Genomic DNA, 56,141 nt, shown 5'->3' on the forward strand with positions numbered 1-56,141 from the left:
TAAAAGATGACTAGACATAGGTCCATATAGTAAGGTGGGAGCTAGAAGGGACATTTGAGGTAGAAGAGACAGCAAAAGGGTCCGTTGAGGACCTGTCTTGTGCCTTGTGAATATCAATGACACGCTTGAGTTTTATTTTAACTTCTTGGGAAAAAAAATTGGAGGGATTTGAGCACAGGGTATGAAGATAATATTTTAATCTCAAGAAACATCCTTGTGCACATGAAATATATCTCAAAAGGGCAGGTTTTTTTTTTTTTTACAAAGTTTAATATGAAAAGTTAAAATGAAGGAAGTTTAATATGAACCAGCAATTCCAATTTTATGTATCTACCCAAAAGAAATGAAAACAAACACCCATGCCAAAATTTACACAACTATAGTCATAACAGCATTATTCACGAAAACAAAAAAGGGGAAATAATGCACATGTCTGTCAACAGGTAAACAGATAAATCAAATGAGCCCTATTCTGATGAATTTTATTGCTAACCCTCCAGCAAGAAAATGAAACCCAGGACTGATATACACTACAACAGGGATTAACCTCAAAAATATACTCAGTGGAAAAAAAAAATAGACATCAGGTCACATACTCTATGATTCCTATGTCATATGATAATGTCCAAAAAAGGCAAAATTTTCCAGACAGAAAGTAGATCAGTATTTGCCTCAAGCTGAGGGTGGGCATACAGAGTGACTGTAAAGGAGTATGAAGTTTCTTTCTAGGGCGATGGAAATGTTTCAAGACTAGTTTCTGGTAGTCATCCTTCTTGTTTAGTTACTGTCGTGTCTGACTATTTTTCGAAACCGTGGACTGTAGGGTGCCAGTCTCATCTGTCCATGGGATTTTCCAGGCAAGAATACTGGAATGGGTTGCCATTTCCTTCTCCAATGGTCCAAGAGCTCTGTAAATATAAAATATACAATAAAATTCATTGGACTATACACTTTAAAAAGGGTGAACTCTAGGGAATTCCCTGGTGGTCCAGTGGTTAGTACTCAGCACTTCCACTGCAAAGGGATGGGTTCAATATCTGGTTGGGGAACTGAGATCCCGCATGCAGCACAGTACAGCCAGGAAAATGAAGAAAGAAAAAGATGAATTTTAGGGTGTGTAAATGATATATTAATAAAGACATTTTAAAAGAAAAAGTTCTGTAGGATGCTATATGAAGAAAGGCTGTGGGTAAAATTGACAGATAAAATTCAGGAAGCCTGGGGCTCCCTTCCCTAGTGGTCCAGTGGATAAGAATCCACCTGCCAAAGCAGAGGACACGGGTTCCATCACTAGTCCAAGAAGATCCCAAATGCCAAGGAGCAACAAAGCTCATGCACTGCAACTACTGAGCCACCGCTGTAAGAGCCCATGCTTGGCAACAAGAGAAGTCATCACAGTGAGAAACCCACAGACCTCAATGAAGACTCAGCACAGCCAAAAATAAGTAAATAAATCTCTTTTCAAAAAAATTCAGGATGCCTAGTTAAATATGAATTGTAAGACCTAATTGATATCTATAGGACATTTCACCCCAAAACAATCAACTTCACCTTTTTCTCAAGTGCACACGGAACCTTCTCCAGAATAGATCACATCCTGGGCCATAAATCTGGTCTTGGAAAATTCAAAAAAATTGAAATAATTCCAGTCATCTTTTCTGACCACAGTGCAGTAAGATTAGATCTCAATTACAAGAAAAAAATTGTTAAAAATTCAAACATATGGAGGCTAAATAACACGCTTCTGAATAACCAACAAATCATAGAAGAAATCAAAAAAGAAATCAAAATATGTATAGAAATGAATGAAAATGAAAACACAACAACCCAAAACCTATGGGACACTGTAAAAGCAGTGCTAAGGGGAAGGTTCATAGCATTACAGGCTTACATCAAGAAACAAGAAAAAAACCAAATAAATAACCTAACTCTACACCTAAAGCAATTAGAGAAGGAAGAAATGAAGAACCCCAGGGTTAGCAGAAGGAAAGAAATCTTAAAAATCAGGGCAGAAATAAATGCAAAAGAAACTAAAGAGACCATAGCAAAAATCAACAAAGCTAAAAGCTGGTTTTTTGAAAAAATGAACAAAATTGACAAGCCATTAGCAAGACTCATTAAGAAACAAAGAGAGAAGAACCAAATTAACAAAATTAGAAATGAAAATGCAGAGATCACAACAGACAACACTGAAATACAAAGGATCATAAGAGACTACTACCAGCAGCTCTATGCCAATAAAATGGACAACTTGGAAAAAATGGACAAATTCTTAGAAAAGTATAACTTTCCAAAACTGAACCAGGAAGAAATAGAAGATCTTAACAGACCCATCACAAGCAAGGAAATCGAAACTGTAATCAAAAATCTTCCAGCAAACAAAAGCCCAGGACCAGATGGCTTCACAGCTGAATTCTACGAAAAATTTAGAGAAGAGCTAACACCTATCTTACTCAAACTCTTCCAGAAAATTGCAGATGAAGGTAAGCTTCCAAACTCATTCTATGAGACCACCATCACCCTAATTCCAAAACCAGACAAAGATGCCACAAAAAAAGAAAACTACAGGCCAATATCACTGATGAACATAGATGCAAAAATCCTTAACAAAATTCTAGCAAACAGAATCCAACAACATATTAAAAAAATCATACACCATGACCAAGTGGGCTTTATCCCAGGAATGCAAGGATTCTTTAATATCCACAAATCAATCAATGTAATACACCACATTAACAAATTGAAAGATAAAAACCATATGATTATCTCAATAGATGCAGAGAAAGCCTTTGACAAAATTCAACACTCATTTATGATTAAAACTCTCCAAAAAGCAGGAATAGAAGGAACATACCTCAACATAATAAAAGCTATATATGACAAACCCACAGCAAGCATCACCCTCAATGGTGAAAAATTGAAAGCATTTCCCCTGAAATCAGGACAAGACAACGGTGCCCACTCTCACCACTACTATTCAACATAGTTTTGGAAGTTTTGGCCACAGCAATCAGAGCAGAAAAAGAAGTAAAAGGAATCCAGATAGGAAAAGAAGAAGTGAAACTCTCACTGTTTGCAGATGACATGATCCTCTACATAGAAAACCCTAAAGACTCTACCAGAAAATTACTAGAGCTAATCAATGAATATAGTAAAGTTGCAGGATATAAAATTAACACACAGAAATCCCTTGCATTCCTATATACTAACAATGAAAAAACAGAAAGAGAAATTAAGGAAACAATACCATTCACCATTGCAACAAAAAGAGTAAAATACTTAGGAGTATATCTATCTAAAGAAACAAAAGACCTATACATAGAAAAATATAAAACACTGATGAAAGAAATCAAAGAGGACACAAACAGATGGAGAAACATACCGTGTTCATGGATTGGAAGAATCAATATTGTCAAAATGGCTATTCTACCCAAAGCAATCTATAGATTCAATGCAATCCCTATCAAGCTACCAACGGTATTTTTCACAGAACTAGAACAAATAATTTCACAATTTGTATGGAAATACAAAAAACCTCGAATAGCCAAAGTAATCTTGAGAAAGAAGAATGGAACTGGAGGAATCAACCTGCCTGACTTCAGACTCTACTACAAAGCCACAGTCATCAAGACAGTATGGTACTGGCACAAAGACAGAAATATAGATTGATGGAACAGAATAGAAAGCCCAGAGATAAATCCACGAACCTATGGACACCTTATCTTTGACAAAGGAGGCAAGGATATACAATGGAAAAAAGACAACCTCTTTAACAAGTGGTGCTGGGAAAACTGGTCAACCACTTGTAAAAGAATGAAACTAGAACACTTTCTAACACCATACACAAAAATAAACTCAAAATGGATTAAAGATCTAAATGTAAGACCAGAAACTATAAAACTCCTAGAGGAGAACATAGGCAAAACACTCTCCGACATAAATCACAGCAAGATCCTCTATGACCCACCTCCCAGAATATTGGAAATAAAAGCAAAACTAAACAAATGGGACCTAATGAAACTTAAAAGCTTTTGCACTACAAAGGAAACTATAAGTAAGGTGAAAAGACAGCCCTCAGATTGGGAGAAAATAATAGCAAATGAAGAAACAGACAAAGGATTAATCTCAAAAATATACAAGCAACTCCTGAAGCTCAATTCCAGAAAAATAAATGACCCAATCAAAAAATGGGCCAAAGAACTAAACAGACATTTCTCCAAAGAAGACATACAGATGGCTAACAAACACATGAAAAATGCTCAACATCACTCATTATTAGAGAAATGCAAATCAAAACCACAATGAGGTACCATTACACGCCAGTCAGGATGGCTGCTATCCAAAAGTCTACAAGCAATAAATGCTGGAGAGGGTGTGGAGAAAAGGGAACCCTCTTACACTGTTGGTGGGAATGCAAACTAGTACAGCCGCTATGGAAAACAGTGTGGAGATTTCTTAAAAAACTGGAAATAGAACTGCCATATGACCCAGCAATCCCACTTCTGGGCATACACACTGAGGAAACCAGATCTGAAAGAGACACGTGCACCCCAATGTTCATCGCAGCACTGTTTATAATAGCCAGGACATGGAAGCAACCTAGATGCCCATCAGCAGATGAATGGATAAGGAAGCTGTGGTACATATACACCATGGAATATTACTCAGCCGTTAAAAAGAATTCATTTGAATCAGTCCTAATGAGATGGATGAAACTGGAGCCCCTTATACAGAGTGAAGTAAGCCAGAAAGATAAAAAACATTACAGCATACTAACACATATATATGGAATTTAGAAAGATGGTAACGATAACCCTATATGCAAAACAGAAAAAGAGACACAGAAATACAGAACAGACTTTTGAACTCTGTGGGAGAAGGTGAGGGTGGGATGTTTTGAAAGAACAGCATGTATATTATCTATGGTGAAACAGATCACCAGCCCAGGTGGGATGCATGAGACAAGTGCTCGGGCCTGGTGCACTGGGAAGACCCAGAGGAATCGGGTGGAGAGGGAGGTGGGAGGGGGGATCGGGATGGGGAATACGTGTAAATCTATGGCTGATTCATATCAATGTATGACAAAACCCACTGCAATGTTGTGAAGTAATTAGCCTCCAACTAATAAAAAAAAAAAATATGAATTGTAGACATACAACAAGTACTTTTTTAGTATAAGTATGTTCCATGCAATATTCGTGACATTAGCTATACTAAAAAGGTATTTACTGGGTTGGCCAAAAAGTTCATTTGAGTTTTCTATAGAATGTTACGAAAAACCCCAACAAACATTTTGGCCAACCCACTGTTGGGAAAGATTGAGGGCAGAAAGGAAAAGGGGCAGCAGAGGATTAGATGGTTGGATGGCATCACTGACTCAGCGGACATGAGTTTGAGCAAATTCTGGGAGATAGTGAAGGAGAGGGAAGCCTGGCTTGCTGCAGTCCATAGGGTCTCAAAGAGAGGGATGCAACTGAAGGACTGAATAACAACAATGTTGCACATTCTACACCATGGATGAACCCTGAGAACACTGTGCTCAGTGAATAAATCTAGTCTAAAAGGACAAACACTGTCTGATTCCACCGGGGGTCCCTAGAGGAGTCAGATCCACAGAGACAGGAAGTAGATGGTGGGGCCAGGGCCTGGGGAAGGAGGAAGGGGAGTCAGTGTTTCATGAGGACAAGAGTTTCAGTTTGGGAAGATGAGAAAGTTCTGGAGATGATGGTGGGGGTAGTTACACAGCAATGTGAATGTGCTTAATGTCACTGAGCTGTGTACTTAAAAATGGTTAAGATGGTGACTGTGTCATAAATATTTTATACCAATAAGATAATTAATAATGAATATATATCATCAAATAACAATATCTAACACATAGTTTATATCATCCAATAAAAATATCTGACACATATTTCTTTTTGAAATGGTTAAGACTATACCTTTTGTTTGTTTGTTTTGGCCGTGCCAGTGGGCAAGTGGGATCTTAGTTACTGGATCAGGGATCAAATGTGGGCCCCAGCAGTGAAAGTGACGAGTCCTAACCGTTGCAATACCAGGTATTCCCAGGAATTCCCTATAAATTTAAAGTATGTATGCATGTGTGTGCTCAGTCGTGTCCAACCCTTTAACCCCATGGACCACAGCCCATCAGGCTCCCCTGTCCATAGGATTTCCCAGGCAAGAATACTGGAGTGGGTTGCCATTTTATCCTCCAGGAAATTATGCATATAAAACAGTAAAGTATTTGTATCTGAAATTCAGATCCTATTGGGCATTCCATATTTTTATTTGCTCAATCTGGGCATCCTCATATAGGGAAGAAGTTGCACAATAAATGAAGGACTTGGTACAGAGAGGTCTGGCCTAGGCCAGAGTACAGATGGGGATACTGAGGCCCAGAGAAGGGCATACCTTGCCTGAGGGCCAACATCCAGTCTGTCTAAGGACAAGAATGCCACTTCTCTGGGTCCCCACCGCCAAGGCCCTCCTGATTCAGTGCAAACTTCTCCCCCAGACCTTGAGCCAGTGCAGAAAACCCAGAGCTTCCCGCACAGACCTGACAGAGCTATGTTGCTGTTTAGTCGCTCAGTCATGTCCAACTCTTTTGCAAGCCCGTGGACTGTAGCCCACCAGGCTCCTCTGTTCATGGGATTCTCCAGGCAAGAATACTGGAGTGGGTTACCATTCCCTTCTCCAGGGGACCTTCCCTACCCAGGGACTGAACCTGGGTCTCCTGCATTAGCTGGTGGATTCTTTACTGATGAGCCACCTGAGAACAACTGAAAAAGACTATCAGGCTCTGCTGGGGGCAGAGTACCCAAGAGGATTGGGAGAGCCCCAGAGTGGCTGGCTGAGAAGGGAGAGGATCTACACCTTCCCGCAGAATCAGTAGTCACTAAAGCCAGCAGCTGAACCGCTAGTCATCACTAGTCGGGAGATGAAGTTTCTTCCTGGTGCCTGAGAGAATAGTTCCTGGTACTTGGCCCCAGGAGGAAAGGTGGGGAAGGGGCTGTCCTGCCCGCTAGAACTGCCTGAAACATCTCCCTCTAATTAGCAAGTGACCTGAGCATGTACTGTGTGCTGCAGGCTTGATCAGTTTACAGGCAGGGGCATCAGCTTTCAATCCTATCATTAACAAACATTTACTGCACACTTACCCAAGTAGAATAATAATTAAGATTTATTGGAGCTTCCCAGGTAGCCCTAGTGGTAAAGAACCCACCTGTTAATGCAGGAGACTTAAGAGATGCAGATTCCATCCGTGGGCTGGGAAGATCCCCTGGCGAAGGAAATGGCAACCCACTCCAGTATTCTTGCCTGGAGAATCCCATGGACAGAGGGTAGAGGTCTCTTCCAGCAGAGAGGAGTACCTGGACAAAGGTCTGGAGGTAATAAGGCAAGAACAGTTCCAAGTGGCTAAGGGAGAGTGGGCAAAATGGGTGGAGAAAAGAGATGAGGCTTCTAAGAATCCCAGGAGCCTCCTGGTCTTCAATGTACAGACAAAGCAGTCTGATAGCACTTTACTGTCAGGGAAGTGGGGGTGGGTCTCTAGCATTTTCTGACTGTGTGATTTGGGGCCAGTCTCTTTATCCTCACTTGAGACTATAAGGAATATGACCCTTTATTTCACAGTGATAAACTGGAATTTTCAGTATCAAATATTTAGAAAAGATGATAACGGTAGCCCAATGAACACAGTGTGTTATTATATTAGTTAGCTATTGCTGCCTAACAAATTACCTCAGAATTTGGTTGCTTAAAACAACAAACAAGGCTCCCCTTGTGGTCCAGTGGTTAAGAATCCACCTGCTAATGCAGGGGACACGGGTTCAATCCCTGGTATAGGAAGATTCAACATGCCACAGAGCAACTAAGCCCATGTACCACAACTACTGAGCCTATGGTCTAGAGTCTTGGAGCCACAACTACTGAAGCCTGAGCACCAAGATCCTGGGCTCCCCAACAAGAGAAGCCACCCAATAAGAAGTCCGAGCACCACAACTAGAGAGCTGCCCTTGCTCACTGCAACTAGAGAAAGCCTACATGCAGCCACAAAGACCTGACACAGCCAAAAATAAATAAATTAATTTTAAAAATTAAAAAACTACAACAACAAACACCAGGGTTTCCCTGGTGGTCCAGTGACTAAGACTCCACATTCCTAATGCAGGGGCCATGGGTTTGATCCCTGGTCAGGGACCTAGATCCCACATAACATAACCAAAAAAATAAATAAAAGATTCCACATGTTGCAACTAAGATCCAGGGTAGCCAAATAAATACATATTTTTTAAAAAACAGAAAACATTTATTACTGTTGTTCAGTCGCTGAGTTGTGTCCTGCTCTTTGAGACCTCATGGACTGCAGCATGCCAGGCTTCCCTGCCCTTCACCATCTCCCAGAGCTTGCTCAAACTCATGTCCATTGAGTCAATGATGCCATCCAACCATCTCATCCTCTGTTGTCCCCTTCTCCTGCCTTCAATCTTCCCCAGCATTAGGGTCTTTTCCAATTAGTCAACTCTTCACATCAGGTGGCCAGTTGGAACTTCAGCTTCAGCATCAGTCCTTCCAATGAATATTCAGGGTTGATTTCCTTTAGGATTGACTGGTTGGATCTCCTTGCAGTCCAAGGGACTCAAGAGTTTTCTTCAGCACCACAATTTGAAAGCATCTATTATTTGGCACTCAGCCTTCTTTATGGTCCAACTCTCACATATGTACATGACTACTGGAAAAACCATAGCTTTGACTATATGGACCATTGTCAGCAAACATTTATTATCTTATGCAGATTCATACAGTCAGGGGTCTGGGATGTTCTGGCTCAGGATCTCTTATGAGACTGATGCAGCCAGGACTGCATCATCTGAAAGCTCAGATAAGGCTGGAGGAGCCTCTTCCATGGCAGCTCCCTCCCATAGCTGTTGACTGGAGGCCTCAGCTCCTCATCACAGGGCCCTCTCCATATCGCTGCTTGGGCACCCTCACAACATGGCGGCTGGCTTACCCCAGATGGTGTTATTCAAAAGCGAGTGCATAGGGCCTTCCCTGATTGATGATCCAGTGGTTAAGAATCTGCTTTCCCATGCAAGGGACATAGGTTCAAGCCCTAGTCAAAGAACTAAGATCCCACATGCTGCAGAGCAACTAAGACATTGAGCCACAGTCAGCCACAGCTAAGACCTGACACAGACAAAATTACATATGTAAGACAAAATTGAGAGCATGAAGGAAAATGCAATGTCTTTTATGATCTAGTCTCAAAGTTGCACACTACCACTTCTGCCCTACTCCGTTTGTTAAAAGTGAGTCACCAAAAAAAAAAAAAAGTGAGTTACCTAGTCCAGCCCATATTCAATGGTAGGGGACTTAGGCTCCGCCTTTGAAAAGCAGGAGTGCCAAAGACTTTATACATATATTTATTTTGTTTGTATCTGGCTATGCTGTACCACAAGTGGGATTTTAGTTCCACAACCAGGGATGGAAACTGTGTCCCCTGCAGTAAAAGTGCAGAGTCCTAACCACTGGACCGCCAGAGAAGTCCTGGACATATTTTTAAACCACCGCAACCCTACACCTACAGTCAACAATTTTTTAATACTTATTTTTATTTGGCAGTGGTGACTCCTAGTTGTGGCATGCAGGATCTTAAATCTTACTTGCAGCATGTGGGATCTAGTTTCCTGAAAGTGAAAGTGAGAGTCACTCACTCGGGTCTGACTCTTTGCGGCCCGTGGACTATACAGTCCATGGAATTCTCCAGGCCAGAATACTGGAGTGGGTAACCTTTCCTTTCTCCAGGGGATCTTCCCAACCCAGGGATTGAACCCAGGTCTCCCACATTGCAGTTGGATTCTTTACCAGCTGAGATACAAGGGAAGCCCAAGAATACTGGAGTGTGTAGCCTATCCCTTCTCCAGGAGATCTTCCCAACCCAGGAATCAAACAGGGGTCTCCTGAATTGCAGGCAGATTCTTTACCAACTGAGCTATCAAGGAAGCCCAGGGAAATTTCCTAACCAGGGCTCTAATCCAGGACCCCGGTGTGGGGAGCCCAGAGTCTTAGCCACCAGACTACCAGGAAAGTCGCTAACAACAGTTAATATTTTTGCATGTGTGTTTTATATTCATGTGTGAATATATATGCATTTGCTTTTAAACGTTTGAAAGTAACTTTTATACATCCATCATCACACGTCACCCTAAATACTAAATGCTTCGTCACACTAAATACTTTGTCACACTAAGTACTTCGGCATTTCCCAAGAACAGGGACATTGAATTATATGCTACCTTTACCACACAAATTAAATTCATATTTATGCTATGATGTTATTTAATATTCAGTCCATTTCCAGTTTTCTTCATTGTTCTATGAAGTTTTTGCAGCTTTTTCTTTTGAACCGGTATCAAATCAAGGTTCATGTACTGCAAGTAAAGATTACATTCTTCTAGTCCATTTTGATGAAAATCTTGTTTATTTTTCGAAACTTTGAGTTTCTTGAACAACCAGGTAAGCTAGTTTGAAGAAAGTCTCACATTCCGGATTTGTCTATTTCCTTGTCAGGCTGTGTTTTTTCTTTCTTTTTTTTTTTTTTAAGTTTGAATCTGCCACAAAGCATGTGGGATCTTAGTTCCCTGACAAGGGATTGAACTTGCAGCCCCTGCAGTGGAAGCAAGGAGTCTTAACCACTGGATCACCATGGAATTCCCATGAGGCTGTTTTATTGTTTCTCTATCCTTTGTAACTCTCATGAATTCAGACCTAGAGGCTTAATTCAATTGTCTTTTACTTTAAAATGTTATTTTCTATTGTAAAAGCCAAAGAACCCCGTTAAAGAGAGTTGAGAAAGAGAAGAAAAATCCTCTATAATCCCCCCAACTCCAAATAACCAGTGTTAGAATTCTTCCCTTCTTCCTTACCTTGTTCTTTCCACAGCATGTTTTCTACCTATTGTAAACCAATGTGCAGATAGCATCATCTATTGCATTTAAAAATTTTATTTACTTATTTATGGATTTATGACTGTGTTGGGTCTTTGTTGCTGTGCTCGGGCTTTCTCTAGTTGTGGTGTGCAGGCTTCTCATCACAGTGGCTTCTCTTGTTGGTGAGCATAAGTCCTAGAGCATGGGGACTTTAATAGTTGCAGCACGCAGGCTTAGTAGTTGTTGCACACAGGATTAGTTGCCCTGTAGTATGTGTTATCTTCTCAGACCAGGGCTCAAACCTGTGTCTTCTGCATTGGAAGGTGGATTCTTAACCACTGGACCACTAGGGAAGTCCCAACCATTGCATTTTTACTCACCACTGTAGTGTGGTGGGAAGCCTTCAAATTGGACCCCAGTGATTTCCACCTCCTGACATTCACATTATTGTGGAGTCCCCAACCACACTGAAGGAAAGTCTCTGTCTGTGAGACCAATAGCAAATGTCAGAAATGATGTTAGATACTGGGTTATAAAAAGACTGTGGCTTCTTTCTTGAGCACTCCTCTCCCCCCACCTTCTAATTTTTGTAAATTGTCTTGGTTGTGTTGGGTTTTACTTTCGGCATGCTGTATCTTTCGTGCTCTTCACTATGGTGCATCAGCTTCTCTCTAGTTGTGGCTCTTGGGTTTATTTGCCCTGTGGCATGTGGGAACTTAGTTCCCCAACCAGGGATTGAACCCTTGTGCCCTGCATTGGAAGATGGATTCTTAACCACTGGAACACTAGGGAAATCTCACTCCACTCTTGCTCGCTCCCTCCCTTTCACTCTCTCTTATTACCCACACAGGTCACACACTGGAGGAATCCGGCCGCCATGTTATGACGACCCTCAAGTTGTATATAGAAAGGTCTATATAGGGAGGGCCTAAGGCCTCTGATCATTAGCAAGCAAGGCACTATGGCCTGCCAACAACCATTTGAGTGAGCTTGGAAGCAGCCCCTCCCTCAGTCGAGCCTTCAGATGTGGCCATAGCTCCCGACAATACTGACTTCAACATATCCTGAGAGCCTTGAGCCAGAGCCACCCAGCTAAGCCACTCCTGATTCCTGACGCACAGACATTTTGAGAAAATGGTTGGCCTTTTAAGTTGGTAAATTTCGGGACTGCTTGTTATGCAGCAACTACTAACTTATACATCTCCTGAAGGATTTTCCCCTGGCTACGAATTAATTCACCAGATCACAGTTCCTTGTGGCTATAGACTGTTTAATAGAGGGGATGATCAGACCACACATTACCTGCTCTCAGCAGAGGATCCATTCTCCCCTTTGCCCACCCTGCTCTGGGCACAGTGCTCTGTAAAATAAGCTACCACCTCAGGGCCTTTATCTTTGCTGTTCCTTCTGCCTGGAATGCTCTTCTCCCAGATACCCCCATGGTTTTGCCCCTTCTCTCCTTCAGACATTTCTATTCAAGTGTCAGACCTTACTAGCCTATCTGAAAAAGAACTTCAATTGCTCTGTTTTTTTTTTTTTTTTTTTTAATATATATTTACTTATTTGGCTGCACGGGGTCTTAGTTGTGGCAATCCATCTTCATTGCATCATGCAGGATCTTTCATTGCAGCACATGGACTCTGCAGCTGCTGGGCTCGGGCTTAGTATTTGCAGCTCATGGGCTTAGTTGCCCTGTGACATGTGGGATTTTAGTTCCCTGACCAAGGATGGAACCCAAGTCCCCTGCACTGCAAGATGGGAGGGACTACTAGAGAAGTCCCTCCCATCACTCTTGATTCCCTTCCCCTACTTTATTTTCTTTCACAGTAGTTATCACTACCTGTCCCTATATACTTATTTAATAGTTGTATCCCTAATTGACTGTGAGCCCCTTGAGGACAGGATCCCATCGGTCTTATTCTCTGTTGTGACTGTACTGGCCTGATACACAGCAGATGCTCAGTAAATGTTCTGGGCATAACTGCTCTTGCACTCAGTCACACAGTGAAAATGCAGCCATGAGAATTCCAACTGAAATGTGGGCACACGTGTATGCGTATGTGTATTTTTTTTTTTTTTGCTAGAGTATTTGGGGTGGGGGGCTTCCCTGGTGGCTTATACAGTAAAGAATCTGCCTACAGTGCAGGAGACCTGGGTTCAATTCCTGGGTTGGGAAGATCCCCCGGATCTTCCCCTGGAGAACGGAATGGGAATCCACTCCAGTATTCTTGCCTGGAAAATTCCAGGGAGAGAGAAGCCTGGTGGGCTATAGTCCATGGGGTCACAAAGAGTCAGATACGACTGAGCAGTCAACATAAGAGTATTTTTAAAAAATAATTTTATTTATTTTGGCTGTGCTGGTTCTTCGTTTCTGCACAGGCTTTTCTCTAGTCATGACTAGCAGCGGCTACTTTAGTTGTGGTGCGGGGGCTTCTCATTGTGGTGGCTCCTCTTGTTGTGGAGCACAGGCTCTAGGGCGTGTGGGCTCAGTAGTTGTGGTTCCAGCTCTAGAGTTCGGGCTTAGTAGTTGTGGCGCATGGGCTTAGTTGCTCTGAGGCATGTGGGATCTTCCCAGGCCAGAGATCAAACCAGTTTCCTGCACTGGCAGGCAGATTCTTTACCACTGAACCAAAAGGGAAACCCCGCCAGAGTATTTTATTATTTACTTTTTAAAAGATTTTTTCCAAAAAAAATAAATAAAAGATTTTTTCCACATGGACTATTTTAAAGTCTTTACTGAATTTGTTACAATACTGTTTCTGTTTTTATGTTTTGGTTTTCCGCCCCGAAGCATGTGGGATCTGGGGCTTCCCAGGTGGTGCTAGTGGTAAAGAACCTGCCTGCCAATGAGGGGGATGCAAGAGATACAGATTCTATTTCTAGGTCAGGAAGATCTCTTGGAGTAGGAAATGACAACCTGCTCCAGTATTCTTGCCTGGAAAATTCCATGGGCAGAGCAGCCTGGTGGGCTACTAATCCACTGGGCCGCAAAAAATAAGACACAATGGAGCGATTGAGCACAGCACATGTCCTATCTTAGCACCCCGACCAGAGATTGAACCTGCAGCCCCTGAATTGGAAGGCAAAGTCTTAACCACTGGACTGCCAGGAAAGTCTGTTTCTGGAGTATTTAAAAAAATTTCTGATAACAATGGTTCATATAAAAAATTTTAATAAAAATAAGTGCTCGCTTCGGCAGCACATATACTAAAAAATTTTAATAAAAATAAGAACCTATCTGAGATGTTATTTCACCCACAAATACCTCAGAAAACATCTTTAGCTGAAAAAAATTTATTTTTAAACATCACTACAATGTCATTACCACTCTTAAGAAAATCAACAATAGCTCCTTTATATCATCTAACACCTGGATCCAATCAAATTTCCCTGGTGGTCTCAAGCAAGCCGTTTTCCTGTTTTCGGATTCTTATTTGATGTTACAAACTGCGTCCACCCTCCCATCCCCTGAATCCTGTTTCCCGCTTAATTTTTTTCCATACCACTAACACCATCCACTCCACCATAGATTTTATATTTTCTGGCTCTCTCCTCCAATCAAAAAGATCACGAGTTCTTTGAGGTAAGGCAATTTTGTCAGTTTTCTTCACTGCTGGTACAGAACGGACTCTCAAGAACTGTTTTTAAAGGAGTAAATCTGCAGTCCATGGAGTCGCAGAGTCGGACACGACTTGGCGACTGAACAACAAAATCACGATAACGTCCCCGATTTATTCAGAGATTTCGAATTGCAGCCTCATCCTCACAGACCTTCTATGAAGCCGGTGCTATTCGTATCCTCATTTCATAGCTAGGAAAATAAAGTTCAGGGAGGTTAAAGTTTGGGCTGCACTAGATTCTTCGTTGAACTCCGTCAGCGCTCTGAGGATAATCTCCGATCTCTTTAAGTTAAACCCCTCGGTGATCCGCCATCGAGGGTCCCCAAGCCCTAGCTCCGTGCAACCCATCCTCGTCATTTTCTCCCACATTGTGTTTGTTGAGGATTACTGGCACTAACCACGTGGCTGCGTGGGGACTTTGCCCCCACACAGAGTTGGGACTTTTTCACGTGACCGTTGGGGAGCCAGGGAAGATTCTTGAGTAAGTAAAAGGACAGGACCAGCGCTTTCTCCGCGGGGTCCTCGGCCTGTCCCTCTCCCTCTTGTCACTCCTTGGGGAACGCGGTGGAAGGCGCTCAAGCACAACCTCCCTCTGGAAGCACCGTCGTTGCCCCTGGCAACAGAATCCAGACGAACCACCGAGAAGCGCCCCGAGAGTGCAGAGTGGTCACTTTGGGCCAACAAGACGCAGAGATCTAGAGAGGCTCGCTGCGCCAATTGTCACGTGGACTGCCCTCGCGATGGCTGGACTTCCGGCGGGGCCGTATTTTCTTTCCGGTTGTTGGCTCCTGCCGGCCCCTCCCGTACTGGGCCCTGCGCCCCCCCCACCCCCCCCCGCGGCCCCCCGCCGCCGGGCCCGCCGCCACTATGAAGAAATTCTTCCAAGAGATCAAGGCCGACATCAAGTTCAAGAGCGCGGGACCGGGTCAGAAGCTCACGGAGTCGGTGGGGTGCGTGACAGACGTTGAGGCTTGAGACCCGGGGACGGGGATGGGCGGGGGCGGGGGGCGCGGCGCGGGAAATCTAGGGAAGGCGAGGGGCGTGGAGGGGCAGCTGAGAACGTGGGGGACACCTCCGGGGGCGGGGCGCGAGGGAGGGGGTGGGAGTTGGGGGGAGGGGAGGCCTCTGGGGGCGGGGCATAAGGGGCGAGGCTCGAGGGGGCGGGGCTGCAGGAACTGAGGGGTTAGTTAAGAGACCCTAGCGGGTTAGGGCGGGCGGTAAGGGAGAGGCCAGGGATGCGGAGAATGGCCCCTGAAAAGTCATCGCCTAAGATCTGAGGGCTTCTCGGTGATCAGAGGTTGGGGACTGATCCTGGAGAAACAAGAAGAGCTGGGGTCGCAAAAAGTCGTAAAACTTAAGCTCCGTGGCGATAGAGAACTGGGCCTTGGTTGTGGAGCAGGAGGGTGGACTGGAGGTGAGGATCCGGAGGGCTTAGGCTTTGTTGGCGGTGTGGTCAGGGACTTGGGACGTGCGGGTGAACTGCGGGGGGAGGGGCGTGAGTGGCGCTGTGAGGGGCTGAGGAAGGTCTGGGAGGAGAAGGGAGGCAGGTGGGTGGAGGTGAGGACCTGGGGGATTCGGACTAGAAGGAGATGGGGGTCCTCCTCGTGGGTGATCGCTGAGTGGCCTGAAGGCCCGGGAGGGAGACCTGGGAGGGGAGGGAAGGTGGCCTGCACTTCCAGGCCTCTGTAACTTGTCTGGGGAGAACTTGAAGAGAGGGGCTTGGGGCCACACTGGAGACTCCATGGGGAAGTATGAGGGGCCAGTGCTGAGCAGAGGATAGTGATGAGCTGGAGAGGCAACGTGGATGGGCTGAGAAGGCTCCACTGCGGGGAGGGATGAGCAGAAGGAGTCTGGAAGAGGCTGGGATTCCTACAGGGAGCTACAGAGAGGGCTGGGGGCCTGAGGGGGGTTAGGATGGGGAGTGACTAATGAAAGTTATCAGCCTGGGAAGGGGTCTGTGAGGCGTAATGGAAGGGATTGTGAAGAGGGGGAGGCTGGGAGGAGAGATTGGGTGGCCCGCAGTAAGGGTTGGTGAGGGAATCCCGAGGGAGTGGGGGTGGGTGAGGGAGAGAGTGGGTGCGTGGTGAGGACATCCGGGCATCTGTCATGAGGCTTGAGGGTTCCCTGGGGTTCTTGGGAAGGGATCACTCAGTCGGGTGAAGGAGGCCCATGAGGGCCAGATCTGTGAGTCAGGGAGGAAAGTGCAGGTCCCGGGAGCCTGGGGGTAGCGGGGAGAGGAGGACCCCTTTAAAGGGGCCCAGTGAGAGTCGTGGGCCAAACAAGGGAGTCCATTCATTTGTCCATCAAGTAGTGAGTGGAGGTGGTAGCTGGAGCAACTGGGACTGTGTGTGACTGGAAGGAGGTGAGGACTGATGGTTGTGTCAGACTGGAAGCCTGGAAGGAGAGGGGAGGGAAGTCACGTAGAAATTTGGGCTTCTGTGATGCGCCTGGACCCAGACTGGAGATGCAGGATGTGTGTCCAGCTAACTGCCACAGCATGAGAATCCCTGCCCTCTCAGGGCTCCCCTTCCTGTGAGGGGAGGTGGATGAGTAAGCCAATACATAAATGACAAAAGGTTGGCCGTGAAGGAAAAAAAACAGGGTTGAGATTGCCAGCGATGCTGGGGGACTGTTAGGTGGTCTGGGAATGTCTCTCTAAGAAGGGGAAGTTTGAGCTTAGATTTAGCTGTGTGGAAATCAACCCATACCTCACACGTGCATACACTGTTGAAGTGGCCCCTGTCCATCCCAGGAAGAATACTCCCCCAGAAAGCACAGAGTGCAAAGGTCCTGTGGTGGAAGAACAGATGTGAAGAACAGCACAGAGCAAAGATGGGAGCAAATGAGGGAAAGGGGCAGCTCATGCAGGGCCTGTGTTTGGTACAGGGTTTTGTTGTTCTTTGGGTGAGGGGGCTGTGTATGCAGAGGAGTGACTGGGTTTTAGAAGGACCCCTCTGGCTGCACAGGGTGAGTCATGAAGGGAGGAGGGGGGAGTGAAAAGTTTGGAAAATGGTGCTTTTATGGAATGGTGGGGCTCAGGCGGAGGTATCCATACGTGACTTGTCCATTCTTCAGCCTGAAACTTTCAGCTGTGGACAGGGTGGGCAAGAGGAGCAGGGATTAGAAAAGAGGGCTGCCCTGGGTGTCTAAGCAGAGAGGGGGAGCATCAGGGTGGGGTGAGGTGGGGGCAGAGGCAGCAAGGCTGTGAACGCAGAGCCTTGGCTCCCTCTTGAGATATAGCACAGATGATTCCAGCTCCCAAAGAGAGAGTCCTGAGGGAAGGAGAGCAAGGCAGAGTCAGACCTGGGTGGGAGGCAGGACTCTGCCGGAATGAGGAGGAGGCCAGGTCATCTCCTGGCTGGGTCAGGGCTGGAGGGTGCCCATCCTACGGGGCGATCACCCTGCCTCCCAGGGTGGAGGCAATATCAAACCAGATCTCTGTAGCCTGCCTCACACAGGGCCTGTGTGCAGCCTGGCACACTGTCTCAGCATCCGTGAGCCTCTGGGGCTTGTGAGAGGGCGGCTGGAGCCCTCGCAGGGAGGAACGTGGCCCTGAGGAATAGAAACGCTGAGCCTTAGCTCCTGGCATGCCGGCTACCTGGCACACAGTTGGTGCTTAGTAAACGAAGTCTGGATGGGTCTCACCCTTGTAGACAGTATAGGTGGAGACTCTCCCATGGGGAAGGGGGCGGACGGTGGGTGTGCTCTCCCCCCGCCTGACAGGTGACGACTCCGAGGCCCAGACCAGGGCAGGATTTGCCCAGAGGGGCCAAGCAGGGAACAGAACCACCATCTACCTCCAGGGGCTCCTCTGTTAGTGTAGAACCACCGTCTGGTCGCCCCCAGGGAAGAGGCATGGCTGTGTCTGCTGGGGCAGGAGGGGGAGGGGACTGAAGCTCTCCTGCCAACCCCATGTCACCTCGCCATCCCCCATGTCTCCTCAGGGAGAAGGCCCCCAAAGAGAAGCCCAGCCAGCCGCCAGCCCGGCAGCCCCGCCAGGGACCCACCAATGAGGCACAGATGGCAGCAGCGGCGGCCCTGGCCCGGCTGGAGCAGAAGCAGCCCCGGGCACGGGGCCCCACATCGCAGGACTCCATCCGGAACCAGGGTGAGCCTTGACTGTCCTCTATCCATGGCGGGGGGACCTGGGGCAGGTGGAGCAGGCCTCTCCCCACTGTCCTCTAGGCGGATCCTCTGCTTCTCATGGGTGCCGGAGCCTTCGGGCTCCCACACTTTGAGGTAGGAGGAGGTTTAAATCACAATTGTGAGGAAGATCCCCTGGAGAAGGAAATGGCACCTCACTCCAGTATTCTTGCCTGGAGAATTCCATGGACAGAGGAGCCTGGCGGGCTACTGTCCATGGGGTTGCACAGAGTCGTACATGACTGAGCAACTAACACTTTTACCACAAAGGGGAAGTGCTGGTGAAAAGGCTGAGGAGGGGTCTGCTTGTGATCTGGGGCAGGGCTGTCTGGGATGGTGGAGGGAGATAGAACCAGGACTTGGAGCAGGAGGAGGGCATGGTCTGGTGCAGCCTGAGCCTGGGGGTGTGGAGAGGTGGGGGGGCCAGGAGGACCTCGAGCTGGAAGGACTAGAGTGTGACCCATGTGAGGATTCAGGCCTGGATGGGGCAGGCAGGCTTACTCCACACACCGACTGTTCTCCGTCTCCCTGCCTCTCCCCACAGTGAGAAAGGAACTTCGAGCTGAAGCAACTGTCAGTGGGAACCCAGAGGCTCCGGGGAACAACACGGTAAAGACATTGTGGCAGCAGCAATGGGACCCCCAAACTGGGGCCTGGGGAGGGGGACCTGGAGGGCCCACTTGGGCTCTTTCCTGCTCTGATCTGATTGGTGCACAGTCCTGGGCTATAAGGGTCTGCTGCGGGGGAGGGGAGGGAGACAGCTGTCAGGGCAGATCGCGGTCACCTCTGGCCTCAGGGCATTGAGGCAGGTTAGGGAACCCCATGGTGGAGGGTGGTGTCATCTGGGACCTGCATGCCTGGCGTGTCATGAAACCAAACCCAGGTGCCGGGGGAGGGGTTGCACGTCTATTCAGTCATTCCCCCACCCCATCCCCTGTAACCTCACACGGGGAGGAGCTGTTACAGTTCCCACCTTTCAGAAGAGAAAACTGAGGTTCAGAGAGCCCAGTGTCCTCAGTTTGCACCTCAAAACCAGCAGGGGCAAGACTGGAATTCCCGGGCTGTCTGACTCCAAAGCCCTTTCCCTTAGCGCTGCCCTCTGCTGCCTTCCTTGGTGGTGGGGTACACAGAGACTGTGTAGTCTAGGAGGCCTTCCTGGAGGAGGCAGGCCTTAACGGAGAGCTTGGAGGAAAGGGTGTTCTGAGCACCACCACCCGTGAGGCCTGACTGAGTTTTAGAATGGAAGGAACCTTGAAGATGACTTAGGAATTGAGTTCCAGACTGAGGCCGGGACTCACCCAGGGCACCGTTGACCCCCTGACTCCCTTTCCAAAGCCCCTTCCTCACCCCTCAGTCAGGGCGAGCAGGAAGAGCAGGGGCCTTCAGTTGAGCACTTGCTCTGTGTCCAGAGCCGCTACCTGCTCTCTGTTCCTTTCCCTGTTGAATTCTGACATCTTATGGCCCTGAAGATGGGCTCCGAGGGGCTTGGCTACTGGGACATGGTGTTCCACAACTAATAGGCAGAGGTGACAGTGTTAGGCCTGGGGATGTCTGGCTCCCAGGGCCACGCTCTCAGGGCTGTGGCACTCAGGGTGGCCTTTGTCCACAGTCCAGGCTCAGACACCTTCCCCCATCTTCCCAGGTGCAGGAGCCCAAAGAGGAAGGCTCAGCCCACCTGGCGGTGCCCGGAGTGTACTTCACCTGCCCCCTCACAGGGGCCATCCTAAGAAAGGACCAGCGGGACGCCCGCATCAGAGAGGCCATTCTCATGGTGAGTGCCCGCCCCGCTGCTGGAGCCACCCCCAGAAGTCTGGAAGGCCTGGCAGCCCCTGCAGCGTCACCACCTGGGTGTGCTCCGGTTCTGTGCTAACCTCCCTCACCTGTGGGACAGAATTCACAGTCCGGGAGGATAGGTGGGGAAAGTCGCCACCACCCTCCTCAGGGCACCAGCTTTGAGCATGTTGTATCCCTTTTCAGAGATGCTCCAAATACAAACTTCCGAGGCATCTGTCTCTCCTACATGGGCTGCGTTTTTGTTTTACATAAAAATCAATCTGCTATTCACATCTGACATGGAACTGCAACATTTATCAGTACAGGAAGAACTTCCATATTATTATTTTTTTTTCCTTAAAATTCTGTATTTGGAAATAATTCCAAACCTAAAGAAAAACTATAAGAACAGAAAGAACACCTGAATCTCCTTCACCTAGGGTGGGAGTGACCTATTACTGTTCCAACAGATTATTACAAATGCAGTGCCTCCAGACGGCACGCCTCTGCTCTCACAGTTCTGGAAGTTATAAGTGGGCTACAGTCAAGATGGCCACAGGGCTGTGTGCCTTCTGGGAGCCCTGGGGATTCAGGCTGTGTGTCTGCTGTGGTTCCTTCTCCGCCTTCACGGCCAGCTGAGCCAGGCCAGGCCTTTCCCAGCTGTCCTCTGCTTCTTTCTCTCTCTTCCCCCTCTTCAGGGCCCTTACGATTCCATCGGGCTCACCTGGTAATCCCAGCTAATCTCCTTATCTTAAGGTTTGCTAATCAGCAGCCTTAACTCCATCTGTGAAACCCCTACCCCATAACCTACATGTTCCCAGGTTCCAGGGGTCAAGTTACAAATACCTGTGTCATTCTCCCCACCTTACCCAAATATGCCAGTTGTTAACATTTTTACCTCATTTGCTCTATCACCCCTCTCTGGGATTTTTTTTGCCACACCCCACGTGGGATCTTAGTTCCCCCACTACGGATCAAACCCACATACTTTGCATTGGAAGCACAGAGTCTTAACCACTTGACCATCATGGAAGTCCCTCTCTTTTTTTCTGAGCAGTTTGAAACTGCTTTCTCCATAGTGACTGCATGGTGACTCCTGTAAATTGTTCCTTGACTAACCAGCCCTGTGTTGATGAGCATGTAGGAAGTTTCCAATCTTTCACTAGAGAGGACAATATTTATGATGAAAACCTGGTCTCTACAGCAATTCGAGCTGTAGGTTCCATTCCAGAAGCTGAGTTGCTGGAACAAAGAACATCTGTGTCAGGCTTTGGATAGTTGTCACCAGGTGATCCTCCATAGAGTTTGTCCCGATTCACTCTCTCACCAGCATTGTGGGAGAAAGTTCCCATTTGCCCTGTCCCCTGACTGTCACTGTGGGTGACCACACGTTCATGTCTCTACCCAAATCGATAGGTAAAAATAACATTCAGCAGTTTTTAGTTTGCGTCTCCCTTTCTAGGGTTAGGTTGTCTATGTTTTCATATGAGAGTGCATCTTTTGATCATTTTTGTATTGGGTATTTTTTATTATTATTGATTTGTAGGCACTCTTTACATATTAGGGAAATGAGGTTTTTGTCTATGATCTGGGGATATTTTACTCCAGCTTATTTTTTTTCTCCAGCTTATTTTTATATTTTGCTTATGGTCACATGGCCATGCAGAAATTTTTTCTCTGTAATTCAATGCATCAATTTTAATTTATGGCTTCCAGGTTTTGTGGCTTGCTTAGAAAAGCCTTCCCCACTAAAGAATTAAAACAGTTCTTCCATGGTTTTTCTAATGCAACTCTGTTTTGCTTTTTAATGTTTAAAGGTTTGCTCCAACTAGAGTTTATCCCTGTGTAGAATATGATGCATGCAGCTAGGGTTATTTTCATTTAAAAAAAATTTTTATTCGAGTATAGTTAATTTACAGTGTCGTGTGTGTTTATTTTTTTTCCAGATAGTTGCCCAGTTTTCCCCAGTCCTTATTTGTTGAAATACCTGTCTTCTGGCCACTGTGAAGTCCACCCCCATCACAACATGAATACCTACATGGACGTTGTGTTCCTTTGTCCCATGCCCTGGTCCTAATTTAAATGAGGCTGCGGGCTGCCTGGATACTTCTGAGAACAGCACTGGGAGCTGCAGCTCTTTGTAGGGGGGTGGGTGTGCTTGTCCTGAGGCGGCTGGAGTGGGGGCCATCAGCCTGGCTCAGCCATGCCCTGAGAACCACCCCCCACCCCTGACAGCTGCTGCTTTGCAGACCCGCTTTGTTGGCCTGTCTGAACCTTTTTGTCTTATGCTGGTAACTTAACTGGCAGAGTGAACGGGGTCCAGATTTGAAGTCCCCAGGAGAGTTGACCCAGTTCACATCAGACGTCAAGTGACACATACGTGACTACTGAAGGCTCACCCCCACTGTAGTTCAGAGAGGCGGGCCGGGGCAGGCGGAGGCTCCACACCTGCCTTCCAGGAGCTCTGGCTGGGCTTCTGCGGGGGTGCACAGGTAGATCTGAGTGGCCAGGTGGTCTCTGCTCTGACCCATCACCTCTAGTGACCCCACTGTTCACCCCCACCACTGTTCAGGCAGAGCAGATGTGTTTGGGGCTGCCACAGGTACCAGCCCCACTGGCCATGTAACTGCTGACTTTCTGGGGCTGCAGAAAAACAAGACCCGATGGGGAGGCCACGTGCCTAGCTGTCCATAGTGCGAGCACACCTGCTGCCTGACCTTGCTTCTCGCCTCAGTGACCCATTCTCAGTCTCTCCCTACTGGGATGCTGTTTGCAGGGTCCCTGGGGGCACTCAGAGGCTGGGCCAGCTGAGGGATCAAACATGGCCCCTCCACTCCCCAGGGAAGCAGGTGGCGCCCCCAAGGCAGGGGGATGGGTCAGTGGCATCTTCACTGTTTTGCCTCCCTGGCTGTGCACGGGCAGCCGCAGGTCACAGACCTTTTTTGCATCCTGTTTCTGCCACCTCAGTCTGTTTCTAGAACATCCCTTGCAGGGCTGGGAGATTAAGAGAGGCAGTGCATCTGCAGTGGCTGGCGGGTTCTGGACATGCTGCCAGTGCATGCTGAGAGCCGGCCACTCAGACGGTGTGGCCCCCAGGCCCCCAGGACGGTGCTTCCTGACCCTCTGGTTTCTTCACTCCCCCAGCACTTCTCCACTGACCCGGTGGCTGCCTCCATCATGAAGATCCACACATTCAACAAGGACCGGGACCGGGTGAAGCTGGGCGTGGACACCATCGCCAAGTGAGTGGGCAGCCCTCTCCCACCAGACACCAACTCCTGCTGAGGAGGCCTGCAGGGAGCATGGCCCTCTCCCTGGGCCCTCGAGGAAGGGGTCTGGCCTCTCTGGGGCCATTTATCAGTCTTTAAAATGAAGAGGTTTACTGCATCAGTTCAGTTCAGTTGCTCAGTCATGTCCGACTCTGCGACCCCATGGACTGCAGCATGCCAGGCTTCCCTGTCCATCAGCAACTCCCAGAGCTTACTCAAACTCATGTCCATTGAGTCAGTGATGCCATCCAACCATCTCATCCTCTGTTGTCCCCTTCTCCTCCTGCCTTCAATCTTTCCCAGCATCAGGGTCTTTTCTAGTGAGTCAGCTCTTTGCATCAGGTGGCCAGAGTATTGGAGTTTAGCTTCAGCATCAGTCCTTCCAGTGAATATTCAGGACTGATTTCCTTTAGGATGGACTGGTTGGATCTCCTTGCAATCCAAGGGACTCTCAAAAGTCTTCTCCGACACCACAGTTCAAAACCATCAATTCTTCAGTGCTTAGCTTTCTTTATAATCCAACTCTCACATCCATACATGACTACTGGACAAACAGAGCTTTGACTAGACGGACCTTACATCAGGGGTTCCCAATTGGGAACCTATTGGGATCATCAGAAGAGAGTGAAGAGGCAGGGTCGCCCCGTTCCTGTTACTGAGCAGGTCTGGGTGGGGGTGCCTAGCAGTTTGTGCTGCTCAGGAGCCCCCCATGCTGGGGGACCTCCAGGGACCCATCAGCTCCAGAGACCGTTACTCTGGCCCTGCCCCGCTCCACCCACCGTGGCAGGTCATTGGTGCCCTCAGAAGGCAGAACCGAGGGGGAGGCCTGGGTCTTGGGTGCCAGGGGTCGGGCTCTGTGGGCTGTCCAGGTGTGACAGCACCTTGCTTGGGGTCACCCTTAGTGAGGTGGCGTGGCTCTGAGCTGTTGGCGCCTGTCCATCCCAGGTACCTGGACAACATCCACCTGCACCCAGAGGAGGAGAAGTACCGCAAGATCAAGGTGCAGAACAAGGTGTTCCAGGTGAGCGCTGCTGGCAGAGGGACTTGGCCTGGTGTGACCGGGCCCATGAGGCCCCCAGGACCCAGGCTGTCACAGGGAGCAGCTGGCTTGCAGACAGCCTGGGATGGGGGCTAGAGCTGGCTGCAGAAGGGCCCCTGCTTGGCGGGGGGTGAGTGGTTGGGGGGTGGGGAGCAGTCCAGGCGGGCTGAGGTGGTGGGTGGGAGGGCGGGCTCTGTGAGCACCATAAACCCTCTGCCTGCCTACCACCCAGTGTAGTGTGAGTTCTCTTTGAGTTAGTTGAGAGAACGTCAGCACTGGGGAGGGTTTCCACACAAGGGCAGGCTTCTGGCGTCTGTGGAGAAATTGCAAGCCCACCACCCTGGCCGTGGTGCCTGCCCCTGCGGCCGGCAGGGCCCCACTTTCTTCTGGTGGCGCCCATGGGAGTCCAGCATCACACAGCTGGCCTGCCCCACCTTTGGCACTCCTTCCTTGCATTGTCCTTTGGCGCTTCAGCCTCCTTCACCCTGGTGTTGACCTTTTCGGGTCCTGGGCCCTCTGTGAGCTCAGCCCCTCAGATGGCTTCAGGGGTTCAGCCTGTCCAGGGATAGCAGCTGTAGAGAGCAGGGACTCTGGGCCCGGAGGCCAGGGTGGGTGGGGACTCTTGTGGGGCACAGGGAGGCCCCGAGGGCCCCGCGTGACCTCTGCCTCGGCTCTCAGGAGCGCATTCACTGCCTGGAAGGGACCCACGAGTTCTTTGAGGCCATCGGCTTCCAGAAGGTGCTGCTTCCAATCCCCGACCAGGGTAAGAGCCCAGAGTTAGGGCGGGAGGGTCCGGTGCGGGGTCTCCCTGACTCGGCAGTGACGTTTCCGCGTGTTCCAGAGGGCCCCGAGGAGTTCTACGTGCTGGGGGAGGCCGCCCTGGCCCAGCCTCAGAGTCTGGAGCGGCACAAGGAGCAGTTGCTGAGCGCCGAGCCCGTGCGCGCCACTCTGGCCCGCCAGCGCCGCGTCTTCCGGCCCTCGCCCCTGGCCTCGCAGTTCGACCTGCCCACGGACTTCTTCAACTTGACGGCTGAGGAGATCAAGCGGGAGCAGCGACTGCGGGCGGAGGCCGTGGAGCGGCTGAGCGTGCTGCGGACCAAGGCCATGCGTGAGCGGGAGGAGCAGCGGGAGATGCGCAAGTACACGTACACGCTGCTGCGCGTGCGCCTCCCCGACGGCTGCCTGCTGCAGGGTGCGTTCTGGGCGCCTGCGCGGTCCCTCTGAGCTGCGTTTATCCCCGGGGAGGTGTGCGTGCGCGTCCCCAACAGCTGCCTGCTGCAGGGTGCAGGGAGCGTGCTGCGCGCCCGTGCGGCCTCTCTGGGCTGCACTCGTCCCCGGGGAGGAGGCTGAGGGGCTGGTGGCCGGCTGGTGCAGAGGTGCCCCTGCAAGCTCCAGCGCCACTCGACTGTCTCGCCCCCAGGGACCTTCTACGCCCGGGAGCGGGTGGCTGCGCTGTACGGGTTTGTCCGAGAGGCCTTGCAGAACGACTGGCTGCCCTTTGAGCTGCTGGCCTCGGGCGGGCAGAAGCTGTCAGAAGATGAGAACCTGGCCTTCAACGAGTGTGGGCTGGTGAGTGACAGCTCCCCGCACCTTAGCCCGGCTCTCTGGGTTCTTGTTAAATCGACACAAGGCCCCAAGAGGGGATGGAATGGTACTGGGGAGGGTGTCTCTGGATGTAAGACCCACCTTCCCACTTACTTGTGGCGTGGCCTTGAGTAACTTTCATCTGTAAAATGGAAATGTGCCAAGTCTGTTAAGAGTCCTCTGCAAAGCAGAGACCAGAAGGCTTTCAAAATGCAGGGAATTCCTTGAGAGGACAAAGGAGGGGGCTGGATCATGGTCAGACCCTGATTCAGGGAGACTGGGAAGGAGGCCTGGATAGGAAGTGCCAACTGCTGCCTCAGGCTGGGTGGGCTTCAGCCAGGCCAGGGGGTGTCCTCATCTGATGAGCCCTTGATGGCACAGCGGTGCTGTCCCCAGTGGGGAGCAACCCTGGGCGAGTGTGGTCTGGGCTCCATCAGGGAGATTTGAATGTGAAGCTGGAACTCTGCGCCTCTCACCCTGCTGCAGGTACCATCTGCCCTCCTGACCTTCTCGTGGGATGCGGCGGTGCTTGAGGACATCAGGGCTGCAGGCACCCATCCAGACACGTCTATCCTGAAACCCGAGCTCCTGTCGGCCATTGAGAAGCTCTAGTGAAATAAAGCAGGGTTGGCTCAGCCCCACCGTGGGTCTGTCTCGTGCTCTCCTCCATGTTCTCCCATTCCGGTCCCCCTACCACCTCCAGAACCGCTCACCCTGCCCATGGGGCACTGCGGGCATGAGGCGGGGTGCTGGCTGGCCGAGCACACAGCCATGACCACCGCCAGGAGAGGATATCACTAATAATCTGTTTAGCAGAAGCCCTGGGTGCCTCCCAGGCGGAGCAGCCTGCAGCCCCGGCCAGAACCCTGTGTTCAGTGGCCCCAGGGTGACCAGCCAAGGGAGGCCTGGGCCTGTCAGGACAAGTTCTGTAAAGTTATAAACCTGAATAAACAGGATGTTGACTAGTTTCCTGGTGTTTCAAGCCATGGGAGGCAGCTGTGGAACCACCAATGAGCAAGGCTGGCTGTGGCTCCTGGTGAAGCAGGGTCAGGTGGACACCTGCTCTGGGGTGGTACCTGGGGTCCCAGGAGCCCCTCGTGTTCAACGCAAGCTCTTCACTTCCCATGCTTTCCTATGTTATCTCCACTGCCTACGAGCCAGCCCTGCTGAGGGCTTCTGGGGCCAGAGCCCGTGAATGTGTGACATTATGTGCCAGAGGGGCTTGGGGTGTGGATAAGGACAAAGTAGGGGACTGTCCTGGGTTATGCAGTGAGCCCAGCATTCCCGTAGGAGCTCTAACATGTGGAAGGAAGTAGAGATGGGAGATGTGACGCTGAAGGTCTTGAAGATGGAGGAGGGGCTTCTAACAGCTGCAAAAAAGCACAGAAATGGGTTCCCCCAAGAAATGGTGTTCCCCCTTCCAAAAGAATGGGGTTCTTCTGGAAGAATGAAATGGGGTTCTCTCATTTCAGAAGAAACCATCCCTCCCCTCAATTTAACCCAGTGAGGCCCTCATGAGGCTTCTGTCCCTAGAACTGTTAAGAACAACATGGGGCGCTTTGTCACAGCAGCCATGGGGAGCTAACAGACAGGGAAACAGGTCTGGAGGGTGGAGGACCTGCCCTGTCTAGACCCCACCTTCATGGAGGCCAGTGGTGATTGGCTCTTTGGCCGCTGTGAGGTGAGAGCTTCCAGGCCCCTGATATGATTAGACACAAAAATTTCTTGCAACCCAGAGCCACTGAGTAGCCCCCACACAAGCTGTGCCTCACACCTGGGCAGCCCGCAGCTGTCCTCACATGGGGGCAGGACCTGGGCCCACCCTCCTTGGCTGCCTGACCCCCAGAACCTGCTAGGGGGTAAACAGTAAGTTGTCAGGTGGCAACTAGCAAGGTTAAAGGCACTTATAACCATGACTGCGGCTGGTGGCCACACCCACAGGTGGAGCTGCACCCATGCCTTACCCCTGTGCCAGCAACCTGCAGCACTTAGTCCCAGGTGGGGCCAGGGTCCGCACCCCACCCCTGCGGAGCTGGAGGGAGAGCCCCCCTCCAGGAGGATCAGGGTGCTGCTAGGAGAGGCGGGCCCGGGAGGGTCTTAGCCAGCAGACGGCATGACCCCCAAGGGCAGGGTCGTGTTGCCCCACCTCAGGAGTGAGGCATCACAGTCTGAACAGGTGCTCACGCTGAAATGCCGGCTGACTCTCCTCCCAACAAAACAACATACTGTGAAGGGCCAGCAGGACTGCAGCCTGGTTCCAACAGTCGGAATTCTGCCAGAACCTCACTGCCCCAGGCCCTCGGTACATGCTCAGATGCCTCTGCTGGACCTGTCACAGCCCTGTCCTAGGACTGCTCCAGGGTCCAGTAGGTGCGGCGCCTGGCTCCACAATTCCTAGCTTCAGCCTCCCGAGGTTGGGAACACCCTCTGTCCACCGGCCAAGGGGCAGGAGGGGTTAACCAGCACAAGCACCTGCCGAGGAGCCCTGGCCTTGAACGAGGTAAGCAGAGAGGCCAAGGACCTCACAACAAAGAGATGGGACAGAACTTGTATGAAGCGTTGAACTTTAAACAAAGGCCATAGGTCCACACATGGGGAACCGGGGCGGGGGGTGGGGGCGGACACTGGACAGCAGAGTGCTGGCCTCAGACCCAGGGCAGTGGACACACCACACACAGACACCACGTGTTAGAAGAGACAACAGACACGCCAGGTCAGGCTAGACAATAGTTTATACAGGTCCATGTCAGGTCTGGGTGCCGCGCCACATCCGAGGGGCTTCAATTCATTCACAAGCATCTCGTCACTGCGCCTGCCCAGGGTCCACGGGGCACAACTAGGCCCTCCCCATGCAGGTCATCACATCACAATAATGCTTTATTAAACGGCAGATTAATATGTAGCTTTGGGGGGAAATTTTTTACAAATATCAAAATGAACTACCCAAGTATCCTATATAAAACTTTCCAAACCTCCAGGGAGGTCTGCCAAGCAGGACAAAGTGCTCTTTACACAGGAGTCAGGACTTTCAAGTATCTGAGAGGCGTCGAGAATACCCTAACCATTCTACATACATACACGGGCCACTTGGGCGGCTCAGGACGGGCCAAGCGAGCTGGGGGCCACGAGGCTCTCACTGGTGTCCATCCCCACTGACCCCCCAGCTCCGGAAGTGGTTCCACATGGGGCCTGGATGTCTGTAAGGCAAGAGAGGGAGGGGCTTCAGCCTTGGGTCCACTCCGGGGGAGGGCGGGCAGGCACCGCCTTCTCACCCGGGCTTCAGCTGTGTGCTTCTGCAGCTCTGACCAGCAGGCTTTGCACTTGACCCTCCAGGGCAGGGGCAGCCCGTGGTAAAGATGAGGAAAGTGGGCAGCAAGGCTCAGTGGCCGGCCTCAAGCTCCCTGCCCTGGGGAAGCCTGGTTCAGAGGCCCTACACCCCCCCTCCCTGACACAGCTCCTCACCAACCCTCAGGTCTCTGGTTTCCTGAATGTAGCTTTCAGACCAGGGCAGGCAGCCTGACACCCACACCGCCATCACACCAGCCTGCCCAGCACCTTTCAGGACCTCTTCCTCAGTCCCCATCACTCACAGGATGCGAGCTGGGGGGTGACTAACTGCCCCTTCCCTTCCTTGCCGGCTTAAAGGAAAAGAGGTGGTGTGGTACCCTGCTCACCCCCAACATCAGAGATGTCCATGAGCACACAGTCGCCTTCCTCGTCGTCCTCCTCCTCTGTGTCCGCCTGGAAGCCGTCCAGGTCTCCAGTGCCAACCTGAACAGACAAGGCACACTGTGTCTCGGTGCGACCCCCGCCACCCACTGCTGCACGCCGGACCCCCTCTGCCCATCCAGGAGACGCCATCGAGGAGTCTGATCAAAGTCCAAGTGTCAGTTGCTCAGTCGTGTCCGACTCTTTGAGACCCTATGGACTGGAGCCCACCAGGCTCCTTTGTCCACGGGATTCTCTAGGGAAGAATACTGGAGTGGGCAGTCATGCCCTCCTCCAGGGGGTCTTTCCCACAAAGGGACTGAACCCAGGTCTCCTGCATTGCAGGCAGATTCTTTAAGGTCTGAGTCACCAGGGAAGTCTTAGTGTTTCAAGAGTTACGATCAAAGGAAACCTTGGGAGTACTCTCAGATGAACTAATAGGTAAATTACCTTGTTAGAAAAATGATGCATTATTGTTTTCAAATTAGAAATCGGGGGGGGGGGGGGTCCTCTGCTTTGGTTTAAAAAGGAGATGGACAAAGCACATGCTTTCTCTGAATTATTATCTTCTCTGCTGGAATAAGTAGGTGGCTGGGAACTTGGTCGGTCAGTGTTTTCTTCTCTGCCCAAGCTTGGTCCCTCCGCCCAACGCTTGTGAACTCTTTCCTCTGATGCCCACTCTGCCCAGTTCTGCCCATGTAGATGCCACCAGCACCCCGAGAATGGGGGTCAGGAGGGGTGGGCTGTTATCACTGGCTTCCACCAGAGGGGACAGAGACACAGGAGGAGGAAGGAACAGGACCAATCCTAAATACCACCTGTGCCCAAGAGTCGACAGAGGCCATGGAGCTGGGCTCCCTTCCAAGGGGCTCAACACCCTCCTAGAGCCCTTCTACTCCATGAGTCTGCCTGGAAAAGGGACGACAGTGCAGCGAGGCCGCCCGCTGTGCCCGCGGTCCCAGCCTGGCTGCAGACGGCTTACGCTCACAGACCCCTCAGTCCTACTGTAGAAACTCCAGGAGGGCTCCATGGGCTGAGGGCCCCCAAGGCAGGAATGACCCCAAGCTGGCATGGGCGCTGCTGGGAGGTGCAGGGCAGCTTCCAGGCACCTGCTTCAGAAGCACAGACAGCGCCGTCTCCACCTCCAGCCACGCAGGCTTGGGTCTGGTGAGCAAGGGGACAGGTGGGTATCCTTCTAGTCTCCCAGTCCCGGGCCTCCACACTGGGAGCCAAGTGCAGACGGATGAGGACTGCTCTGGGCCGACAAGCCCTCTGCGGGAGGAACAGCAGCCCACAGCCCCACAGGCACATGACGGGTCTCAAGCCTCTAAGGTGAGGCTCCAGGATGGGGTTCCACGTGCTGGGCTGAGGGCTGTCGGCACATGCAGCCGGGGGACACCCTGACATGCTGCTGTTGCTATTGCAGGCAGAGGGCACGCAGCCTTGGGAGTTAGGAAGACATGTCACCACCACCAAGCACTGAGGCTGGAAAGGACAGACGGAGCCCCTGCCCGTGCAAAAACAGAACAAGGCCGAAGAGCTGAGTTGCTGGGGGGGCGGACACACACACACTCACTCACTCACTCTTTAGGGCAGAAGTTGCCCCTAACAGCCAGCTCATCTCACTTGATCATGGTACTGTGTAAACCCATAAAGTATAACACAAGTTGGAACTCTAAATGAAAAGCTTTTAAAATTCCCATAAATTAAAAAAGCCCAACCCACTCTAAAATATTCATACACACCATCCACATTTTCTCAGGCCACCAACTCAGCCTTCAGGAAGTCTCCCCAGCTCCTGTGTTCTGCCTTGCAGGACCGGCTCAGCGCACGCCCAGAGCTCTCTTCCAGCCTGCCCGTCCCAAACCACCAGGATTCTGCTGGAGGTGGTCAAGGTCTCATGGCCCCAGCCTCTCTTGCAGCTGGGTGGCTGGGTCAGAGCATTCCAGTCAGAAAGACACAGGTAGAGTCTGCTCCTCCTTCCAGGTAAACGGGACTCCTCCCCAGGTAGGCTTGGCCACCCTCATATCTCGCTGGCTGGCAGTGCAGTTCTGTGACCACAAAGACAAGGCCACAAACAGGCAGGAGCAGCAGGAGACATGAGGAGCCTGGCCCCAGACCACAGTGCTCACCAGCTCAGGACTTCCTGTTGCTGTAGACAAACTTCCATGTGTTTACGATCCCTGAGACCTACATGGTCCCAGGGGACCAAGTGCTGTTACAAGCGAGGATGTGGGATCTAGTTTCTGGCTAGGGACTGAACCCTCACCTCCTGCATTGGAAGCTTGGAGTCTTAGCTACTGGACAGCCAGGGAAGCTCCAAGACGGGGCTTTTAAAGTGCAGACGTTAGCACCTACTCTCAGACCCACTGAGTCAGGACCGCTGGGGCCAGCACACCCAGAACCACCAGACGTGTGGCCCTCTGTGAGATCCTGCCAGGCCTTGGGGCCCCTTTGAGGCCCGTGAACGGGGAGAGGCTGAATAGCACTGATTGCTGTTCATGTGTGTCATCAGATGAAACGTCCCATGTCATTCACTCTCACAGACCAACCCCTCTTACCTGGGGAGAGGGGCCTCCAGTTTACTGGGGTGCACTTTTTCTCAGTAAATAACAAAGCACCAAGGACAGGGATCCACGTCAAGTGCAAGAGGAAACAGGTGATAAGGGCTAACCCATCTTTCTCCATGTAGAGACACAGACTGTGAACACGTGTGTGGACGCCATTGGAGGGGAAGAAGAGCAGAGGGGACTCAGCGAGGTGGCTGTGTCCCCCATGAGAACCCATGGGAGGGCTGAGGAGGGCAGCAGCCTGCAAACCCTGCCTGGATTAGGACACCAAAGGGTCCTTCCAGCCCTGGCCACATTTACACTGGCTCCCCAGCTGGTTTCAACCTGAGCATCCACAGGTGCAGTCTTCTGAGACCGTCTGGCTAACGATGATGTTGACCGTCAGGAGGTTCTGCAGCTCAGCACAGCTTGAACACATGAGGGCCTGTTCTGGGTCCAGGCCCAGGGAGGGAACTGTCTGTGGGGCTGGGTCCCTAACTCCTAACCAGGTGGGTGCTACTGTATCGAGCCGTGTCCACAGCTGACAGGGACAGGGTCGGGGAGTGGCTAGGACAGCCGCCATGACTGCACAGGACTGTCCTGGCTCCCTCTTGCTGTGATGATTCAGGAAGAAGGCTTCTATCGCACCCCAGACCTCATCTGTGTGCGGGCGTCACTCCAGGAGCCAACCGCCTGCCCATCCTCCCCACACATGCGACAGGAGCAGGGGTGGGGGATGGGGAGCACAGGCTCCCTTCTTTCTCCCTCACCCCCAGCCTCCAGCAGTACCTCCTGGAGCGACAGCACCCTAGAAGGGCCCCGGATGTGACCGAGAGACCAGCTATCACCACACCTGTCTCACCCTCGTAAACTCGAGTCTCCAAGATCTTCAGCCGCATGAGACACTGTCCTCAGTGAGGACTGGTGCCCACAACCAAGACCAGGCTTCCGGTGAGAGCAGCCAGGAGACTAAACCCATCACCTTCACATACCAGGAACAGAAACAAACATCAAACATGGAAAGGTTGAGGCGGGGGCCCAGCCTCCGTGTGTCCAGGCAGCATGGGAGCCTTCGCTCTGGGGACCAGCGGCTCTCAGGAAGCCCACCTGCCTCCAGGTGAGGCGAGGCCCTCCCAACACGTGGCCTGTCTACATGGGGCCACATGCTTCCTCCTCCATGTGCTGTCAGGATACAGCTACATGGCTGCTCCCACCATGGAATCCAGTCTGCCTCCCCTTTGATGGCGTTTTGCTCACCACTGTCTACAAGGCCTAGCAGAGTACCTGGCATGGAGTAAGCGTTTAGTAACTGTGTTAAATGAACACAAAAACTAACTAAACAGAAGCTGCTGCATGGAACATCATTCAGCACTGAAAAAAAGGAGCTGTCAAACCATGAAAAGACAGGAAAAAAGCGTAAAGGCACACAACTAACTGAAAAAGCCAGTGGAAGCAGTAGGCCCAGTGGCAGCCCAGGGTAGAAAGAGGGAAGGACCAACAGGCAGACCACGGTGTGACGGCAGTGACATGGGTCTGTGCGACACTGTGATGCCACACACGTCGTCACACATCTGTCCAAACCCACAGGACGCACAGCTGCCAGAGCGCACCCAGTAAACCTTAGAGTCTGGGTGACAGGGGTGCGTCCCCGTAGGTTCATCAGCTATGACAGTCACGTAGGCTTTGCTGGGGGTGCTTGGTGGGTGGGGAAACTTCTACACCCAGGCCTCCATTTTGGTCAGTTCCATCACCTCAGTTTTGTCATAAATCTAAACATGCCCTAAAAGGAAGGTTTGCTACAAACTACAAGCCATGGCGGCATCTCACCTGCCCGTCGTGCCGGCGCTTTTTCATGAACTGGGTGATGCACATGCTACCTGCCGACTTCCTCTTGAGTGAGACGGGCATACCCTGGCCGGGCCCCGGGGCGGGAACGCTGCCACTGTCCTCCCTGGTGGCCGAGGGCACCGCGGTGACATAACTCCACTGGCAGGGCACAGGCAGGTGCTCCTGGGCGAAGCTCTTCAGCACCTGTGGGTGGACGTACCAGCACATCCTGAAGTCGGGCCTCTTCTCGTACACCGAGTTCTCAGAAATAATCCGCTTGAGCCTCGCCTTGGAGGGCACGGCTGTGTCCTTGACGGCGGTAGGGGTCTGCGGGCGGGCAGCGCCGGGGCTCGGGGGGCTGGCGGCATTGTGCTCCGGGCTGCCGGCGTCCCTGCTGAGCAGTCCTCGGCGGCAGCACTCCTGGAACTCCCGAATGATCACCTTGCTCCCATTCACGTTCCCGTGCAGCAGTGGAAGCAGCTGGGCCAGGACTGGCGGGGAGAGGGAGCGAGGGGAGACAGAATGAACACGGCCCCTGGGAGGCTGAGACACGGTCTGCTTTGGGTGGCCTTGTTTTCCTCCTAGTTTACTGAGACGTAACTGACACACAGCAGTGATTTGACTTACATCGCAAAATCACCACCGCCACCACAGGTTTAGTGCGGGTGGCTGCTTAGGGGTGGATTTAAACACAGGAACTGCTCCAGGAGAGACTCTGGGAGGCCCACACTTCACGAGGCGGGACTGGTTGGAATAAACTGTCAGGCCTCAGCTCCTGTGTTCGTTTCCTTAGTAACTGCCCTCATACACCCATTCTGAGTGGCCCTCCCAGCTCTGAAGAGCTAAGAAGGTGTGTGACCATCAGGGAAACAGGCTGACTGAAGCAGCCACCCTGTACAGCTCTCAAGAGCATCATAGAAAGGACACCTCCCCAGCAAGCACTGGCTCTGGCTGTTTCTTTGAAGAACTTGTGAGTTACCTGGCCACCCACCAAGGGAGTCTCCCGCCCCGCCCCCGCCCAGAGCTGGTGCTCACTCTGCTGGTCCCTCTTCTCTCTCTTTGACGCCTTGGGCGTCTGCTCCTCCTCCGGGGGCACAGTCTCCAGCAGGCAGGCCGTGAACTGTTGCAGCACCTTCAGGTCGGCACCGCCGTCCTTGTCGGCCGCCCAGATGCAGCCGATCTTCACAGGCTGGAGAATGCGGAACCTCTTTCCCTTGGCCAGAAACTCATCCCACTCCTTGGCCTTCAGTTTTTGGCGCACCTTGTGATTTTCCGGGTCGGCACACTCCTGGCAGGTTAGAGAGCAGACACTTGCTCAGGATCCCTGCTCCCTGGTGCCCTCCTCTGGGACAGTGAGATAGCCTATGGGAGGCGGGCAGAGCTCTTCACAGACTCAGGGCCAGTGTGGATGGCACCTGACTGGCAATACTACAGGCAGAGAGCGTTTTCAGAGTGAATAACTGGCATTTTCACCCTCGAGTATCTTAGGTGTACCTGCCTTTCTAGCCCTCGCTGGAGAGTCACAGGTATTTTTATTACCTCTTCAGTAGACCTCTTAGTACCACTCTGGATTTCCTGCTTAACATGTGATCCTGGAGCTGAAATCACCATGCTGGACCTCTCCCACCTCAGTATGATGCCACTGTCTAAACCAGATACACTGTGGGCCTGACAAGACCCATCTGCCTCGCTGGTTGGAAATGTATGAAGGACACAAGTCCCCAGGTGTGACCTGTGTGCCAGTGTGACGGGCAGGGTCACACCTGCCAGTCTCCTCATGACCCAGCAGGCCTTCAGAGCTCTGAAAATGGCTCCCTCAAAAGTCCCACCAGCCAGCAGAACTGAGAAAGCCGAGGGGTTGAGGCTGAGCCTGAGAAGTGAGGTCCACAAGGAATCAGCTGCAGGGTGGGCCAGGACCTACGCAACCACCCTTGGGTCAGCAGCCACCAAGCTCTGGCCCGGTCACCTCCCGTCCACCCCTCACCTCGGTTACTCCTTCATCCTCAGACAGGTACCCGTGGGGCACGAAGAAACCATCATCCTCATCCTCATCCTCTCCCACGTCATCGTCATCGTCCTCAAGAAAAAAAAGCACAATGATAACATGTGGAAACAACATGTGCTTTACTTATAATTCACCTGTGAACACGTAAAAAGGAAACAGCCTTCCAGTGCTTCAAGTGTCATTTCTACGGACACCCTGAGGATCAGCCAGGATTCCATTTACAAGCCCACTATATTCTGGTGGGGGTGGAGAGCCAGGCAGAACACAGATAAGTGGGGCCCAGAGTAAGGCAGCGGGTGTGGCAGGAGGCAGGCGGGCCCACCCAGAAGTATTTGGGAGCTACCCTGTCCACCACCAGGCAGGTGAGTGTCACCAAACAAGGTTTTCCAAGAATAGCTATAAATCTGCTGTTGAGATGCTGTCTGAGGGAGTTCTCTGGCCGGAACTTGCAGGCCCCTGCCATGCTCACCCCTTCGCTGTGGGAGAGGGACTCTCCCGGCTCCTCCTCTTCCCACTCCTCGTCGCTGTCCACCTCGTAGTCAAGGAGGTCCTGAGGGCACACACACAGCAGTCACTGTCGTCTCCAGGGTCGGGAGGGAATGGCAGAGCTAGAAAGCTAGAACTCTGTGGAGCCCCAGGGCCCTGGGAGAAGGCCATGCTGAAAAGGATACGCAGCAGTCGGAGCAGTGCCCATACACTCACCCTGTCCTGGGCCCAGGGGTCCCTTGGGTGGATGACTGCCGTCTTCTTGTTCCACGTGCCCCAGTAGGCTGGCCGGTGGTTCTCGGAGAACTGGAGGAGCTTCATCCTGCCAAACTTTCTCCGCTCAGGAACGCCGTCCACTTTGCTGCTCTCCACAATCACCACATCGCTGGAGACAAAGCCTGGCTTAGAAGGCCCCTCCATGGTGCACTCTCCCACCACAACATCCTTCCTCCCGGGGGTAGGCCGTGGGCACTAGAGACAGGCAGCCCTTAAAGCAGGCCGACGTTTACTCCAGGAATGCGGCACGAGAAGGAGAGGAACCAGATGGGAGCTGCTGCCCCACAGCACACACAGAAGCAGGCATGTGAAAACAAGTACATCGGCAAGAGCTGGGGAGCAGCCCTCCAGGCAAGTGGTCTAGACGTCAGCTCCAGCCGCGGGGCGGGGTGGGGGGTAGTCTGGGGACCTTGCACAGGCAGCCTGCACTCCAGAGCCAGGACTTTCTGCAAGGCCACCACACCTGGGAGACTTTGGAGGTGAAGCCAGGAGAGAGCTAATGGAGCAGTGGAATCTGGGGCCTGAGGCCAGGGAGGGAGCTGACCGGTCAAGGCCAAGGGACCCAGCAGTGACCAGGGCTCTGCTTGGCCACTCAGGACTCTCCGACTTCACCGAGGGCAATCGGCAGCTTCCCCCGGAACTAACCTGTTAGAGAGGTCTGTGCTCCGGTTAGACAGCACAGTGGGCCCAGATCTGAGTGGCCGCCGGCTTTTCAGATCTTGCAGGAAGGAAAACTCGCTGCTCTGCTGCTGGAGGAGCTGGTCAAGCTGGTCACAGAGGTCTTGATCAAAGGCAGTCCGGCATCGAGGGGCAAGGACCATGTGCTCTTTGATTTCGAAAGGGGCAAACTTCCCACAGGAACCGGCCAGGGTCTGAGACGGAGAAGGGATGTGATGGCACCACTATGCCTACCATGTGACGGACCTGCACAGCAGGCATTGAGGAGCCACCGGACATGGGACCCAGTGTCAAAGGAGACACCTTACCAAGAACGAAAACCAAGATAATAAAGAGCCAGAGATCAGAAGAAAGCCAATCCTGCATTAACCTGACAAAAAAACAGGAATTGGCAGAAAAATAAATAAATAAATAAATAAAAAGAAATAAAATGATAAACAAACACAAAGAGATGTTCAACTGCACCGAGAATCATGGAGAAACATAAAGAGAAATAAATATGTTTTTCTTCACCCATCAGTCAGGTCCAGAGAGGTTTGAGATACCCATGCACTGTTGTGGGGCGGGGGGGCGGGGGATGGAAATCAATGGCAAGGGGGTATAAAGTATGATGCACCCACATCATGACACGGTACTGCAGCAATGAAAAAGAATAAAGAAGGGCCAGTGTGGCAAGAATCCAAGATACAACTAAGCAAAGCGGTAAACAATAAATTCATAATTTGTTAGGTACATGAATACACAAACATACTCAGTTAAAAAACTGGAAGGACACCCTTGTACCTCTGGAGCATGGAGGAGGGTGGGGACAGAGGTCTGTGGTTTTCACAGGCAGAGCCTGGTCTAGAAGGTGACAGGAAGCAGAATCCTGTGCTGAATGAACCCCATGGGTTGTTTTACGCTCAATCCTGCCTCTTGAGCAGACATCCACTGAGGGTGAAGACTGGTCTTTCTCCCTCACGGATCCCAGCATAACCTCTATAAACACTTGGTAGTTTGAGCAAACGTGCCACTTTTTGCCTTTCTGAGCGCAGTGGATGATAAGAATTGAACCTCCAGATTCTACTGGAGATCAAAGCTCCCAGGGCCAGCGGATGTCCCTCTCAATGAAAGCAGAGCCAGCGGGTCAGAAGATGCCTCTTTATTCTTCAAACAGTACAGCCAGACAGAGACCAAAATTAAAGCCAGAGGAAGCGAGTTGCTCACCTTGGGGGCCTGTGGAGTCTTTGGTTTCTGGAAGAACCTTGTGATTTCGGCCTTCTCGGCTTTAATGCGCTGCAATGCAAAGATGAGGGTGAGAAATAGAGAACTTAAGCATGCAAAAGCCCCTGTAACTGAATTCCAAGCATTTTTACATTGAAAGCATTATTTTAATGTGAGTTCGCCAAACCCACAAATGGGTATCAGGCAACTCCAAAGGTTAGAGCTGCTCCTGTGGGCAGAGGGACCAGAGGAGGAGACAGCTAGCTAGGCACAGCTGGGCCAGCACCCCAACTGGCTAGTTACAGGAGTGTTAGTCCTGCTCCCCCCCCACCTCAGGGAGGACATGCAATATCCAGCAGCAATCAGGCAGAAGCCCTGTATCTCAAACATACAGGAAGGTGTACGATCTAGAAACACATTCTACCTTCTCTTCTTCTCTCAACCGTTTCTCCTCTTCTTTTTTCCGCTTCTCCTCCAGCTTTGCCCTATGAGACATCACTCTCAGTGACACAGGCTGGCCCAGGCCTGCGCTGATGCTCGTAGCGGGTGGGGGGGGGGGGGGTGACAGCGGGACAGGGCAGAGGGTGTGGGACCCCAGATGGAGGGGGCGGGGCACGCACTCCAAAGCCTCCTGGCGCTCCTTGCGTCTCTCCTCCTTGCGCCGCTGCTTCTCCGCCTTCTCCTTCTCATCCTTCTCTCGCTTCTCCCGCCGCTCCTTCTCCTTCAGCTCCTTCTCCTCCTCCCTCTTCTTCCTGGCCTCCTCCTTGGCCCTCTTGGCCTCCTCCCTCAGCTTCTCCTTCTCCTCCTTCTCGGCCCGGAGCTTCAGCTGCCTCCACAGACGCTCCTTATCCTGCACAGAGATGGCATACAGTTTAGCCCTGCGGGCAGACGCCAGGGAGGGCAGGCTGTGTGCAGGTGGACGGGGAGGTGTGAGGCCTACCGGCCAGCACATACACAGAAGGGAAAATCTGGTCCATTACATCTCCTTCTGCCCTGAGAAAGGCCATGAGGATTGGCCGGCTGCCACAGGGCCTCATGGGCGATTAACAATAAGATGCCTTTAAGATACCATTTTCAAGTGTGGAATGAGGGTCAATTTTTACTTAATTAAAAAAAATGAAGTAAGTCCGTCTCGGCTGCCTACATGGGATACCCGCTGTTGGGTCAGAGTAACATTTATTTGCTCAGAAAAGTGTGGTAAAATAAAAACACATTTAAAACACCTGTAGGTTTTGCCTCCCTGCCCTCAAAACAAAAACATTTTCCTGGAGTTTCCCTGGCGGCTCAGTGGTTACTACTCTGCACTTTCACTGCAGGGGGGCACAGGTTCCATCCCTGGTCAAGGAACTAAGATCCTGGCATGCCACAGCCAAAAGACATTTTCTTTCCATTCCCTCCAAAACTATTCTAGACAACAAGGTTTATTTCTCTTGACATGGGAGAGGAGCAGGACGAGGCAAGGCCGGGAAACCTGATGAGTTAAGTTTTAAAACAGTGGAGAACAGACGAGAACACATTTAAAAAACATAAGCAAAAAAAATTTTTTTTTTAAATCTTTAAAGCCATTTCTCAAAAGAAAACATTTTTTAAATTTCTAAAACCATTTCTCAAAAAACCAAACAAACATTCTTCAGGATCTGAGAAGAAGGTCAGAGGTTAAGAAGAGACATCATGATATCCATGACAATGCCTGGGCCTCCTCATCATCAGCAGGAGGAGACCACTCTGAAGCATGAACATCTCATTTTATTGGTTCTTCATTCCCAAGAATTTGTATGTGGCCTGGGGCACTGAGTTGTTATATAACGTGGCATTCACACTGAACAAGTTTCAGCTCTCAGACAGAAGGGGCGGTACCTTCTAACATGGTCAGTCGTGTCAGAGGCTTTGTGACTCTCTGGATGGTAGGCCACCAGGCTCCTCTGACCATGGGATTCTCCAGGCAAGAATATCGGAGTGGGTTGCCACTCTCTTCTCCAGGGGATCTTCCCAACCCAGGGATCAAGCACGCAACTCCTGTGTCTCCTCCTGCACTGCAGGCAGATTCTTTGTACACTGAGCCACTGAGGAAGCCCTACCTTCTCATAGCATGGGTAATTCTCCAGGACAAGAACCATCATAGGCTTCCCGCCTTTGGCAGGAGTCCGATAGCTTAGCTCTCCATCTGGGCCTATGACTGTGCCTTTGTCCCTAGAGAACACCCTGCCCTGATCAAGGTTTGCTCCCTATCACAAAAGCCATGGAGGCACGCTGATAGAGACCTGGGAATGTCCTTGCCAAATGTCGTCGTGGGACACTTAGAGCAGGGGCTTGAATAACTGATCAAGTAACAGGGTGAGGAAACCAGCAGCAACTGCGGGGGGGGAGGGGGGCGGGGGCGCGCGGGTCTCCTCGCTGCTAACTGCGAGGACAGGAAACTTCTGGAATCAGGCATAAATCAGACCTCTTCAGCCACACCTGCCAAGCAGGTGCCTAGTTCTGAAATTCCAACAAAAAGAATGAGATAAACTTTCAAAAAGACATCAGGAGCACTTCCCTGGTGGTCCAGTGGTTAAAACGTTGCTTCCAATGCAAGAGGGTGAAGGTTCAATCCCTGGTTGGGGAGCTAAGATCCCACATGCCTCTGCGGCCAAAAACAAAAAAACAAACCCCAAAACATAAAACCAATACTGTAACAAATTCAATAAAGATTTAAAAAACATTAAAGCCATCAAACCTGAAACACAAAAACTGAACGCGGCCAAAAGGATGAGCACATAGCCGACTGTCATGGGTGGCCCTTCCCTGAGCTGGTGATGACGGGTGAAGAGTCCACGACCTTCTTTGCAATTCACTCAGTACGAAAGAAGGCCCCGCACTGCTGTGTGTAACAATGTGACCCCCCAGATAAAAGAAGACTTAACAGGGAACCCCTTTACAGTAATCACCCATCTGGTGTAAGGGCCCTCGTTACAGTGCCTCAGGAGGGATGTGACTTCGATCTACCAGTAGGAGCATGGGGCGCAGGGAGAGGAACTGGGTTCTTTTTAAAGCAATTTTAAACTACAATGGGGGCGGGGGGGGGGACTTCCCTGGTGGTCCAATGGCTAAGACTCCAAGCTTCCACTGCAGGAGGCATGGATTCAATCCCTGATCACGGAACTAAGATCCCACATGCCAAGTGGCTCAGCCAAAAAATAGAAAAAAAGACAAAGAAAACCCTACAATGGGGATGCCTAACTATTATGGCAGTACTGATTCTAGTAAAAGCTTAGAAAAGACTACAGGCAAAACCTCAGGATTCAGCAAATCTCAAAGTGATGCAAGCTACAAACACGAGGCCGTTATGTAAAATGAAGCAAGAACCAAAATGCTGCCCAGGACAAGCAGGGGAAAGTGAAAAACTGGGTCAGAGATATGCAAAGGGCTTTGCTGCCCATTTACTGCCAAGAGTGCAGCTGGGGAACTTGCTACTTCAGGGGACAAACCCTACCCTTTGCAGTTTCATCTTGTTCTTCTCTGCAGAGCCTCTGACCAGTTTCTTAGTTATCTGAAAGGAAAGACACTGAAATGAGAACACGGGTTGTTTCAATCACTTCAACACGTTTAACACCGAACAGTCCTCAAGGGGAGGTCAGGGTGGGGTGGGGGCCAACACTCTGCAAAACAACAATGGAAACCTTCCTGGGTGACCGGTTCCAGCAAACAGAACCAGAACGTCTTGGTTGGGTCATAAGCTCCAATGAAAGCACGTATGTGTGCATGTGGAGATATTAAGTGAGGCTGGAAGGCAGATGACCAAAAATGGAGGCCAAGTTCGATATCAAGAGCCATAGCCAGGGCCCTGGCGTTGGGGAGACACAGAGCAGCAGTCCTGTAAGCAACTGTGGAGGCCGAGTCCTGAGTCCTGCAGACATGCAGCCCTGCATAGCTGCTCCTTCTACTTTTCCCCAGGAAGGCTGACAGTGGAGGTTTTCTGTGAGTCCAGGCACACCTTGCTTTCTTTTGCTTCCAAGATAACGCGTTTAAAAAAAAAAAAAATTTGAAGGTTTGTGGCAACTCTGCATTGGGCAAGTCTTATCAAAGCCATTTTCACAAAAGCATTTGCTCCCTTTGTGTCTCTGCGTCACATGTTGGTAATCCTCAAGTTTCAAATGTTTTCATTGTTATACGTGGTATGGTGATCAGTGGTCAGTGATCCTTGATGTTACTATTACAAAGACCACGACTCACTGAGGGCTCAGACGATGGCAGTTTTTGCAGTGAAGTTTTTTTTTTTGGCCACGCTGTGCAGCCTGTGGGATCCTGGTTCCCTGACCAGGGATCGAACCCACTTCCCCTGCAGTGGGAGAGCAGAGTCTTCACCACTGCATCATCAGGGAAGTTGCACAGTTAAGTATTTTTTTAATTAAGGTATGTACTTTTTTAAGATATAATGCTACTGCATACAGCATAGTGTGAACATAACTTTTACATGCACTGGGCAACCAACAGGGCCACGTGACTTACTTTACTGTGACATGCACTTCATTGCAGGGGAATCTGGAACCAAATCTGCACTAGCTCAGAGGTTTACCTGTCATGTCTACAAATCAATACCATGTGACTCAAGGAAGACGTGTGGGCTTGGATTCCTGTGGGCCACAAACTTGTACTCCTTGCCCATTGCGGCTTTGCCTCTTAGAACATGGAGTGAACATCCAGGATGAAGGGTCACCTGGCCAGAAGTGGTGATCCAGTCCAGAACCCCTATGTTCTAGAACACAGCGTTCTCAATCACCCTGCTGCATACTGTGACTGGGCTGCAAGGACAGACCAAGACACACGGCTGGGCTCCCTCACCATGCTGGCAAATGGCTCCTGATAGGAATACGCACAAGGAGTCCGGGCTAGTGGTTTAAGCTCCCTCCAGAACAGGGTATCCTGGCAATCACACCATTCACTGGACAAGCAATGGGGAGAATTTGGGCTGGAAAGAAATATCCACCTTCCCTGCCCAGGCTCATCTTTCACAGACAAGAAATGAGACAAGGTGAAAAACCAAAAGCCCATCTCTCTTGAAACTGTCTGACATACCGACAGAACTACATGAAAACAGTGCTTTCTCTCTCTCTCAGGGCACCTGCCCTAAGACTTCCTACAGATTAACGCATACAGATAAGACACCTTTCTTACTGGGGACACACTGAGTCCTTTCTGGACCAAGCCTTCCCTCAGCAGAGGGCCGAGCCTGGCCATGTGAAAGCCACGTGACTAGCAGAGTGCTCAACCCCGCCTCTCTAAGCCAGGTGCCCACAGAAACACCAAAGCTGTCTAACCAAGTGCTTAAGAAAGAGCATCCACTCTGCCTGCCAAACCTGCAGACTTCACCCCCACAACAAAGGAGTAGGTAGCAAGGTTTGGAAGGTGCTGTATCTGTGTCACTGTCCTTTGTATTCAAAGAGTACAGCACGAAACGTGACTGCCACACCCCGCTGCACCAGGGCGTTTGTGGAGGAAGACGTTGTTTGTTTGGTCTTGCCCATACTCGTTGAGATTCAGCTGCAAAATCAGGCCCCTTCCAAATCTTACCCTGTGCTGTGAGCCCAGGAATGAAAGAGTTCACATGACTACCAGAAGCTGGCATCATGATACCCAACAATCATAGCAACTGCAAATTCACTTAAAACTATCTCTTCTGCTTTACCAGACATTTGGATAAACCTTACTGAACAGTTATAACTTTATCTTCTTGATATTTGGCCTAAGTATTTATAGAACTCTTTCAAAATACAGGCCACACATTTTACTTATCTGGAAAGTGTTAGTGTTAGCAACTCAGTCGTGTCCAAATCTTTGCAACCTCATGGACTGTAGCCTGCCAGGCTCTTCCATCCATGGAATTCTCCAGTAGAGTGGAGTGGGTAGCCATCCCCTCTTCCAGGGGATCTTTCTGACCCAGGTATTGAACCTGTGTCTCCTGCATTGGCAGATAGGTTCTTTTACCTCCTGAGACACCAGGGAAGCCCTATCTGGAGCTCAGCTACCAAAAATAAGACCCAGGATTCTAGTATGAGGTTAAAACAGATACATCAACTACCCAAGAGCCAAGACGTACGTAACCACATCTGTGCAGTAAAATTCCTGCACTGTATTCGGGAGAACTCCAGAGCCCCCTCAGTCTGGTATGATACAGAAGGAGGTCTAACTTCTAAGCCCAGAGCAGGAGCAGGTGCGAGGTGAGGAGAGGGAGGTCCCACAGCAGGCTAGTACCCTGACAGCAGGGGAGGGAGAGCAAGTGGAGGGGAGACACGACTCTAAGTGCCTCAGGCATGGGGGACTGTAGGGGACTGTCAGCACGTAGACACTGACACGACCAGTCCTGTAAGCCTGCACTTCTGCTGAACAACCACTCAGGGAAGCTCGGGACAATTATCATCCATCAAGGCTGAGAAGCAAGAGATGACAGAAATATCCGTTCGGACTCCCCTGATGGTCCAGTGGCTAAGACTCAGGGCTCCAAATATAGGAAGCCTAGGATTTGATCCCTGGTCAGATCCCGCATGTTGCAACTGAGCATTCTCATGCCACAACTAAAGATCCCACATGCCACAATGAAGATGACTGGAAGATCCGTCGGGCTGCAACTAAGACCCAGTGCAGGCAGATAAATAAATACTTAAAAAAAAAAAAAAAGAAATATCCATCAACAAGAATGACTGTGCAAACTGCAATTTATCCACACCATCTGCATACAGTACAGCAGTTAAAAAGACATACATCTTCCCATCCCAGTGTAAAATACAGTTAAACATACGCCCCCCCCCCTCCCGCCCCGGAATAAAAAAGAAACATATTGACAGTATAAGGCTCATGTAAGGAAACAAAATGATACTGTATATTCCCAGGGATCCCTCACATACATACCACACAGAGCAAAGTAAGACAACTATAGTGGCAATCTGGGGGACAGGAAAAAGCCAAAAGGGGCTTTGACGGTTCAGTGATTCTTTTTTAAAAAAGCAGAGCATTTAATACTTGTATAATTTAAATTACCATAATTTAATATAATTTGAAGAGTTCCAGCAACTGTACAGAGGCAAGGCGTAGATTCTAGTAACACCACTGTATCCACACAGTCCTTTAGGGAACAAACATCTGAGTCATCAATAACGCGGGCTAATCAAACCTTTCTCTGCAAACAAACTGGAGAAACAGCTCTATCCCAGGCGGTAAAAGCTCTGAGGCTAAACAGCCACACTTTGACTAGTCAAGAGACCTGGGTTTATCTAGAAAAGGTGTTCCTAAGTGGTTTTTCAAAGTGAGACTCTCTAGATGAAGGGACGGCATGATCTGCATTTTAACAAGCTGGATCTCCCCCTCGCCCATATATGCACGCACGCATGGACCAGCTAATGTTTGGGGGTTCCCAATGCAGATTTATGATACCAAGTCCAGGATAAATTGAGCCCAATAAAAACCACACACACGACATGTGAATAAGAAACAATCTGCAAGGCTTCAGCGAGCTTCTGCCTACAATCTGGAGAGGAGAAGGCAGAACAAAATGGAAAAAGAAAAGAATTCCCCGCAATAACAGGGGTGAGGAAGAACCTCGGCCCACGGCAGGGAAAGTTGTTAATGTTAGGTACCAAACAAAAATCAACCACTCAGGAGATCCAGCACTCCTGAAAGATGAGGAGATAAAACCACAAACTGAGTGTGCGAGGCGAGTTGGGCTGTCCCCAGCGAGGCCCTCGGGCGTCTCCCGGTGGTCACTCCATTTCACTCTCACACATGTGGTGTCGCCCAGCATCAGGGGGCTCTATCCCATGCTGTGACTGGGGCAATTCTGCAGCATGAACTGTTTGCAAAGCTGAGTGATAACACTGTCTTCTAGAACATCTAAAACCCCAAGCCTGTGTATGGAGTCAGATCGTGGTCCCAGAGGCAGGATTTATAAACTCAGCACACCTGGTCCATGCGCTCAGCTGGGTTACAGCATTTAGGCCGGTGCACAGGAAGTAGCATTGCTTTGTGACAAGCCCCAACATCGTGGCCTCCCAGTCCTGGGACCTGGCTATGGGCATAAAAACAAACTTCAAAAACAAAGTTATGAAGGAATATGAAAACGTGTACACGTTCTGTTCTCCGGGCTCACTGGCTGTCACCAGTGACGTGACAAAGTAGTTCTGCAAAGCAGAAGCAGCAAGGATTCTGTGTGACTGGAGGGTCAAAACAGAACGAGCTGGCTGATGGCATGGGACCCAAACTCAGGTTCTGAAAGTCTGGGTGACGGCTCAGATAGGAGTTTAAAAGCGGAGTATCGCAGTCTGACACATCTAGAAACTCAGAAGGAAAAAAGATGACCCTGCACTTGATTGATATTTTGTGAACCTAAAGAGGAAGCCACTTTCCCCATTCTCCAATCTCCTTGGGAGATAAAAGGTAAGAAATGGAATCATCTAGAAAAATAGCTAATATGCTAGGGAATTTCAGAAAGCAGTCAAGGTAGGCGGTTTATGGTCAAATGAAGCAGGTACAGTAGAAAATGAACAACTCACTCCAGGATCCAATCTTACGTGAAAGCCCAATATGAACACATACAAGTGCTACAAAACCTTCAAACCACAGATACTGTGAAATATGCTTTGTGATTTTTGATTAATTGATTCAGTTCTACCCATAGGATCTTAAGAACAGGTGAGAAGAGAGACATTTGCCATTATGTCCTTTGGAAGCCAGTAACAGAAACAGAAATTTCCAAAGCCACCTGCCCGGGTCCTTAAACATGGAGCCAGGTCTTTTCTGTTCTCATTTCTCCAGGTGAGGTTTTAAGACAGGCAGTCATGAGAGCTGACCCTTCAGGATGCCGTTTTGTTCTTCCTGCCATCTTTGGGTCTCATCAGCAACGCTGAATGCTTACCAGCAATGGCTGTATGACTCCTGTGTTGGAATAGGAGTGCCTGGAGCAGAAGCTAAAGGCTGACTTGAAGGATTTCCCTGGTGGTCCAGGGGCTGAGACTCTGTGCTCCCAATGCATGAGGACCCGGGTTTGATCTCTGGTCAGGGAACTAGATCCCACATCCCGCAACTAAGAGTTCACATGCTGCAACTACAGATCCTGCCTGCCACAACAAAGATCAAAGACCCTGCAACTAAAACCCAGTGCAACCAAATAAACATCTAAAAAAATATATGTATGTATATATAAAGGCTAACTTGAGGATCACAGCCATTAGTCACTAGTGTGGCTAAGGTGAACAGCACCATTATTTAAGTGTGAACAGGTTACCAGGAAGGCACGGACACACACATTGGTGCACATCGCAGTAACAACAAATATAAACAATTCAGTGGCTCTCGATATCAGAAAGAATTCTGCACTGGACCTGCGCAGGTCACAGGAGCTCATCTGTGGCTGCACTCACTCAGCCACTGGCCAGCTGGGCCACACAGGATCCCTGGGTGAAGAGGGGCCGGATGGAAGCCTCTAGGTTCAGGCAGCACTGACTTGGGGGAGGTACTCACTCTGCAGACGGGTGTGGAGGCAGGGAGGGGGCTGGGGCCTGTATGCAGCTTTGTAGGCACAGACTGCCCCTCGGGGGAGCTGGTGGGAGAGGATGAGCTCAAGGACGAGTGGCTCAGTGCCAAGTCCTCTTCTGGGCTGGACTCCGGCGTCTCACTCTCAGAAGGCACAGCCTGGCCCGGAGGAGTGGCGGGAGGAGACCTGGCTGGTGGTCTGGGGGCCAGGATATCCTGCAAGACGACCACGGGCATCTTCCCCTTGAACAGGATGCCCCCGGCTTCGCTCCAGCCGTCCCGGTCCTTCTCAGAGCACGTGCTCAGGCCACCAGTCAGCTCAGGACAGTTTTGGGGTGAGCCCCTCTGTGCGAGTTCTCTCCTGTCTGCACCCCCTGAGTCAGCACCCCCTGCCTCTGTCTTGCATGGAACTTCTGAAAGAGCCTCTTCAGGACTCACCAGCTCGTCCTTCTGACTGGGCTTTGGCAGCCCCCTGTCATCTCCAGCTTTGTCTGGGACCCCATTTATGTTCTTCTGAGCAGGGGAGGCTACAGAATTCAGTTTATTGTGGCCCACCATGTTGTCCGGGGGGTTGCTCGAGTCCTCTGTCAAATCGATTATGACCACAGTCTGGCCAATACTGGTTTCAACTTGACTTCTTAAAAAGTTATCTAAGGGTCCCTTCCCATTGACAAGTTTTGGCCTAAAATCTATGTTGGAACCCATGTGACAGTTCTCCAAGTGGTCCAAAGAGGTTTCTAAGTCGTGGACTTGAGTCTGCACAGGGCCACCCTGAGAGCCCCCTGTGTCGTCCAAGCCATCATCAATTTTCTCCTTGGGGACAAGATTCAGGCGCTTGAATGGCAGTCGGGCTGAAACCAGAAGAGAAGGAGGACCTCTTTTAAGTGACAGTGTGAAGAGTGATAATCAATACTTTAACATTCCATGTTCTCAAAAAATGAACAAACTTGATGTACTTGGGGGTGGGGAGGATATCTAAAGTTTAAAAAGGGATTATCTTTTCATTGAATATGAGTTTGAGCAAACTCCAGAAGATAGTGAAGGACAGGGAAGCCAGGTATGCTGCAGTCCATAGGGTTGCAAAGAGTTGGACACGATTTAGTGACGAAACAACAAGTCTTTTCATTATGGACTTTTCCAACAACCTAATTAAAAGCAAAAACAAATGAACAAAAAAACAAAAACAAAAAGAGAAATGGAAAACAAACAAAATCCCCAAACACTGACAAGTTTTTAGAGCAGGGACTTTTGCAACAATTTCAAAGACACTTTCTGATCTCTTTGAGATCCAGTTCAAATTCTAAAGTTATTTATTATGGGTGGAAATCCCATGTGAAGATAAGTGCATCTGGTTCCAAAAGCTAAAGAGACAGATCCATTTGCAGTAAGATTTTGTTCTGCCCCTAGCACTCCAGGCTGTTAGCTTTTCTTGCCTATGAAACAAGTATCCTCCCATTGCATGTCAACCTTCTGGATGGTTCCAAGAGATAGGCACATGGAAGACTGAGGAAATGCAGATGGGTGACTTTCCTACAGAGTCTGTCTGTACTCAAACACCCAAACATCATATTAACTACCTTCTAATGTAGACCAAACACATAAACCTGTTCTGGCTTAGTTTATAAGATGATCATGCCCTCGGATTCTATGGTTTGCCCCTAATCCTTTAACCTCAGAAGGTGGCTGCCCTTCATACAACTCCTACCAACACCAACCTTGCTGTCAGTCATGACAGGAGAAGGCCAGCTGCTACAGAGGAACCAGATAACCAAGCTTGGAAAACCAAAAACCATCCTTTTTATATAGTCCAGCCACTAATCTGGCCTAAGGGTAAATTCATTCCTCCCTTTTGCATGAAAGGATTTTGAGACACTTCCTGTAAAAAGGTGTTCAACCAGGGACAGCTGTGCCTGCCAGGGGACATCTGGCAACATCAAGAGATGTTATTGCCTTTGACAATTTGGGAGCAGAGGCTAGGATGCCTGTGAAACTCTCTCCAGCTGTGGTCCCCAGCCTTTTTGGCACAAGGGCCAGGTTTCGTGGAAGATAGTTTTGCCATGGACGAAGGGTGAGGGGACGGTTACCTTTATTGTGCACTTTATTATTATTACATCAGTTCCATTTCAGATCATCAGGCATTAGATCCCAGAGGTTGGGTACCTCTGTTCTACAGTATATAGAATATACAGTATATTTTTCCTCCATGAGAAAAAATATTACAAAGTTATTATGCTGGAATTCAGCTGTAAAAGCAGCAACTTCTGCATTTGGTCCTGGGAACAGCAGGCAGTGAAATGGATTCCCCAGCTTCCAAATGTAAGATGCAACTGTCTTCTCCCCTCCACCCCCTTGATGCTTCTGATGAGGACCCCAGGAGATGGCCTGCCTCTGCTCAAGGGAAATGAAAAATATAATAATTGAGAAAACAATGAAGGACATAAGCTAGGAACAAATATTTAACCCATTCCCAGAGTTACCTTGTATTAACTTCTTGACTGGAAAAGCTGGCCTGTCTTTGCAATCCATGGCTGTGAATGAATGTCAAAGGATATGTTATTAAGTGCTAGAAACAACGGAGCAGAAAATACAGTACCTACTACACAAAGTGGTTGTCCATTGGGCCTGATTTGGGCACTCCCACCCCCATCCTTGGGATTCCCTGGTGGTTCAGTGGTAAAGAATTTGCCTGCCAATGCAGGGGACACAGGTTCGATTCCTGGGTCAGGAAGATCCCCTGGAGAAGGAAATGACAACCCACTCCAGTACTTTTGCCTGGGAAATTCCATGGACAGAGGAGCCTGGCAGGTTACAGTCCATGGGGTCACAAAGAGTCAGACACAACTGAGCAACTGAACAACAAAGGACATTTTTGGTTGTCATGACTGGAGAGAGGGTATTACCAGCATCAAGTGGGTAAGGGACAGGAACACTGCTAAATATCTCACAATGGAGAGGACTGCTCCCCACCACAGAGAATTATCTGATCTCAAATGTCAGTAGGTTGAGAAATTCTACCCTGAATGCTGTCACATCTTCTTGTTTTATTTCCCTTGAGCACTTAGCATACTTGAGACTTTTGCATTTCGTCTTTCCCCCTATCAGAACACCAGCTTTGTGACAGTACACAGACTTGTTCCACACATGGGCTCAGGGCCTGGCAGGTAGTAGGAAATCAAGTAAGGAAACTAGAGATGAGAGAAAACATTTTATCAGCTGATTTTACCATAATAGGAGCCCAAACATCCTCCTCCAATCCAACCCCTCCCCACCAACAAATCTGTACAATTGGTATAGTGCTTATTTTCTTTTAAAATAGTGTTTATAAAAGGTGATACAAGTTAAAGCATCTCGAGCCTACCAAGTTGGAGCTGAAGCATAGTCAAGAAATGATAAGGGAGGATATTTTCCTGCACAGGGGGGAAAGAAATACGCCAAAAAAAAAAAAAAAAAGGCATAACAGTATCAAAACTGGTACAGAAATGACCATAAACAGAACTAAGTCCTTGAATAAATATCTTCAAATGGCTAGAATAAGTTGAGAAGCTGACATCTGATAGATCTGGCTTGGAAAAGTCTAGTTATTTTGGCTAACCTACATTCTTTTTTTTTTTTTTAAGATACATATGAGTGGGTATTTTTAAAAAACAGATCCTGGCTTTCTAAAAAAACTCAACGGCCCATAGATGAACCAACTCTACCTGCTTCCAAGCTAGAAATACAAGAAAGGTACCCAGAAGACATTTCCTTTCTTCCCATTTCAAGATAGTATTATTCCCAAGTTTTCAGTTGTCAAAAACATGAACTCCTCCCCGCCTCTGTTGAAGGATACACAATCTTTAGCCACTTAAATTAATTTTCAGACAATCACAAGGATTTATTCGCAGGGCCCTGAGTCACCAGCTTTGATACAAGCAGAACAGAGGTGACCTCTGGTCGACATAAAAAGGGACCCCATCCAGGGATTCAAGTCTATTCAAAGGTATATGTGCAATTAACAAACACTTCTATACAAACTTACCACTGCTCTTTATTTTGAGACTATATCCCTCCTAATTTTACCTGGCATTAAAACATCCTCCCCTTTTAGGATAGTCTGGTCATAATAACAGAAGGTGCTTTGTAAATTTCTTAAACATCCATACTGGGTCCAATGACTGTCCATGACAATCAGCCCCAACTTTATATGAATTCTCTGTCTCTTTGAAATCCCAAAGTCTGGAAGCAATTAGCACAGTGCTTCTCAACTAGGGGGCACCTTGACAGTGGATACATTTTTGGTTGTCCCAGATGAGAAGGGCTTGCTACTGAGATCTTATGGGTGGAGGACAGAGATGCTGCTACAGTGCACAGGATGGCCCCCAGTATCAATAGTGCTGAGGCTGAGAAATTCTGAACTAGATTAGCAGATGTCCCTACCAACAATTCATTCAACCAGTTAATTACTGGCACCTACTATGTGTCAAGCACGGCGCCAAGTCCTGGGGGCAAAATGGGAGTGGAGTAGGGGAGACAAGACGTCTGGTCCTCCTCAGTTCGCCACCCCACGTAAGGGGCCTGCCAGGCGCCAGAAAGCCCCCTCCCAAGACACAGGAAGGAGAAAGATAGGTCTTCCTGCATATTCGGCAGCATCAAGAACCCGGGACCCCTACCATCCGGGCCTCTTACCTGGGCTGGCCCTGACCCTTAGACAGAGCTGTTCCGGCCCCCCGACCCCGTGGGACCCCGGACCTCAGTTTCCCCATCCGGCCATAGCGCCGCTGCAGGGTCCAACTTGTCCGGGGGACACAAACGCACTCGGTAACCAACAAATCCGGCCCTTTCGCCTCTTTGAGTCTGTTTCCCCTCCGGGTTACACACACACCCGTCACCGCAAAGCGCTCTGGAAGGACGAACTGACGTAAAAGCGCCGGAAAAAAAAAATGGTCGTGGCTGCAACAATAACGTCAAAGGGGTGCCCTTCGGGTCGCAAGGCCCTTCCCCGGGGTTGTAACGGCTCCACGGACCCAACGCCAGATGCAGAGCAGTGGGCCCAGGCCAGGAGGCCAGTCTGCCCGCAACTGCCGCTTCGGCCCGCACAGGCCGCGCGCCGCGACCCCCCTTTCCCTCAGCGAGGGCTGGAACCGACCTGCGGCCTCTCCCCGGGCGCCCGGCGCCCCGCACTCCGGCTCCTCCAGCATTGCGCGGGCGACGTCTCGGGTTCCCCTCAGGCGGCGGAGGAGCGGGCCCCGCTCAGGCGGCCGCTGCTGCTCGCCCTCCCGCCCGCGCCGCTGCTGCCGCAGCCGCCGCGCTCGTATTTGGCGGGAACCGCGGCGACCCCCGGGGCCCACACGGCGATTGGGTGATGCCGCGTCACGTGAGGGCCCTCCTCGGGAAGAGGGGAGCGCCGGGAGCATCATCGCGAGAACCGAGGCTTCCATTCCTTCCATGGCTCCCCTATTGATATTCTAGTGGAGGGCGGGGCTTCCTCACTGTGGCCTGTCATTGACGGGTAGCAGGTGTCCTGCGATTGGTGATGGGTGATGTCAAGTTGAGTGTTCGACACTGTGATTGGCTGAGCCCGTGTGATATGTCTGTGGGAGGCAGGACAGTCAGGCTCCTACGTCACGACGAAGCGCTTTACGCAGCGCGCCGGTGACAGCCTGAAATTAACCTGCGATTAGGCTGAAGACTAATTTTTTAATCCTAGTTGCACAGAGGTTGGATATAGCCACAGTAATTAAAATTATAATTTATATAAACAATAAAAGCAAAATAAACGCTGGGAATCGCTTCAAAAGTATTTGAGATGCGATATATATATTCAGAGGAAATGAATGAAATGGATATTTCTTGTTTAATCCTCAGGGTTTTGCACATGCTGTTTCTTCGCCTGAAACACTTTCCATAGCTCCTTCCCTGGTTGATTTCTACCTAAGTTTCAGATCTTAGATTGAAATCCCAGGGAAGCCTTTCTTCCCCAGACTCCAAGATGAAGTTGCTACAACACTGTTCTTTTTCTTGGAACAATTACAGCTTGTGTTTTTTATTAGCATGTTATTGGCTAGTGAATTCATTTCTGTTTTTACCGTCAGCTCCATAAGGATAGGAATCATTTATCACAGTATCTGCAGGACCTACTGGTGACTTATTCATTAGTAGGTACTCAATAAATATTTGAGTGAATACATAAATATCATTTGATTGAACTGTGTGATCATGTCTTAAAAGCTTCACATGGAACAGAGACCTTCAGAGTCAGTCTTCGAGCCTTAGAACAGGTTTCTTCAGCACCAATTTACTTTCTCAAGCAAAGCAGAAGTGAGAAGCAAATAATTAATTTAGTCCAAATTCAGAATTCTATTTATCTTGTAGATTGGATAATTACATCAGTAGGGTTGGTTGAAAATAATGTGGAAAAATAGGACATCACTTTGGGCAAGTCATGTCTTACTCAAGGTCTCAGTTTCCTTGTCTGAACCTTTAGGATATTTTTCTTTCTTTCTCTGACATTTTGGCACCTGAAATGATTTAGGCTGGTGGATCACCATTCAGGGCACCCATCAAAATCACATGGGAGGTTTTTCACACTATTCGTAATAGCCCCATCAGGATCTTAGGGAAAGAGGTTGGGTCATGTATAATTTAAAGCAATCATCTGATTTAGTCCAGTACCTTCTGTAGAGGCACTTGTAAACTTTCAGCAATCCTCTGCTTCACAAAATCACTCAACTCTGTCAGAGATTTCAACACTGAAGTTGCAAGCACTTTAGCTCTAGTCACTTTATTGTTCTTCTTCTTACAATTCGTAGTCAGACTTGTTATCCACTGTGCAACTGGCCCCAACCCTATTCTTTTTGGATTCATTTACCCACTTTGATTCATTCTTAACTTTTGATTCATTCAACAAAAAACAACTGATGAAAAAAAATCAATAGCAGTAAGCATGTATGAATCTAAGAAGCCTTCCTGGAGGAGGTGACATTACAAATAGAGTTCTTTAATGCACAAGGGGCGGGAGGAAAAATTAGGGGAAAATGAGCAAGAGAGGCATAATGTTAGCAAAGCCCATAGGCAACAAGGAGCATGGGTTATAGAAGTCAGAAAAGATGAGGGAGCCAAATTTTACAAGCTTTGTAGGCCATATCAAGAAGGCCTTAGATGTATTCTAAAGCCAATACTACTGGCCTTAGAATAGGCCAGGGTAATGATGTGATCTGAATTATGTTATAGAAGCATCTTTCTGGCAGCCTTGTAAGGGATGAACTGGAGTGGAGAACCTGAAGCTGGGCACACCAGAGAGAAGACTGGTGGAATGGTCTGATCAGGGCAGACAGACAGTTGGGTAGCAGAAAGGAGGTACAAGTCACGTACCTGATGTTTGGTTTGGGCAACTGAATGGATGAACACGAGACTGGAAGGGAAGGTGATGGAAGACCGCAGAAGAACTGTATATAGCTGAGATTAGCGAGCAGGTATCTGAAGATTTGTAAACAGCCTCTGGAGTTCTACCTGCCCCTTGGCCTCCCCAGCCTCTGCAGAAAGGTCTAAGCTCTTTTCCTGAGACGTCAGG

General features: G+C 50.0%; 2 protein-coding genes across 4 annotated transcripts; one reads left to right on the forward strand and one right to left on the reverse strand.

The window, feature by feature from the left end:
• Window positions 1-15,381: 15,381 nt before the first annotated feature.
• Window positions 15,382-27,327, forward strand: UBXN6 (UBX domain protein 6). Of its 2 annotated transcripts, none has more exons than XM_061150648.1 (10): window positions 15,382-15,501; window positions 18,496-18,659; window positions 19,239-19,303; window positions 20,337-20,465; window positions 23,612-23,709; window positions 24,682-24,757; window positions 25,454-25,538; window positions 25,617-25,967; window positions 26,196-26,344; window positions 26,846-27,327. In XM_061150648.1, the coding sequence occupies exons 1-10, from the start codon at window positions 15,419-15,421 to the stop codon at window positions 26,969-26,971; spliced, it is 1,326 nt and encodes a 441-aa protein (XP_061006631.1). In that variant the 5' UTR covers window positions 15,382-15,418; the 3' UTR covers window positions 26,972-27,327. The 2 variants fall into 2 exon arrangements, with proteins under 2 accessions (XP_061006631.1, XP_061006632.1); XM_061150649.1 differs by lacking the exon at window positions 15,382-15,501 and adding an exon at window positions 15,769-15,965.
• Window positions 27,328-29,047: 1,720 nt separating this feature from the next.
• On the reverse strand, window positions 29,048-53,873 carry CHAF1A (chromatin assembly factor 1 subunit A). 2 transcript variants are annotated; one of them, XM_061150650.1, is made up of 15 exons: window positions 53,718-53,873; window positions 51,070-51,120; window positions 48,581-49,443; window positions 42,564-42,620; window positions 39,712-39,941; window positions 39,516-39,576; window positions 39,095-39,163; window positions 37,856-38,082; window positions 37,151-37,319; window positions 36,918-36,998; window positions 36,428-36,520; window positions 35,479-35,731; window positions 34,444-34,934; window positions 30,034-30,130; window positions 29,048-29,556 (listed from the first exon to the last, which is right to left on the reverse strand). In XM_061150650.1, exons 1-15 carry the CDS (start codon window positions 53,767-53,769, stop codon window positions 29,456-29,458), a joined length of 2,895 nt encoding a protein of 964 aa, XP_061006633.1. In that variant the 5' UTR covers window positions 53,770-53,873; the 3' UTR covers window positions 29,048-29,455. The 2 variants fall into 2 exon arrangements, with proteins under 2 accessions (XP_061006633.1, XP_061006634.1); XM_061150651.1 differs by lacking the exon at window positions 53,718-53,873 and adding an exon at window positions 53,258-53,473 and having other exon boundaries at window positions 30,025-30,130.
• Between the last annotated feature and the right edge of the window lie 2,268 nt (window positions 53,874-56,141).

Source organism: Dama dama, chromosome 9 (genome assembly GCF_033118175.1).
Source record: "Dama dama isolate Ldn47 chromosome 9, ASM3311817v1, whole genome shotgun sequence".
In the NCBI taxonomy this organism is placed as follows: domain Eukaryota; kingdom Metazoa; phylum Chordata; class Mammalia; order Artiodactyla; family Cervidae; genus Dama; species Dama dama.

Coding starts and splice junctions, on each gene's coding strand:
- UBXN6 (XM_061150648.1), top strand. CDS start 15,419: ATGAAGAAATTCTTCCAAGAGATCAAGGCCGACATCAAGTTCAAGAGC. Junction 15,502..18,495: donor AAGCTCACGGAGTCGGTGGG/GTGCGTGACAGA, acceptor ATGTCTCCTCAG/GGAGAAGGCCCCCAAAGAGA. Junction 24,758..25,453: donor TGCAGAACAAGGTGTTCCAG/GTGAGCGCTGCT, acceptor CTCGGCTCTCAG/GAGCGCATTCACTGCCTGGA.
- CHAF1A (XM_061150650.1), bottom strand. CDS start 53,769: ATGCTGGAGGAGCCGGAGTGCGGGGCGCCGGGCGCCCGGGGAGAGGCC. Junction 36,521..36,917: donor CCCTCTCCCACAGCGAAGGG/GTGAGCATGGCA, acceptor TTTTTTCTTGAG/GACGATGACGATGACGTGGG. Junction 34,935..35,478: donor AGAGAAGAGGGACCAGCAGA/GTGAGCACCAGC, acceptor TCTCCCCGCCAG/TCCTGGCCCAGCTGCTTCCA.